The sequence below is a fragment of the Salvelinus fontinalis genome, unplaced genomic scaffold (genome assembly GCF_029448725.1).
Source record: "Salvelinus fontinalis isolate EN_2023a unplaced genomic scaffold, ASM2944872v1 scaffold_0980, whole genome shotgun sequence".
Lineage (NCBI taxonomy): Eukaryota > Metazoa > Chordata > Actinopteri > Salmoniformes > Salmonidae > Salvelinus > Salvelinus fontinalis.
Window position 1 is genome coordinate 1 of NW_026601189.1, and position 69,926 is coordinate 69,926.

The window sequence follows — 69,926 nt, forward strand, 5'->3', positions numbered from 1 at the left end:
CGTCACAAAAACACACACAGCCATTTTCCAGCCAAAGAAAGGAGTCACAAAAAGCAGAATATAGATTAAATTAAATTTATCACTAACCTTTGATGATCTTCATAAAATGGCACTTATAGGACTTCATGTTACACAATACATGTATGTTTTGTTCGATAAAGTTCATATTTATATCCAAAAATCTCAGTTTACATTGGCGCTTTATGGTCAGTAATGTTGTGCATCGAAAACATCCGGCAAATTTTCAGAGGCACATCAATTTACAGAAATACTCATAATAAACATGTAAAAGTTGATAAAAGATACAAGTATTATGCACAGAATTATAGATATACTTCTCCTTAATGCAACCGCTGTGTCAGATTTCAAAAAAGCTTTACGGAAAAAGCGAACCATGCAATAATCCAATTACGGCGCTCAGGCACAAGCCATGCAGATACCCGCCATGTTGAGTCAGAGATAGCGTTTTAAATATTGACTTACCTTTGATGATCTTCATCAGAATGCACTCCCAGGAATCCCAGTTCAACAATAAATGTTTTTTCTGTTCGATAAAGTCCAACATTTATGTCCAAATACCGCATTTTGTTAGCGCGTTTGGTAAACAAATCCAAACTCACGAGGCGCGGGCAAGTCCAGGCGAAAGTTCCGATGAAAAGTTCAAAAATGTATGTTACAGTTCATAGAAACATGTCAAACGATGTATAGAATCAATCTTTAGGATGTTTTTAACATAAATCTTCAATAATGTTCCAACCAGCGAATTCCTTTGTCTTTAGAATTGCAATGGAACGCAGGTCGCTCTCACGTGTAGACGCATGACCAGCTCATGCCAATCTGGCAGACCTCTGGTTGAAACAGCTCTCATTCCCCCCTCCTTCACAGTAGAAGCCTCAAACAATGTTCTAAGACTGTTGACATCTCGTGGAAGCCTTAGGAAGTGCAATATGACCCCATAGACGCTGTACATTCGATAGGCAATGAGTTAAACTACAAACCTCAGATTTCCCACTTCCTGGTTGGATTTTTCTCAGGTTTGCGCTAGCCATATGAGTTGTGTTATACTCACAGACATCATTCAAACAGTATTAGAAACTTCAGAGTGTTTTCTATCCAATACTACTATTAATATGCATATCTTATCTTCTGGGGATGAGTAGCTGGCATTTTAATTTGGATATGCTTTTCATCCAAACGTGAAAATGCTGCCCCCTATCCTAGAGAAGTTTTTAACGAATGCACTGTGTGTGTGTATACTGAACCAAAATATAAACAACGATTTACAGTTTATATGAGTCAGTGATTGTAAATAAATAAACGAGGCCCTTATCTATGGACTTTACATAACTGGGCAGGGGCACAGCCATTGGTGGGCCCTGGAGGGCATACGCCCACCCATTGCGGAGCCAGGCCCAGCCAATCAGAATTAGTTTTTCCTCACAAAGGGCTTCATTACAAAGAGAAATACAACTCGGGTGGCTGGTCTCAGACGATGTGGAGGTCCTGGGCTGGCGTCGTTATATGTGGACTGTGGTTGTGAGGCCAGTTGGATGTACTGCCAAATTCTCTAAAATTACGTTGGAGGCGGCTTCTGGTAGAGAATTTAACATTCAATTATCTGGTAACAGCTCCAGTGGATATTCCTGCAGTCAGCATGCCAATTGCACGCTCCCTCAAAACGTGAGACATCTGTGGCATTGTGTTGTGTGACAGAACTGCACATTTTATTTTTATTTTTATTTCACCTTTATTTAACCAGGTAGGCTAGTTGAGAACAAGTTCTCATTTGCAACTGCGACCTGGCCAAGATAAAGCATAGCAGTGTGAACAGACAACAACACAGAGTTACACATGGAGTAAACAATAGACGAGTCAATAACATGGTAGAAAAAAGAGAATCTATATACAATGTGTGCAAAGGCCTTTTATTTTAGAGGCCTTAGAGGCCTTTTAGAGGCCTTTTATTCTCCCCAGCACAAGGTGCACCTGTGTAATGATCATACTGTTTAATCAGCTTGATATGCCAAACCTGTCAGGTGGATGGATTATCTTGGCAAAGAATAAATGTTAACTAACAGGGATGTAAAAAATTCTGCAATCTTTTTTTTCAGCTCATGAAACATCCAACACTTTACATGTTGCGTTTAAATTTTTGTTTATTGTAGTTTCTCTCAGTTTTAGGAACATCTTGCCAAATATTTCACTTTATTTTTTTCTTTACCCAAAATATCACATCAGCGATAGTCAAAATGTTAAATCTGTGAACGTCTAAATAATAAATTGGGCCATTTAAACAGCATGTGTCGAACCCTTTCGACAACGGGGAGATTTTACTGATGTGCTTTGTGTCTTCGATGTAAAAATAAGTTTTGGACTTCCACTTAAAATTACTTATTTACTTATTTTATGTTTAAGGAAGTGTGTACAGTTGTGGCCAAACGTTTTGAGAATGACACAAATATGAATTTTCACAGTCTGCTGCCTCAGTTTGTATCATGGCAATTTGCATATACTCCAGAATGTTATGAATAGTGATCAGATGAGTTGTAATTAATTGCAAAGTCCCTCTTTGCCATGCAAATGAACTGAATCCCCCCCAAAACTGGAAGCTTCAAAAGGAGGGTGGTGCTTGGAATCATTGTTCTTCCTCTGTCACCCATGGTTACCTGCAAGGGAACACGTGCCGTCATCATTGCTTTGCACAAAAAAGGCTTCACAGGAAATGATATTGCTGCCAGTAAGATTGCACCTAAATCAACCATTTATCAGATCATCAAGAACTTCAAGGAGAGCGGTTCAATTGTTGTGAACAAGGCTTCAGAGCGGTTTAATTGTTGTGAAGAAGGCTTCAGGGAACCCAAGAAAGTCCAGCAAGCGCCAGGACCGTCTTCTAAAGTTGATTCAGCAGCGGGATCAGGGCACCACCAGTACAGAGCTTGCTCAGGAATGGCAGCAGGCAGGTGTGAGTGCATCTGCACACAGACTGATATTCTGCAAAGGGTACAGGGATTGGACTGCTGAGGACTGGGGTAAAGTCATTTTCTCTGATGAATCCCCTTTTAGATTGCTTGGGGCATCTGGAAACAAGCTTGTCCGGAGAAGACAAGGTGAGCGCTTCCATCAGTCCTGTGTCATGCCAACGGTAAAGAATTCTGAGACCATTTATGTGTGGGGTTGCTTTCAGCCAAGGGTGTGGGCTCACTCACAATGTTGCCTAAGAACACAGCCATGAATAAGGAATGCCACCAACAAATCCTCCGAGAGCAACTTCTCCCAACCATCCAGTAACAGTTCGGTGACGAGCAATGTCTTTTCCAGCATGATGGAACACCTTGCCATAAGGCAAACGTGATAAGTGGCTCGGGGGAACAAAACATCAATATTTTGGGTACATGGCCAGGAATCTCCCCAGACCTTAATCCCGTTGAGAACTTGTGGTCAATCCTCAAGAGGCGGGTGGACAAACAAAAACCCACAAATTCTGACAAACTCCAAGCATTGATTATGCAAGAATGGGCTGCCATCAGTCAGGATGTTTTAGCCCACAAGTTAATTGACACCAGGGTGGATTGCAGAGGTATTGAAAAAGGTCAACACTGCAAATATTGACTCTTCAATCAATCAATCAAGTTTATTTTATATAGCCCTTCGTACATCAGCTTATATCTCGAAGTGCTGTACAGAACCCCAGCCTAAAACCCCAAACAGCAAGCAATGCAGGTGTAGAAGCACGGTGGCTAGAAAAAACTCCCTAGAAAGGCCAAAACCTAGGAAGAAACCTAGAGAGGAACCAGGCTATGATGGGTGGCCAGTCCTCTTCTGGCTGTGCCGGGTGGAGATTATAACAGAACATGGCCAAGATGTTCAAAATGTTCATAAGTGACAAGCATGGTCAAATAATAATCAGGAATAAATGTCAGTTGGCTTTTCATAGCCGATAATTAAGAGTTGAAAACAGCAGGTCTGGGACAGGTAGGGGTTCCATAACCGCAGGCAGAACAGTTGAAACTGGGATAGCAGCAAGGCCAGGTGAACTGGGGACAGCAAGGAGTCATCATGCCCGGTAGTCCTGACGTATGGTCCTAGGGCTCAGTTCCTCCGAGAGAGAGAGAGAGAGAGGAAAGAATTAGAGAGAGCCAAGATGTTCAAAATGTTCATAAATGACAAGCATGGTCAAATAATAATCAGGAATAAATGTCAGTTGGCTTTTCATAGCCGATCATTAAGAGTTGAAAACAGCAGGTCTGGGACAGGTAGGGGTTCCATAACCGCAGGCAGAACAGTTGAAACTGGGACAGCAGCAAGGCCAGGTGAACTGGGGACAGCAAGGAGTCATCATGCCCGGTAGTCCTGACGTATGGTCCTAGGGCTCAGGTCCTCCGAGAGAGAGAAAGAAAGAGAGAAGGAGAGAATTAGAGAGAGCATAGTTAAATTCACACAGGACACTGGATAAGACAGGAGAAGTACTCCAGATATAACCAACTGGCCCTAGCCCCCCGACACAAACTACTGCAGCATAAATACTGGAGGCTGAGACAGGAGGGGTCAGGAGACACTGTGGCCCCATCCGATGATACCCCCGGACAGGGCCAAACAGGAAGGATATAACCCCACCCACTTTGCCAAAGCACAGCCCCCGCACCACTAGAGGGATATCTTCAGCCACCAACTTACAATCCTGAGACAAGGCCGAGTATAGCCCACAAAGATCTCCACCACAGCACAAACCAAGGGGGGGCGCCAACCCAGACAGGAAGATCACGTCGGTAACTCAACCCACTCAAGTGACGCACCCCTCCTAGGGACGGCATGAAAGAGCACCAGTAAGCCAGTGACTTAGCCCCTGTAATAGGGTTAGAGGTAGAGAATCCCAGTGGAGGGGAACCGGCCAGGCAGAGACAGCAAGGGCGGTTCGTTGCTCCAGAGCCTTTCCGTTCACCTTCACACTCCTGGGCCAGACTACACTCAATCATATGACCTACTGAAGAGAAAAGTCTTCAGTAAAGACTTAAAGGTTGAGACCGAGTCTGCGTCTCTCACATGGGTAGGCAGACCATTCCATAAAAATGGAGATCTATAGGAGAAAGCCCTGCCTCCAGCTGTTTGCTTAGGAATTCTTGGGACAATTAGGAGGCCTGCGTCTTGTGACCGTAGCGTACGTGTAGGTATGTACGGCAGGACCAACTCGGAAATATAGGTAGGAGCAAGCCCATGTAATGCTTTATAGGTTAACAGTAAAACCTTGAAATCAGCCCTTGCCTTAACAGGAAGCCAGTGTAGGGAAGCTAGCACTGGAGTAATATGATCAAATTTCTTGGTTCTAGTCAGGATTCTAGCAGCCGTATTTAGCACTAATTGAAGTTTATTTCGTGCTTTATCCGGGTAGCCGGAAAGTAAAGCATTGCAGTAGTCTAGCCTAGAAGTAACAAATGCATGGATTAATTTTTCTGCATCATTTTTGGACAGAAAATTTCTGATTTTTGCAATGTTACGTAGATGGAAAAAAGCTGTCCTTGAAACAGTCTTGATATGTTCGTCAAAAGAGAGATCAGGGTCAAGAGTAATGCCGAGGTCCTTCACAGTTTTATTTGAGACGACTTTACAACCATCAAGATTAATTGTCAGATTTAACAGAAGATCTCTTTGTTTCTTGGGACCTAGAACAAGCATCTCTGTTTTGTCCGAGTTTAAAAGTAGAATGTTTTCAGCCATCCACTTCCTTATGTCTGAAACACAGGCTTCTAGTGAGGGCAATTTTGGGGCTTCACCATGTTTCATTGAAATGTACAGCTGTGTGTCATCTGCAAAGCTTATGTTTACGAATAACATCCCCAAGAGGTAAAATATATAGTGAAAACAATAGTGGTCCTAAAACGGAACCTTGAGGAACACCGAAATGTACAGTTGATTTGTCAGAGGACAAACCATTCACAGAGACAAACTGATATCTTTCCGACAGATAAGATCTAAACCAGGCCAGAACTTGTCCATGTAGACCAATTTGGGTTTCCAGTCTCTCCAAAAGAATGTGGTGATCGATGGTGTCAAAGGCAGCACTAAGGTCTAGTAGCACGAGGACAGATGCAGGGCCTCGGTCTGACGCCATTAAAAGGTCATTTACCACCTTCACAAGTGCAGTCTCAGTGCTATGATGGGGTCTAAAACCAGACTGAAGCATTTCGTATACATTGTTTTTCTTCAGGAAGGCAGTGAGTTGCTGCGCAACAGCTTTTTCTAAAATTTTTGAGAGGAATGGAAGATTCGATACAGGCCGATAGTTTTTTATATTTTCCGGGTCAAGGTTTGGCTTTTTCAAGAGAGGCTTTATTACTGCCACTTTTAGTGAGTTTGGTACACATCCGGTGGATAGAGAGCCGTTTATTATGTTCAACATAGGAGGGCCAAGCACAGGAAGCAGCTCTTTCAGTAGTTTAGTAGGAATAGGATCCAGTATGCAGCTTGAAGGTTTAGAGGCCATGATTATTTTCATCATTGTGTCAAGAGATATAGTACTAAAACACTTAAGTGTCTCTCCCGATCCCAGGGCCTGGCAGAGCTGTGCAGATCCAGGACAGCTAAGCCCTGGAGGAATACGCAGATTTAAAGAGGAGTCCGTAATTTGCTTTCTAATGATCATGATCTTTTCCTCAAAGAAGTTCATGAATTTATTACTGCTGAAGTGAAAGCCATCCTCTCTTGGGGAATGCTGCTTTTTAGTTAGCTTTGCAACAGTATCAAAAAGAAATTTTGGATTGTTCTTATTTTCCTCAATTAAGTTGGAAAAGTAAGATGATCGAGCAGCAGTGAGGGCTCTTCGATACTGCACGGTACTGTCTTTCCATGCTAGTCGGAAGACTTCCAGTTTGGTGTGGCGCCATTTGCGTTCCAATTTTCTGGAAGCTTGCTTCAGAGCTCGGGTATTTTCTGTATACCAGGGAGCTAGTTTCTTGTGACAAATGTTTTTCGTTTTTAGGGGTGCAACTGCATCTAGGGTATTGCGCAAGGTTAAATTGAGTTCCTCGGTTAGGTGGTTAACTTCTACTGCCTCAGAAACCCGGATCCGGGAGCACCCCCCACCCCCCACACACTGTTTAGCATAGCTAGCATAGCTTCACAAGTAGATAGTAGCATCTAAATATCATTAAATCACAAGTCCAAGACACCAGATGAAAGATACAGATCTTGTGAATAAAGCCACCATTTCCGATTTTTAAAATGTTTTACAGGGAAGACACAATATGTAAAGATGTACATCTATTACCTAAAAACACATTAGCATAATCCACCATCTTTTATTTGTCCACCAACACCAGTAGCCATCACCAATTCGGCTAAACTAAGATATTTATAGCCCCTAACCAACAAAAAAACTCATTAGATGACAGTCTGATAACATATTTATGGTATGGGATAGGTTTTGTTAGAAAAATGTGCATATTTCAGGTAGCTGCCATAGGTTACAATTGCACCCACCGTCACAAATGGACTAGAATAATTACAATGAGCAACGTGTTTACCTAACTACTAATCATCAAACATTTCGTAAAAATACACAGCATACACTAATCGAAAGACACAGATCCTGTGAATACAGACAATATTTCAGATTTTCTAAGTGTCTTACAGCGAAAACACAATAAATCGTTATATTAGCATAGCACATAGCACATAGCAGCCCAGCATTGATTCTAGCCAAAGTGAGCGATAAAAGTCAACATCGCCAAAAGATATTAATTTTTTCACTAACCTTCTCAGAATTCTTCCGATGACACTCCTGTAACATCATTTTACAATATACATATACAGTTTGTTCGAAAAGGTGCATATTTAGCCATACAAAACCGTGGTTACACAATGAAAATAGTAGCAAAACAAGCCTGAAAATGTCGGTCGCCATCTTTCAGAGTGATCTAGTTTAATTAATAGCTAATCATATACTTGACTAAAAAATACAGGGTTTACAGGAATCGAAAGACAAATTAGTTCTTAATGCAACCGCTGATTTACATTTTTAAAATTATCCTTACTTTTCAATACAGGGTTCGCCAAGTGAAGCTATACCAAACAAAATGGCGAAATATGCGTTTAAAATATTTCGACAGAAACACGATTTATCATATTAAATATTGCTTACTTTGAGGTGTTCTTCCATCAGATTCTTGGGCAATGTATCCTTTCTATGTTATAAACGTCTTTTGGTCGATAGATGTCCTCTGTCCTTCGAAATGTCCACCACCAACGACCGACACCCCAAAACGTGTCCAAAGTTTCAGAGTGCACAACAAATAAATTCCTCTAAAATCGCACTAAACGGATATAAATTGCTATAAAACGGTTCAAATTAACTACATTATGATGTTTTTAACACCTAAAACGAGTAAAAACATGACCGGAGAAATATTGCTGGTTAGAAAACGATTTGGAACGAGGCAGGTCCGATGCCCTTCACGCTTCAGGCGCACGACGAGAAAGGGCGGTCTCTATACATTTTGGTCTTTTATACTGGCTGTGAATATCCCATCGATTCCATTGAAAGCGTGATGACGTACAGACACCCAGAGGAAGACGTAGGCAGTGTCGGTTTCTTCATAGCATTCACTGTCGCCTTAAAAACAGACCCCAGATCAGAGGTAAAAAAAATTGAAATCTGAACCCTGTCATGAAAAGTGCTGTAGAAATTGTTCTGTACAACTCAGAGACAAAATTTCAACTTCTATAGAAACTAGAAGGTGTTTTCTATCCAATAATAACAATAATATGCATATTGTACGATCAAGAATTTAGCACGAGGCAGTTTAATTTGGAGACACAAATATGCTAATGCGGAACAGCACCCCCTATAGTTCCAAGAGGTTAACTGATTTTTGTCCTCTGACGTCCTTGGGTAGGCAGCAGGAGTCTGGAAGGGCATCAAGGAATTTTTGTGTTGTCTGAGAATTTATAGCACGACTTTTGATGCTCCTTGGTTGGAGTCTGAGCAGATTATTTGTTGTGATTTCAAACGTAATAAAATGGTGGTCCGATAGTCCAGGATTATGAGGAAAAACATTAAGATCTACAACATTTATTCCATGGGACAAAACTAGGTCCAGAGACATGTTGGACAAAACCCACTGAGTCGATGATGGCTCCGAAAGCCTTTTGGAGTGGGTCTGTGGACTTTTCCATATGAATATTAAAATCACCAAAAATTAGAATATTATCTGCTATGACTACAAGGTCCGATAGGAATTCAGGGAACTCAGAGAGGAACGCTGTATATGGCCCAGGAGGCCTGTAAACAGTAGCTATAAAAAGTGATTGAGTAGGCTGCATTGATTTCATGACTAGAAGCTCAAAAGACGAAAATGTAATTTTATTTTTTGTAAATTGAAATTTGCTATCGTAAATGTTAGCAACACCTCCGCCTTTGCGGGATGCACAGGGGATATGGTCACTAGTGTAACCAGGAGGTAAGGCCTCATTTAACACAGTAAATTCATCAGGCTTAAGCCATGTTTCAGTCAGGCCAATCACATCAAGATTGTGATCAGTGATTAGTTAATTGACTATAACTGCCTTTGAAGTGAGGGATCTAACATTAATTAACCCTATTTTGTGATGTGAGGTATCACGATCTCTTTCAATAATGGCAGGAATGGAGGAGGTCTTTATCCTAATGAGATTGCTAAGGCGAACACCGCCATGTTTAGTTTTGCCCAACCTAGTTCGAGGCACAGACTCAATGGGGATGGCTGAGCTGACTACACTGACTATGCTAGTGGCAGACTCCACTAAGCTGGCAGGTTGGCTAACAGCCTGCCTCCTGGCCTGCACCCTATTTCATTGTGGAGTTAAAGCCCTGTCTATGTTGGTAGATAAGATGAGAGCACCCCTCCAGCTAGGATGGAGTCCGTTACTCCTCAGCAGGTCAGGCTTGGTCCTGTTTGTGGGTGAGTCCCAGAAAGAGGGCCAATTATCTACAAATTCTATCTTTTGGGAGGGGCAGAAAACAGTTTTCAACCAGCGATTGCGTTGTGAGACTCTGCTGTAGAGCTCGTCACTCCCCCTAACTGGGAGGGGGCCAGAGACAATTACTTGATGCCGACACATCTTTCTAGCTGATTTACACGCTGAAGCTATGTTGCGCTTGGTGACCTCTGACTGTTTCATCCTAACATCGTTGGTGCCAACGTGGATAACAATATCTCTATACTCTCTACGCTCGCCAGTTTTAGCTTTAGCCAGCACCATCTTCAGATTAGCCTTAACGTCGTTAGCCCTGCCCCCTGGTAAACAGTTTATGATCGCTGGGTGATTCGTTTTAAGTCTAATACTGCGGGTAATGGAGTCGCCAATGACTAGGGTTTTCAATTTGTCAGAGCTAATGGTGGGGGCCTTCGGCGTCTCAGACCCCGTAACGGGAGGAGTAGAGACAAGAGAAAACTCGGCCTCAGACTCCGACTCGCTACTTAATGGGGAAAACCGGTTGAAAGTTTCTGTCGGCTGAATGAGCGACACCAGTTGAGCATTCCTACAGCATTTCCCTCCAGAAGCCATGAGAAAGTTGTCCGGCTGCGGGGGACTGTGCGGGGGGATTTATACTAACGTTAGTATCTGTACTTACTGGTGGCACAGACGCTGTTTCTTCCTTTCCTACACTGAAATTACCCTTGCCTAACGATTGCGTCTGAAGCTGGGCTTGCAGCACAGCTATCCTCGCCGTAAGGCGATCGTTCTCCTGTATATTATGAGTACAGCGACTGCAATTAAAAGACATGATAATGTTACTACTTAGCTTCGGCTGTTGAAAGTACTGACGAACCATGTCCAGATAAAGCGTCCGGAGTGAAAAAGTTGAATGAGGGAAAAAACTCTTTGCATCAACTTCATGTCATTACCAATAAAAGCCTTTGACACTTATGAAATGTTTGTAATTATACTTCAGTATTTCATAGTAACATCTGACAAAAATATCTGAAGACACTGAAGCAGCAAACTTTGTGGAAATTAATATTTGTGTCATTCTCAAAACTTTTGGCCACGACTGTAGGTCGCATTCTGTATCATACAGCTATGAAAGTTATATATTTACAACCACCTGCTCGATTGGAATTAAGCGACATCTGTGTCTTGAGTGTCCAAGAACGGTTTAGTTTTTTTGTGTTCTGACTTGTAAAACAGAATGAATAAATAAGTAATGTAAACATTATCAGTAATTACCAGGAAACTCTACAACATTTGTTTTAAAATCACACCAAGATTGTTAAAACTGGCCTTAGCTTATTGAGCGATCTGATTAGGATTTACCCTCGTAGCAAGGCCTATTTATCATGTGGAGGTTTCATTCAGATCTCTTTTTTTAAAAACACACTGTCTTTGGCAGGAGAAAGACCAGACTCAGAGGAACCAGAGCCAGGGACGTCCAAACCAACAAGAAGACACCAGTGTTCCCGCTGTGGAAAGTGTTTTAACCAGTTAAGGGACCTGTACCGACATGAGAGAATACACACAGGGGAGAAATCTTACCACTGCTTGCAGTGTGGAAAGAGTTTTAACCAGTTAGGGCATCTGAAAGAACATGAGATAATACACACAGGGGAGAAGCGTTACCACTGCTCCCAGTGTGGCAAGTGTTTTAACCGGTCGGGAACCTGAAATCACACGAGAGAATACACACAGGGGAGAAGCCTTACCACTGCTCCCAGTGTGGAAAGAGTTTTAACCGTTTAAGGACCCTGAAAGTTCACGAGAGGACACACAGGGGAGAAGCCTTACCACTGCTCCCAGTGTGGCAAGTGTTTTAACCAGTTAGGGAACCTGAAACAACACAAGAGAATACACACAGGTGAGAAGCCTTACCAATGCTCCCAGTGTGGAAAGTTTTTCAGCCAGTCAGGGGATCTGAAAAAACATGAGATAATACACACAGTGGAGAAGCCTTACCACTGCTCCCAGTGTGGAAAGTGTTTCAACCGGTCAGGGCATCTGAAAGAACATGAGATAATACACACAGGGGAGAAGCCTTACCACTGCTCCCAGTGTGGAAAGTGTTTCAACCGGTCAGGGCATCTGAAAGAACATGAGATAATACACACAGGGGAGAAGCCTTACCACTGCTCCCAGTGTGGCAAGTGTTTTAAACGGACAGGGAACCTGAAAAAACACGAGAGAATACACACAGGGGAGAAGCCTTACTACTGCTCCCAGTCTGGCAAGAGTTTTAACCAATTAAGCAGCCTGAAAAAACATGAGAGAATACATACAGTTGAAAAGCCTAACCACTGCTCAGAGTGTGGAAAGTGTTTCAACCGGTCAGGGGATCTGAAAAAACACGAGAGAATACACACAGGGGAGACGCCTTACCACTGCTCCCAGTCTGGAAAGGGTTTTAACCAATTAAGCAACCTGAAAGAACACATGAGACTGCACATAGAGGAGAAGGCTTACAAAAGCTCAGACTGTGGGAAAACCATATGAAATTGCTTCTTCCAATTATTGATAAACATGTACCTGTTAAGAAACTGACTGTTAGAACTGTTAAGGCTCCATGGATTGATGAGGAATTTAAAAACTGTATGTTTGAAAGAGTTTGGGCAAAAGGAGTGGCTAACAAGTCTGGCTGCACATCTGGCTGGCTTACGTACTGCAAATGGAGAAATGATGTGACCAAACTCAACAAAATAATACACTTTATTAGGAAGCCAAGATCAATGATATAAAGAATGATGGAAAAAAACTTGTAAAAAATCATAATGAAAGAAAAGCAGTGCAAGTATTGAATGTTGTAAAGTTAGTGTGAGAGAGGTGGAAAAATTGTTATCGATCAATAATGACATTGACAACTTAGATGGGAAGCTACTGAGGACAGTAGCTGACTCTATAGCCACTCCTATCTGTCATATGTTTAATCTGAGCCTAGAGGAAAGTCTTTGTCCTCAGGCCTGGAGGGAAGCCAAAGTAGTTCCACTACCCAAGAGTGGTAAAGCGGCCTTTACTGTTTCTAACAGCAGACCTATAAGCTTGCTGCCAGCTCTTAGCAAACTGTTGGGAAAAATTGTGTTTGACCAAATACAATGATATTTCTCTGTAAACAAATTAACAACAGACTTTCAGCATGCTTATAGAGAAGGGCACTCAACATGTGCTGCACTGACACAAATGACTGATGATTGGTTGAGAGAAATTGATAAGAAGATTGTGGGAGCTCTATTGTTAGATTTCAATGTATCCTTTGATATTATTGACCATAACCTCTTGTTGAAAAAACGTATGTGCTATGGCTTTTCAACCTCTGCCATAATGTGGATTCAGAGCTATCTATCTACTAGAACTCAGAGGGTTTTTAATGGAAGCTTCTCTAATGTCAAACATATAAAGTGTAATGTACCTCAGGGCAGCTCTCTAGGCCCTCTACTCTTTTCTATTCTTACCAATGACCTGCCACTGGCATTAAACAAAGCATGTGTGTCCATGTGTGCTGATGATTCAACCATATACGCATCAGCAACCACAGCTAATGATGTCACTGAAACACTTAACAAAGAGTTGCAGTCTGTTTTGGAATGGGTGGCCAGTAATAAACTGGTACTGAACATCTCTAAAACTAAGAGCATTGTATTTGGTACAAATCATTCCTTAAGTTCTAGACCTCAGCTGAATCTGGTAATGAATTGTGTTGCTGTTGAACAAGTTGAGACTAAATTACTTGGCATTACCTTAGATTGTAAACTGTCATGGTCAAAACATATAGATTCAGTGGTTGTAAAGATGGGGAGAGGTCTAGCCTCAAAGAGATGGTCTGCTTTTTTGACACCACACTCCAAAAAGCAAGTTCTGCAGGCTCTAGTTTTGTCTAATCTTGATTATTGTCCAGTCGTGTGGTCCAGTGCTGCAAAGAAAGACCTATTAAAGGTGCAGCTGGCCCAGAACAGAGCGGCACATTTTGCTCTTAATTGTAATCAGAAGACTGATATTAATACTATGCATGCCAGTCTCTCTTGGCTAAGAGTTGAGGAGAGATTGACTGCATCACTTCTTCTTTTTATAAGAAACATGAATATGTTGAAAATCCCAAATTGTTTGCATAGTCTGTAAGGGAATTCTGCCCTATGTGCACAGAAGAGACCACAGGAAATCCGTATTTGATCAGAGCTTAGTTTGTTTAATAAGGATTGCAACCCGGAGTTTACACTTACAGCAATTTGCAAGCAAGACACTCAGTTCAAAATATGGTGTTTTCCCTTTTTATCCCCTACTGAGGATCACCCCGCCCCGGGTGATGTCCCTTATTAACACCATATAAGCTCATAATTTATAGTTGCTAATACAAAGATGTCTCTGCTAGGCGGAGTTCAGCTTATTGCGTTATTGGCAGTTAGTTTCCCTATCACTCTTCCCCTTATTGCTATCATGTCAGACTGAAAGTAAGACTGGAACATAGTATCAACAGGAACTCTTAGTTCCCTTTATCCATCTGTTACCTAAAATATAGTTTCAACACATAGACATCTGACTTTGTACAGTTGACCTTTTCATGCACTTGCAAGGTGTCAACCACTGATTCTTCATCTCAAGCTAAAGCAACACAAGAATCATTGTACTTTTGTCATCACAGGTGTTCCTATAATGTACAGATATCATCAAAGTTCTTACAAGTCAACTTACACACAGCTCTGACACACACACTTATCCCACCAGACATGCCACCGGGGGTCTTTTCACAGTCCCCAAGTTTCCAGAACAAATTCAAGAAAGCGTACAGTATTATATAGGGCCCTTATTGCATGGAACTTCCTTCCATCTCATATTGCTCAAATAAACAGCAAACCTGGTTTCAAAAAACAGATTAAGCAACACCTCACGGCACAACCCCTCTCCCCTATTTGACCTAGATAGTTTGTGTGTATGCATTGATATGTAGGCTACGTGTGCCTTTTACAAAATGTATGTAGTTCTGTCCTTGAGCTGTTCTTGTCTATTGATGTGCTGTATTATGTGTCATGTTTTGTGTGGACCCCAGGAAGAGTAGCTGCTGATTTTGCAACAGCTAATGGGGATCCTAATAAAATACCAAACTCTGTTATTCTTTCTGAGCTCAGAAATAAAGATTCTTGGTTTGACTTGGACTCCAACAGATCCTTATTTTATAATATCCACCACAACTCTCCCACGGATTGCTGTTTATCATTGTCTCAATGAAGAGTTCTTTGTTTTACTTTCCAATAAACATTGTTTCCACGTCAAAATAAAAAACATCTTTAACATAATGAACCTTCACTATCTTCATCCCTAAACTAGCAACATTAACTATTGTCTATTGTTATTCTCAATGACCTTCCTGGCCATATGAAATCCTAGCTAAATACAATGTTCCCTACCAGTTTTCATTTTATTTATTTATTTTTTATTTAACCTTTATTTAACCAGGTAGGCAAATTGAGAACACGTTCTCATTTACAATTGCGACCTGGCCAAGATAAAGCAAAGCAGTTCGACACATACAACAACACATAGTTACACATGGAGTAAAACAAACATACAGTCAATAATACAGTGAAAATAAGTCTATATACAATATGAGCAAGTGAGGTGAGATAAGGGAGGTGAAGGCAAACAAAATATATATATAAATAAATAAAAAAATATATAAAGGCCATGGTGGCGAAGTAAATACAATATAGCAAGTAAAAAAAATAACACTGGAATGGTTGGTTTGCAGTGGAAGAAGGTGCAAAGTAGAGATAGAAATAATGGGGTGCAAAGGAGCAAAATAAATAAATACAGTAGGTAAAGAGGTAGTTGTTTGGGCTAAATTATAGATGGGCTATGTACAGGTGCAGTAATCTATGAGCTGCTCTGACAGCTGGTGCTTAAAGCTAGTGAGGGAGATAAGTGTTTCCAGTTTCAGAGATTTTTGTAGTTCGTTCCAGTCATTGGCAGCAGAGAACTGGAAGGAGAGGCGGCCAAAGGAAGAATTGGTTTTGGGGGTGACCAGAGAGATATACCTGCTGGAGCGCGTGCTACGGGTGGGCGTTGCTATGGTGACCAGCGAGCTGAGATAAGGGGGGACTTTACCTAGCAGGGTCTTGTAGATGACCTGGAGCCAGTGGGTTTGGCGACGAGTGTGAAGCGAGGGCCAGCCAACGAGAGCGTACAGGTCGCAGTGGTGGGTAGTATATGGGGCTTTGGTGACAAAACGGATGGCACTGTGATAGACTGCATCCAATTTATTGAGTAGGGTTTTGGAGGCTATTTTGTAAATGACATCACCGAAGTCGAGGATTGGTAGGATGGTCAGTTTTACAAGGGTATGTTTGGCAGCATGAGTGAAGGATGCTTTGTTGCGGAATAGGAAGCTGATTCTAGATTTAACTTTGGATTGGAGATGCTTGATGTGAGTCTGGAAGGAGAGTTTACAGTCTAACCAGACACCTAGGTATTTGTAGTTGTCCACATATTCTAAGTCAGAGCCGTCCAGAGTAGTGATGCTGGACAGGCGGGCAGGTGCAGGCAGCGATCGGTTGAAGAGCATGCATTTAGTTTTACTTGTATTTAAGAGCAATTGGAGGCCACGGAAGGAGAGTTGTATGGCATTGAAGCTCGCCTGGAGGGTTGTTAACACAGTGTCAAGAGAAGGGCCAGAAGTATACAGAATAGTGTCGTCTGCATAGAGGTGGATCAGAGACTCACCAGCAGCAAGAGCGACATCATTGATGTATACAGAGAAGAGAGTCGGTCCAAGAATTGAACCCTGTGGCACCCCCATAGAGACTGCCAGAGGTCCGGACAACAGACCCTCCGATTTGACACACTGAACTCGATCAGAGAAGTAGTTGGTGAACCAGGCGAGGCAATCATTAGAGAAACCAAGGCTGTCGAGTCTGCCGATGAGGATGTGGTGATTGACAGAGTCAAAAGCCTTGGCCAGGTCAATGAATATGGCTGCACAGTACTGTTTCCTATCGATAGCGGTTAAGATATCGTTTATGACCTTGAGCGTGGCTGAGGTGCACCCATGACCAGCTCTGAAACCAGATTGCATAGCGGAGAAGGTATGGTGGGATTCGAGATGGTCGGTAATCTGTTTGTTGACTTGGCTTTCGAAGACCTTAGAAAGGCAGGGTAGGATAGATATAGGTCTGTAGCAGTTTGGGTCTAGAGTGTCTCCCCCTTTGAAGAGGGGGATAACCGCAGCTGCTTTCCAATCTTTGGGAATCTCAGACGACACGAAAGAGAGGTTGAAAAGGCTGGTAATAGGGGTGGCAACAATTTCAGCAGATAGTTTTAGAAAGAAAGGGTCCAGATTATCTAGCCCGGCTGATTTGTAAGGGTCCAGATTTTGCAGCTCTTTCAGAACATCAGCTGACTGTATTTGGGAGAAAGAGAAATGGGGAAGGCTTGGGCGAGTAGCAGAGGGGAGGGCAGTGCTGTTGACCGGGGTAGGGGTAGCCAGGTGGAAAGCATGGCCAGCCGTAGAAAAATGCTTATTGAAATTCTCAATTATAATGGATTTGTCGGTGGTGACAGTATTTCCTATCTTCAGTGCAGTTGGAAGCTGGGAGGAGGTGTTCTTATTCTCCATGGACTTTACAGTGTCCCAGAACTTTTTTGAGTTTGTGTTGCAGGAAGCAAATTTCTGCTTGAAAAAGCTAGCCTTGGCTTTTCTAACTGCCTGTGTATACTGGTTTCTAGCTTCCCTGAAAAGTTGCATATCACGGGGGCTGTTCGATGCTAATGCAGAACGCCATAGGATGTTTTTCTGTTGGTTAAGGGCAGTCAGGTCAGGAGAGAACCAAGGGCTATATCTGTTCCTGGTTCTAAATTTCTTAAATGGGGCATGCTTATTCAAGATGGTGAGGAAGGCATTTTAAAAAAATATCTAGGCATCCTCTACTGACGGGATGAGATCAATATCCTTCCAGGATACCTCGGCCAGGTCGATTAGAAAGGCCTGCTCGCTGAAGTGTTTCAGGGAGCGTTTGACAGTGATGAGTGGAGGTCGTTTGATCGCTGACCCATTACGGATACAGGCAATGAGGCAGTGATCGCTGAGATCTTGGTTGAAAACAGCAGAGGTGTATTTGGAGGGCAAGTTGGTTAGGATGATGTCTATGAGGGTACCCGTGTTTACGGAATTGGGGTGATACCTGGTAGGTTCATTGATAATTTGTGTGAGATTGAGGGCATCAAGCTTAGATTGTAGGATGGCTGGGGTGTTAAACATGTTCCAATTTAGGTCGCCTAGCAGCACAAGCTCTGAAGATAGATGGGGGGGAATCAGTTCACATATGGTGTCCAGAGCACAGCTGGGGGCAGAGGGTGGTCTATAGCAGGCGGCAACAGTGAGAGACTTGTTTTTAGAGAGGTGGATTTTTAAAAGTAGGAGTTCAAATTGTTTCGGAACAGACCTGGATAGTAAAACAGAACTCTGCAGGCAATCCTTGCAGTAGATTGCAACACCGCCCCCTTTGGCCGTTCTATCTTGTCTGAAAATCTTGTAGTTAGGGATGAAAATGTCAGAATTTTTGGTGGTCTTCCTAAGCCAGGATTCAGACACGGCTAAAACATCTGGGTTGGCAGAGCTAAAGTGCTAAAGCAGTGAACAAAACAAACTTAGGGAGGAGGCTTCTAACGTTAACATGCATGTCTTTGGTTATGCAAACGTTTGTTTATTAAATTATATTTCTCATTGAGATTAATATATTTTTTATTCTGTATGGGTCACGCATTGCTTTGCTCATATGTTCCCTTATGGGTCAATTATTTTAATTAGAATATAGCAATGATGCTCTCTCCTCAATCACTTACAGTTTCTTTGGAAAGTATTCAGACCCCTTGACTTTTTCCCATTTTGTTATGTTACAGCCTTATTAAAAAATGTATTAAATGAAACAATTTCCTCAGCAATCTACACACAATACCCCATATGACAAAGCGGAAACAAGTTTTTTATACATTTTTGCAAATGTTTTAAACACAAAAATTATTTACATAAGTATTCAGACCCTTTGCTATATGAGACTCATAATTGAGCTCAGGTGCATCCTGTTTCCATTGATCATCCTTGAGATGTTTCTGCAACTAGAATGGAGTCCACCTGTGGTAAATTCAATTGATTGGACATGATTTGGAAAGGCACACACCTGTCTATATAAGGTCCCACAGTTGACAGTGCAGATCAGAGCAAAAACCTAGCCATGAGGTTGAAGGAATTGTCCGTAGAGCTCCGAGACAGGATTGTGTCGAGGCACAGATCTGGGGAAGGGTACCAAAACTTTTCTGCAGCATTGAAGGCCCCTGATTTAGCCCCCTGCAGTAAAAGGTTATTCATGGAGTTAAATGATCTGTTTAAGTCATTTGTAAAGGGCACATCGTTAAGAATACAATTATCTTTTTTTTTGTGGTCTATATCCTCTCAATCATGTATTCCTTCATAAACAGAAAACGTTAACCTAAACACAACATGTGTGCAAGGGCCCCTCGGTTCACAATCTCTTGACCATTAAATCTGGATAGCTGACAACTATTATTTAAAGGGTAAAAGTGATCTGTTTAGGTCGTCATTAAAGGAAGTATAGTTAAAGAGTACAATGACCCTTCCATAGAGGATGGTGTGAGAACTTTGGGGCTTATTTTGGGGGGGGTTGACTGAGACATCCCTCGGACAGTCTTTTATGGGGGGTAAAATGTATCTGTTTAGGTCATCAGTAAAGGGGACATCTTAAAGATTACAATGACCCTTTCAAAGACAGACATCCCCCGGACCTCCCCCCATAACTATTTTTAAAAGGGTAAAAATTATCTGTTTAGGTCGTTAGTAAAACATATGTTTTGAAAGACACCTGGGGGTCCAGGTTGTTAGTTATTTTGTGTACATGTAACCGATTTGAAATGGCTAGCTAGTTAGCGGTGGTGCGCGCTAGCAGCCTTTCAGTCGTTGGCGTCACTTGCTCTAAGACATTGAAGTAGTGGTTCCCTTTACTCTGCAAGGGCCGCGGCTTTTGTGGAGCGATGGGTAACGATGGGTGACTGTTGTTGATGTGTGCAGAGGGTCCCTGGTTCACGCCCGGGTTTGGGCAAGGGGACGGACGTAAAGTTATACTGTTACATACATATAGTTCCCCTGTGTGCAAGGGCCCCCCTAGACTCACAACTTCTTGACCCTTAACATTCCCAGACAAGGGGAGAGATAGAGGGAGAGAAAGAGAGAGAGATATATTTCATTGAAGGTAAATTACATTTTCTTTCAAACCTTTTATTTTATTCAAAAACTTTAGTAGTCATTTAAACTTACATATTACAATTATTAAAGTTTACTATGTAATATTAAATACTAAATTATGTCACTAATGTTTTTTTACTAAAGAACTTATAAATATAAATCATACATGTTATTATTACATGTAGAAACACCACATGACAACAACATGGTTGCAACCCCACATAACAACAACATGGTAGCAGCACCACATGACAACAACATGGCAGCAACACAACATAACAACAACATGGTAGAAACACCACATGACAACAACATGGTTGCAACCCCACATAACAACAACATGGTAGAAACACCACATGACAACAACATGGCAGCAACACAACATGACAAAAACATGGTAGCAGCACCACATAACAACAACATGGTAGCAACACAACATAACAACAACATGGTAGCAGCACAACATGACAAAAACATGGTAGCAGCACCACATAACAACAACATGGTAGCAACACCACATGGTAGCAACACCACATGACAACAACATGGTAGCAGCACCACATAACAACAACATGGTAGCAACACCACATAACAACAACATGGTAGCAGCACAACATGACAACAACATGGTAGCAGCACCACATAACAACAACATGGTGGCAACATGACATGGCAGCACAACATGGTAGCAACACAACATGGTAGCAACACAACATGGTAGCAACACAACATGGTAGCAACACAACATGGTAGCAACACAACATGGTAGCAGAACCACATAACAACAACATGGTAGCAACACAACATAACAACATGGTAGCAACACAACATGACAAAAACATGGTAGCAACACCACATGACAACAACATGGTAGCAACACTACATGACAACAATATGGTAGCAACACCACATAACAACAACATGTTAGCAACACCACATAACAACAACATGATAGCAACACCACATGACAACAACATGGTAGCAACACCACATGACAACATGGTAGCAACACAACATGGTAGCAACACAACATGGTAGCAACACAACATAACAACAACATGTTAGCAACACCACATAACAACAACATGGTAGCAACACAACATAACAACAACATGGTTGCAACACCACATGACAACAACATGGTAGTAACACGACATGACAACAACATGGTAGCAACACCACATGACAACAACATGTTAGCAACACAACATAACAACAACATGGTAGCAACACCACATGACAACAACATGTTAGCAACACAACATGGTAGCAGCACCACATGACAACAACATGGTAGCAACACAACATGACAACAACATGGTAGCAACACAACATGGTACAAACATTATTGGGCACAGACAAGAGCACAAAGGCAAGAAGGTAGAGACAACAATACACCACGCGAAGCAGCCACAACTGTCAGTAAGAGTGTCCATGATTGAGTCTTTGAATGAAGAGATGGAGATAAAACTGTCGAGTTTAAGTGTTTTTTGCAGCTTGTTCCCGTCGCTAGCTGCAGCAAACTGAAAAGAGGAGCGACCCAGGGATGTGTGTGCTTTGGGGACCTTTAACAGAATGTGACTGGCAGAACGGGTGTTGTATGTGGAGGATGAGGGCTGCAGTAGATATCTTAGATAGGGGTGAGTGAGGCCTAAGAGGGTTTTATATATAAGCATTAAACCAGTGGGTCTTGCGACTGTTATACAGTCTTGCGACTGTTAAACTGAGATAACCAGTTTACAGAGGAGTATGGAGTGCAGTGAGGTGTCCTATAAGGAGCATTGGTGGCAAATCTGATGGCCGAATGGTAAAGAACATCTTGCCGCCCAATGTATCCTACCATGACTATATCCAACCCAGCTCCATGTGTTGCCACTATCATGTATCCTACCATGACAATATCCAACCCAGCTCCATGTGTTGCCACTATCATGTATCCTACCATGACAATATCCAACCCAACTCCATGTGTTGACACTATCATGTATCCTACCATGACAATATCCAACCCAGCTCCATGTGTTGCCACTATCATGTATCCTACCATGACTATATCCAACCCAACTCCATGTGTTGAATCTATCATGTATCCTACTTGGCTGAAGCTTTGATCCAGTGGGAGACGTATTGAGGAGCAGGGAGGTTAAAGGTCACTTCGGGATACAGCTGTTACTCTACACTATCCCTAGATAATCCAGTAATGAGAGAAACTGAATAGAATATTTAGGGCCCTATTCTTTTCTTTTTTTAACCTAATTCCATTTTCTCAATTTTTCCAGGTTTCACATTTGTCCCTGTTTTTCTGTTTTTCTCTCTAAATCACACTGTTAATAGAAAAACAACAACATTGGATGTTCTAAGTCCACAACAATACTTAAATCACATCAGGAGACCACTTTTGAAGTCTGAGACAAATCTAAGAAATTTTCATTTTTGTGTGTAGATACCCTTTAATTCAAGTGGCACCAGCAAGAGCCTTGCTTGGTTGGTGGTGTCTCTGTAGCACACATGTGATTGCAGAGTCTGCTGAACAAATCACAACTGGATTGATGCAAATAATCATGATATCATTCTGCCAGGTAGGCATAGACTACTTTGTAGTGAACATTTACTTGACAAGGTTTGTGGGAAAGCTTTGTCGTGTCTTTGCTATCGTTAAATTGAAGACTTATAGTTTTTATCATATATTCCTGTAATTAGGGCTTACGCTATCACTTGAGTAATAACGTAACTAATTAACTATGAATTCGAGGGCACCAGGGAAAGTTATTAGATTACAAAGTTATAATTTCCCAATATAACCTTTCAAATATTTTCATATCTGATCAATAGTCTTCTAATTAATGATTTATTTACTCTACCTCGTCAGTCTCATTCCAAACGTCGTAAATCGTTGATCTGCACGAACCCAGTCTTCACTATGAGTCATCCATACATCAATTGTCTTAAATCATTTATTTATTACTAACTAATTAATTCACAGAAATGCATAAACAAACAAACAAACTTAAAATAGTTACATGAAATGATGGGAGCAATATACCCTAGTGGGCTGAACCGGCATGGCGGCTGTTAGACAAAAGGGAAAGTTGCATTCGACTAATAATTCACTACAGAGTCCATAACTATAACAATTGACATGCTAATCCTTACACATGAACGCTCACTCATTCGGGAACAATTGCAATCAATATATATATAGTTACGTTCAGTGTGTGTGTCGTCTTGATCGTTGGAGAGAAGTTCGTTTTTGTTGGAGTTATTGTGGAGAGTTCAGTGACATTCGTTATAGAATGGATGTTTCGGCGGTTGTCTTTCTTCGCGTTCAATGATACCGAATTCCTAGCTGCAGACTAGAAGTCAATATCAAAGAATTGTTATGATTCGTATAAGAGTTTTAACCACGTGGGATGGTTAAAAGATTCAGCAGTCTGGTCTCAAACCTTGGCCCTCTCGTTATCGAGGTAAGCTGGTCTGCAACCTTTGTCCTCTCGTGATTGAGAGAAACATGGTCATAATGGTAATTTCTTAGGAGTTGGGTTTTATTCAGATAGCAGAGAGGGGTGGTCCCATGGTCTCTGACCCATACTGGGCTCAGGGCGGTCCTTGGATTTAGTTCAAATCAAAAAGGTATTTGTATTTTTCTTAATTAAACAGTCCAAAATCATATTACACAATTATACAAACAGTATCATACTCACTCATTCATTTTATACAACAAACAGATGTAAACCTCATATCTGAGGTTATTATATAAACAGTGGTATGGTAATGTGGTCCCACAGTCTCTCCTGAGTTTCCCACATGGGGACAAATGGACATGTTAATAGCTAGGATCTTCACCAATCTTTCCTACTTTGGCAGGAACATGAAATATGTTCGTACCTCAAGTTCTGTGAGGTGGAAGAGAATTCCTTTGTCCTGAAAGTTTACCCTCTGTCTTAATACTGTTTGTGGTGGGGAGATTCTCAGGAATTTACGACATCTCTCTGTGATCACCGCATGGGTTGTGGTGGAAAGGGAGAGGCAGGGAGAGGGGGATGGGGTTTGCTATACCCACGCAGGCAACGTCATGACAGCTTTTTAATCAACCAGAAGATGGTTGTCATTAGCATAATCGCCCAACAGCTAAACATAATGGTAGACAATTGCACTCAGACAGTGGCATTTCCGGGCTTTTTCCTCTTCAGAAAGTTGAAGGAAAATACAAATCACTTAGGATAATTTAGACGACTTGCAGGCAGTGGGTTCAGAATAACTATGACATAAAAATGAAAACTCTTTAATCTGTCACCTAATCCTACCTAATGGGCAGGTCAGCCCTGGAGTAAAGTATTGGCTGTAAGAAGTAAGAGAAAACATAACATCTGTTTATTTTATTTTATTACCTCTCATGACATTGCTTGCAAGAATAAACATTGTAATTAATATTTTTCCAATCTGCGTTACCCACTCCAGTCAGCAGGTGGCGATTTGAGCCTTTCAGGTGATGCTGCTTGCGTGACGTATATTCTAGTGGACGGAACTGGAGGCTTCAACAGCGACAAAAGGCTTCTGATTCAACCAACGTGGTGATTTGCTAGCGAACTTAAAACCGAAACATTGAAGCGCTTTAGACCAATCTTGTGTATTTTACTCTTAGTGTTTTGAATATAATTCTGTTTACTTATCTACTCTTTCATTTACACGTAATTTGCTTGTTAAATTAGCAAATGTGTTAAATTGATAATGCACTAGGCTAATCGACCGGAGCATGAGCTCACTAAGCTCGACGGAGAAAGAAGCTCTGATGAAAGGAGAGGAAGAAGCTTTCAGGATGAAAAAGGAGGAAGAGGAAGCTATCACATTGAAAGAAGAAGAGGATGATATTACAGTGAAAGAGGAAGATGGGAAAGAGGTTGTCAAAGTGGAAGAGGAGGAGGTAGAAGCTTTCAGAATCAAAAAGGAGGAAGATGCCATAACATTGAAAGAAGATAATGTAGTGAAAGAAGAGGAAGAACCTTTTAGAGTAAAAGAGGATGAGGAGGCTATCTCAATAAAAGAGGAGGAAGACGTTTTGGGAGTGAAAAGGGAGGCTGAAGAGTCGATTAAGACCAGTGAGTACTGACTTAAAAACGGGCACAAAATATGCATTTCTTGAACTAATGTGGGGTTTGAAAGGGGCATTCTACTGAAGTTCTACACTTTAATATGTTGTTCAGTACTCAATAAATTGTTAAAGGTGCTATCTGTCATTGGTACATATATTTTTGTGACTTTTATATTAGATGTATTGAAATATCCATGTAGTCCACATTAAAGTGCACTTCATAAATCAGGCTTTTCAGAATTCAACGTCTGGGAGCATAATTTCTAATACATTTTCAAAGGGCCGCAAAAGGACCCCTTTTCTTGGAACGACCCTTTTACATTTGCAACACAAACAACATTTTAGGAAATCACGATGAAAGTGGCCATTATAGGCACTTTTTTAGACATATTAATGCCTCTTGTAAGACTCTGTGATTGCAATCGATGGTCATAAGTTCACCATCTGTTTGATGTTCTCGTTCACACAGGAGATAGACATGACTTTCGTGGATCCTCTGGGGAGCCTCAACAACATCCTGATGCTGACGAGGCAGAGAAGAGTCTCTCCAGATCAGACCACCAGATGGTACAGCTTGGTCTCGTCTAGCATACAGCTTGCTCTATCGGGATCTGGGTTTCTGTAAGGCACTTTATGACAACAGTGACATCAGCATCCATAATGATATGTGTCTGTGTCCCCTCTTTATGGTTACTAGGACAACGCTAGCCCTTCCTCCCTCCCGGAGTCCCCGTGTCATGCCTCTCCCGGTAGCACCTTACTGCTGGGTATGAAGAGGTTGTCTGTGCTGCTGGTGGACTGCAGGAAAACAACGGGGCTGAGTGGAACTGTGAGAGGAGGAGAAGAGAAGAAAGGATCAGATTTGACTCATCAAAGTAAGTGCTGTAGTTTAGTTTGAACAAATGCAATAGATCTGCCCACTGGTATCTGTTACCAGGACAACCAGCAGAGTTCTGTTAGTTGACAGGAAGATAGACTGGTGGATATGGATGTTATGAATATCATAACACTGAAAAAGGATTCTGCCAATGAAAAGAGAGAAACCAATAGACCATATAAGACCTTGATGAAAGTTAGCTTTAGAGAGAAAGTTAAAAGATGATCCAATGTAAGGTGCTTGTTTTACAAAAGCTTTTCATTAAAACATGGATGTTACATTGCCTGTCCCAGTCAACCCCCCTATCTTTACAAGACTGTAGAACAGGAAAACTAAACTCCAGACACTGTTAATTAATGAACTAATACTGGAGGAAAGCTGTGATCAGGCTGCCCACACAAGAGAAAGCTTCAAACTGTAACCAGTGCCGTCAACCTTGTTCAGGTTATCAGTCAACCTACCAGGGTAGTTACAAACAGTAGAGGAATGAAATCATCAAGTTTTGGTCATATCTTTACTAATGCTGCAGAAATGTGTTTTAAAGCAGTATCCAGATCCATCAGATGTAGGGATCACAATATAGTAGCCATGTCTAGGAAAACCACAGTTCCAAAGGCTGGGCCTAATATTGTGTAAAAGAGGTCATACAATACGTTTTGTAGTGATTCCTATGTTGTTGATGTAAATAATATACTTTTTTTTAAACAAAGATAAATGACATAAAGAATGATTGTAAAAATCTTTGGAGCATCTTCAATTAAATTTTGGTTTAAAAAAATCAGCAATGACACGTCACCGGTGTTTAATTTCTATTTTACCTTTATTTAACTAGGCAAGTCAGTTAAGAGCCTGGGTACAGTGGGTTAACCGCCTTGTTCAGGGGCAGAACAACAGAGTTTTACCTTTTCAGCTCGGGGATTCGATCCAGCAACCTTTTGGTTACTGGCCTAACGCTCTAACCACTAGGCTACCTGCCGCCCCAGAGCTACCTGTCTACCAGAACACAGAGAGTGTTCTTTAATGGAAGCCTGTACAACAAAATCAAGGTAGAATCAGGAATTCCCCAGGGCAGCTGTTTGGCACCTACTTGTTTCAATCTTTACCAACGACATGCCAACGACATTTGAGTAAAGCCAGTGTGTCTATGTATGCGGATGACTCAACACTGTACACGTCAGCTATCACGGCAACTGAAATGACAGCAACACTTAACAAAGAGCTGCAGTGAGTTTCAGAATGGGTGGCAAGGAATAGTTAGTTAGTCCTAAATATTTCAGATGACCTTAAGTTACATGGCCTACTATGCTAATTCTGTAGCGGTATTGTTAGAGGGCGGTAAAGATAAAATTTTTGTTGGGAGCCAGGCAGGTATTAACCCTAGTTATTAAAGTTAGTTATTACCTATTATAACATTATTAATATTATTAAATATTATAAAAACCGAAAGGATAAGAGTAGAATAGATAGAGTAGCACTTCCAGACATGAAACATTATGGACATGAAACATGATGGAGTCTTAAAGGAGGACTGTAGCATCTAATGATGAAACATTATGGAGTCTTAAAGGAGGACTGTAGCATCTAATGATGAAACATTATGGAGTCTTAAAGGAGGACTGTAGCAGCTAATGATGAAACATTATGGAGTCTTGAAGGAGGACTGTAGCATCTGATGATGAAACATTATGGAGTCTTAGAGGAGGACTGTAGCATCATGAGGTAGCCACCTGGAATGCATTTCAATTAACATGTGTGCCTTTTTAGAAGTTAAGGTGTGGCATTTCTTTCCTTAAAACCTGTTTGGGATAGGGGGCAGTATTTTCACATCCAGGTTGAAAGCGTGCCCAAAAGTAAACTGCCTGCTACTCAGGCCCAGAAGCTAGGATATGCATATAATTGGTAGATTTGGATAGAAAACACTATAACATTTCTAAAACTGTTAAAATAATGTCTGTTAGTATAGCATAACTTATTTGGCAGGCAAAACCCAGAGGACAAACCATCCAGGAGGATTATTTTGTTGTTGAGGTGACTCTGTTTTCAATTGTTTTTCTATGGGAACATAGATTTCTGTGGCACTTGGTTGCAGTTCCTATTGCTTCCACTAGATGTCAACAGTCTTTAGAAATTGGTTCATGTTTTTCTTTATAGAAATGAAGAGGTACGGCTATTCAGAACGAGGGTCCAGCCTTGTGCTCTCTAATGTTTTGATGCGCGCTCTAGGTCACGCGCTTCACGTTGTTTTACGTATTTACGTATTAATATACCTAAAGTTGGATTAGGAAAGTTGTTTGAAATGTTTGGACAGAGTTTACAGGTAGCTTATTAGATATTTTGTAGTTATGTTGGGCGAGTTGAAACCGGTGCTCCAAATAAATGGACATTTTGGAGATATAACGACGGAATTAATCGAACCAAAGGACCATTTGTGATGTTTATGGGACATATTGGAGTGCCAACAGAAGAAGTTCTTCAAAAGTAAGGCACAAATTATATCGTTATTTCTGAGTTTTGTGTCGCGCCTGGCTGGTTGAAATATGATTGTCATGTGTTTGTTTGATGGGGTGCTGTCCTCAGATAATCGTATGGTTTGCTTTTGCCGTAAAGCCTTTTTGAAATCTGACACGGTGGCTAGATTAACCTGTTGAGGATGGGGGCGCTGTTGTCACTATTTATGCTAATCGTGTAATTTTTGAAACGGCTTCCCACAAAATTCTTGATCGTACAATATGCATATTATTATTATTATTGGATAGAAAACAGTCTATAGTTTCTATAGGAGTTGAAATTTCGTCTCTAAGTGGAACAGAGCCCATTCTACAGCAATTTCCCTGACATGGAGTCAGATTTCAGAAATTTTGGCCCCTGATCTGGAGTCAGTTAAAAGGTCACAGTTATTGCTATGAGTATACGGACACTGCTTACGTCTCCCCCTGGATGCCTTTACGTGATGACGATTTGAATGGGGTCGATTGCGCGTTCACAGGCACTACAAATTAAAAAAACCTGTAGCTAGGAACTCTTTTCTTGCTGCGTAATGCGCCTGGGGGACATCGACCCGCACTTGTTCCAAGCATTAGTGGAGGGAGTAATATTACTCTGGTCATGTTTCTACTCGTTATGGGAGTTAAAAACATCATACGGTAGTTAATTTAAAGCGTTTTATAGCAATTTATATCCGTTTAGTGCGATTTTGGGACATTTATTTCTGAAACGCTGTGAATTGCTGGGCACGCTTCCAGTTCATCCCGAACGCAGTTGGCATTTCCACATGGCAAGAGGACAGCTTTCCACCAAAAGACGATTACTCCCAAGAAAGGATCCTTTGCCCAAGATACTGATGGAAGAACAGCTCAAAGTAGGACATTTTTATTATGATAAATCGTGTTTCTGTCGAAAAATGTTAGTGGCTTAGGACGCCATGTTTTTTGACGTAGCTTCGCTTGGCGCAAACTGCATTGAAAAGTAAGGATAATTTAAAAAATGTAATTCCGCGATTGTATTAAGAATTAAATTGTCTATCAATCCCTGTCCACCCTATATTTTTTAGTCACGTTTATGAGTATTTATGTATAAGAATAGATCACTGTCTTATATGGCGCACGGACATTTTCTCACCAGCTGGGCTACATTTCACATTGTCTAACCATGATTTTGGTGGCTAAATATAAACATTTTCGATCAAACTCTATATGGATTGTGTAATATGATGTTACAGGAGTGTCATCTGAAGAATTCTGAGAAGGTTAGTGAAAAAATTAATTTATTTTGGCGATGTTGACGTTATAGCTCACTTTGGCTAGAATCAATGCTGGGCTGCTATGTGCTATGTGCTATGCTAATATAACGATTTATTGTGTTTTCGCTGTAAGACACTTAGAAAATCTGAAATATTGTCTGTATTCACAGGATCTGTGTCTTTCGATTAGTGTATGCTGTGTATTTTTACGAAATGTTTGATGATTAGTAAGTAGGTAAACACGTTGCTCTATGTAGTTTTGCTAGTCCATTTGTGACGGTGGGTGCAATTGTAACCTATGCCATCTACCTGAAATATGCACTTTTTTCTAACAAAAGTGATAGCTACTGGTGTTGGTGGACAAATAAAAGATGGTGGATTATGCCAATGTGTTTTTAGGTAATAGATGTACATCTTTACATATTGTGTCTTCCCTGTAAAACATTTTAAAAATCGGACATGTTGGCTGGATTCACAAGATCTGTGTCTTTCATTAGCTGTATTGGACTTTAATGTGTGAAAGTTAAATATTTAAAAAAAATATTTTTTTTGAATTTCGCGGCACTGGTTTTTCAGTGGGGGTGGGGGGGAGTGCCGCTAGCGGCACCCTCATCCTAGACAGGTTAACAAGAAGTTAAAATTGAATTTGGTGTATTGCACTTGTGAATGCATGAAAGTTAAATATTTCTAATAAAAAATATATATATTTCGCGCTCTGCACTTTCACCGGATGTTGTCGAAACGTTCCGCTAGCGGAAACCCTAGCCATAACAGGTTTTAATGTGTTTGAGCCAATCAGTTGTGTTGTGACAAGGTAGGGGTGGTATACAGAAGATAGCCCTATTGGGTAAAAGACGAAGTCCATATTATGTCAAGAACAGCTCAAATAAGCAAAGAGAAACAACAGTCCATCATTACTTTAAGGACCATCACAGGAATGGAAAGCCCAGAGTTACTTCGGATGCATAAGTTCATTAGAGTTACCAGCCTTAGAAATAACAGCCCAAATAAACGCTTCACAAAGTTCAAGCAACAGACATCTCAACATCATCGGTTCAGAGGAGACTGCGTGAATCAGGCCTTCATGGTCGAATTGCTGCAAAGAAACCACTACTAAAGGACACCAATAAGAAGAAGAGACTTGCTTGGGCCAAGAAACACGAGCCATGGACATTAGACCGGTGGATATCTGTCCTTGGGTCTGATGAGTCCAAATTTGACATTTTTGGTTCCGAGCGTCATGTCGTTGTGAGATGTGAGGGAGGTGAACGGATGATCTCCGCATGTGTGGTTCCCACTGTGAAGCATGGAGGAGGAGATGTGATGGTGTGCGGGTGCTTTGCTGTTGACAATGTCAGTGATTTATTTAGAATTCAAGTCACACTTAACCAGCATGACTACCACAGCATTCTGCAGCGATATGCCATCCCATCTGGTTTGGGCTTAGTCCCACTATCATTAGTTTTTCAACAGGACAATGACCAACACACCTCCAGGCTGTGTAAGAGCTATTTGACCAAGAAGGAGAGTGATGGAGTGCTGCATCAGATGACCTGGCCTACTCAATCCCCCGACCTCAACCAAATTGAGATGGTTTAGGATGAGTTGGATCGCAGAGTGAAGGGAAAGCAGCCAACAAGTTCTCAGCATATTTGGGAACTCCTACAAGTCTGTTGTTGGAAAAGCATTCCAGGTGAAGCTGGTTGAGAGAATGCCAAGAGTGTGCAAAGCTGTCATCAATGCAAAGTGTGGCTGCTTTGAAGAATCTAATATATATTTTGATTTGTTTAACACTTGTGGTTACTACATGTTTCCGTTTTGTGTTTTTTAATAGTTTTGATGTCTTCACTATTATTCTACAATGTAGAAAATAGTAAAAAATTAAGAAAAACACTTGAATGAGTAGGTGAGTTCAAACTTTTGACTGGTACTGTACGTTGAATTCCCTGGCAACAGCTCCAGTGGACATTCCTGCAGTCAGCATGCCAATTGCACGCTCCCTCTGAGACATCTGTGGCATTGTTGTGTGACAAAACTGCACATTTTAGAGTGGCCTTTTATTTATTAACAAGGTGCACCTGTGTTTAATAATCAAGCTGTTCAATCAGCTTCTTGATATGCCACACCTGTCAGGTGGATTGATTATCTTGGCAAAGAATAAATGTTCACTAACTGGGATGTTAAAAATTCTCCAATCTTTTTTTTTTCAGCTCATGAAACATCCAACACTTGTGTTTATATTTTTGTTCATTGTCGTAACTATCAGTTTTAGGCACATTTACCCAAATATTTCACCTTATTTTTTTACTTTACCCAAAATTTGACATGTTTCAAAATGTTGAAAATCTGTGAACGTCTAAATAAGAAATTGGTCCATTTAAACAGCATGTGTCGAACCCTTTCAACAACGGGGAGATGTTACTGATGTGCTTTGTGTCTTCGACGTAAAAACTAGTTTTTGACTTCCACTTAAAATTACTTATTTACTTATTTTATGTTTAAGGAAGTGTGTAGTTCACATTCTGTATCATACAGCTATGGAAGTTATATATTTAGAACCACCTGCTCAATTGGAATCTAGCGACGCCTGTGTCTTCAGTGTCCTAGAACTTTTTAGTTTTTTGTGTTCTGACTTGTAAAACAGAATGAATAAAATAAGTAATGTAAACATATTATCAGTAATTACCAGGAAGCTCTACAACATTTGTTTTAAAATCACACCAAGATTGTTAAAACTGGCCTCAGGTTGAGGGATCTGATTAGGATTTACCCTCGAAGCAAGGCCGTTTTATCATGTGGAGGTTTCATTCAGGTCTCTATTTTTTTTAAACACTGTCTTTGGCAGGAGAAAGACCAGACTCAGAGGAACCAGAGCCAGGGAGGTCCAAACCAGCAAGACAGTGTTCCCACTGTGGAAAGTGTTTTAACCAGTTTGGGGACCTGAAACGACATGAGAGAAGACACACAGGGGAGAAGCCGTACCACTGCTCCCAGTGTGGAAAGGGTTGTTACTTCTTATGGGAGCTTAAACAACATGAGAGAATACACACTGAGGAGAAGCCTTACCATTGCTCCCAGTGTGGAAAGAGTTTCAAAATGAAAGGACACCTGAACCAACACGAGAAAATACACACAAGGGAGAAGCCTTTTCACTGCTCCCGGTGTGGAAATTGCTTTTGCCAGTTAGGGAACCTAAAACGACATGAGAGAATACACACAGGGGAGAAGCCGTATCACTGCTCCCAGTGTGGAAAGTGTTTTAACCAGTTATGGGAGCTTAAACAACATGAGAGAATACACACTGGGGAGAAGCCTTACCATTGCTCCCAGTGTGGAAAGAGTTTCAAAAGGAAAGGACACCTGAACCAACACGAGAAAATACACTCAAGGGAGAAGCCTTTTCACTGCTTCCAGTGTGGAAAGTGTTTTTGCCAGTTAGGGGACCTAAAACGACATGAGAGAATACACACAGGGGAGAAGCCGTATCACTGCTCCCAGTGTGGAAAGTGTTTTAACCAGGTAGGGGAACTAAAACGACATGAGAGAATACACACAGGGGAGAAACCTTACCAATGCTCACAGTGTGGAAAGAGTTTTAACCAGAAAAGCTACCTGAAAATACATGAGAGAATACACATTGGGGAGAAGCCTTATCACTGCTCCCAGTGTGGCAAGTGTTTTAACCAGTTAGGGGACCTAAAACGACATGAGAGAATACACACAGGGGAGAAACCTTACCAATGCTCACAGTGTGGAAAGCGTTTTAACCAGAAAGCCTACCTGAAAAAACATGAGAGAATACACATTGGGTAGAAGCCTTAGCACTGCTCCCAGTGTGGAAAGGTTTTGCATGACTGAAAGAACAAATGAGACCGTACACAGAGGAGAAGGCTTATAAAAGCTCAGACTGCGGGAAAACATATTACTCATCACAGTCACTTAAAGGTCATTAGAGAATACACACAGGAGAGAGAAATTATTTCTCTTAGCGTGTATATTGATATTTCACGTCACATTGACTTAAAATTCATCAGAGAACATACACAGTGCTCCCATTGTCTTATATTGTTGACTGATAATGATTACCTGTTTTTACCACATGAAATTGAATTGTACAAAGTATACTAAAACATATATTTGTATGTTTTATTAGAAAACACGAATTGAATATGGAGTTTGTCGGTTTGAATATAGAGTAGGTCAGATTCCTTCTGTTTTAAATGGTCAATTTTTATGCGATTATTAGAAAACATGAATTGAATATTGAGTAGATCCGATTCCATGTGTTTAAATTGTCCTTTTTTAAACTCTGTGTGTGTTTATCTGGGTGTCTTCATCCAGCACTACAGATAATCAAGTGATATTTGGATGTGATGCATTTGTTCCGTTGTTTACATTTACAATGTTGGCCCACTGATGATTTAATGAAATGAAAATGTTCACAGACTGTAATGCAAAATGTTAATTGTATGTGTCCACATATCTGAGTATGTGACTTGTGGTGGATGAATCAGAATTAGTTGGGTAACATAGATAATTAAGATGTCTTATCTGCATAATATGCTCATGTGATATACTTGTTATTAAAATGTATCCATTCGGACTCTGGTGTTGGCAGTTGCACTTCTTCCCTCAGCTGGGGCTCAGTCACCTGGGTCCCAGAGAGGGGAGAGGTCAGGCTTGTCTTTCACATGTCCCTGGTGCTATGCAGAATATCAGGAAGGGAAGAGGACAGGAGGGAACATTGTCTTCATATGTGAATGTATCTGTTAAACTATGCGAAGGGATGGTGTGATTAATGGGGAACCAAGTGAGCTTGTCCAGGAGTGGGGTCAAGAAGGGGTTTTACTTGAGATGGGAGTATCTAGAGTTGACAATTGATAGAGTTGACAATTGAGTTATGCCATTGGATGAGTTGGTGTTTTGTGCTATGAAGTACCAGGAACGAGATTAGAACCTCGTCTTAGGGACCAAACTGAATGATAAATTATAGCGAATGCTATCTGGCTACGGGATACTCCTTTCTCATTATAAAGTCTCACTTTGTAAACTGTTCCTAATATCTGTGGTTTATGTCGACTAGGGGGTGGATCTTTGCTATAAAAGATCTCAGTAGCCATTGTGTTGCCACTCTCCACGGTTCATTAGAAATAGTGAATTGTTGAAAGTCATTGCAAAGATCTTATTATTAAATATGTAGTTTAAGTATAACTCTGATTGGTGTGTGAAGTTTGTCTCTCCTCATTTGGTAACACAGACATTAACCACCACAGACTAACCTTGTGAAACTGTCCTATTATAATCTCCTGTTCCTGGGAGTATCATCCTGTGTTGCAAACCAGCTGCACCTGCATCCTTGTATGAATAAAGTCCCTCCCAGGAACAGGAAACTATAAAGATATGTGCTCATCACCCAATGCTTCAGCAATTCAGACTGTCTACACTGCGCTGTGTAACTGTTATTCTCTCTGAGCTCAGAAATAAAGAATCTTGGTTTGACTTGGACTCCAGCAGATCCTTATTTTATAATATCCACCACAACTCTCCCACAGATTGCTGTTTATCATTGTCTCAGTAAAGAGTTCTTTGTTCCACTTTCCTGGGGTCATTTACAAGCCTCCCACTGGTTGAATAAACTTTTGTTTCCACGTCATTTCAACAAAACAAATCCATGTGATGTTAGATCAATGTGAAAAACGGATTGGATTAGTGAAAATCCATCAACATAAGGTATTTTCATGTTGAATTAACTTTAGTTGACGACTGAAAGACATGTAAATAGAAACTAGATGCTGAACTGACCAGTGGGCTGGCTTCCGGGATTAGCGTGCATTGTGTCAAGAAGCAGTGCGGCTTGGCTGGGTCGTGTTTCGGGCTCTCGACCTTCGCCTCTACCGAGTCTGTTTTTTTTTATTTAACCTTTATTTAACCAGGTAGGCAAATTGAGAACACGTTCTCATTTACAATTGCGACCTGGCCAAGATAAAGCAAAGCAGTTCGACACATACAACAACACATAGTTACACATGGAGTAAAACAAACATATAGTCAAAAATACAGTGAAAAAAAAAATAAGTCTATATACAATGTGAGCAAGTGAGGTGAGATAAGGGAGGTGAAGGCAAACAAATATATGTATAAATAAATAAAAATATAAAAGGCCATGGAGGCGAAGTGAGTACAACACAGCAAGTCAAATAAAAACTAAAAATACACTGGAATGGTTGGTTTGCAGTGGAAGAAAGTGCAAAGTAGAGACAGAAATAATGGGGTGCAAAGGAGCAAAATAAATTAATAAATAAATACAGTAGGTAAAGAGGTAGTTGTTTGGGCTAAATTGTAGATGGGTTATGTACAGGTGCAGTAATCTATGAGCTGCTCTGACAGCTACCGAGTCTGTACGTGAGATGAAGCCATGGGACAAGACTGTAACTGCCAAAATAAACTTTTGCTGTTAAATTCCCATGTACCGAATGAAAAATAGAAGTTAAATGGATTTCCATTACATGTTCAAATCTACTATGGTTTATTTTTTTAACATTATATAGAAAACTGCACTGTAGCCAACAGCTCACAGATACAGTGGGGTAGGCTACCTACGTGATAAGATTATTGTGGATAAGAGCACATATTACTTTATTTTATCAAATGGCAACCAAGCATCAATCATCATGTCACCAGAATAAGACCATCCAAATGTATTGGAAAGGAGCATCAAGCTCGTCACATGCAGTTTCACCACCCTGTGAAGTTCATAACTTATTTCATCTGTAGCCTAATAAACTGCATGGGTTCCCAAGTCGTAGAGGGAGGACCACACAACATATCATTACGTGACTCCAAGTTAACTAAGATGTGATGGTTATTATATAAATATTTGCGCATAAAGGAGTTTCCAACTCCATTTCTCGTTTATACATTTTTACTGACACAAAAAGACCCCACCATGTCGAATGAACTAACAAATCGTCTGTCTGCATTAATACAATTGTAAAGGCATATCCTGTTTCCGTCAGCCTGGTCATTACTCTTGAAATGGTTGGATCAATATCCACCTTCATGATATGGATGAAGCCTGATTTGGAATGTCTGAGTAGTTCTATATGATGTCATAATACCCCTCTGATAATCAAGTGATATTTGGAATGTCTGAGTAGTGATACATTTGCTCCATTGTTTCCATGTCAGTTGGTTTCCCACTCTGAAGATTTATATCTAACAGAGGGGCTTTAAAGAAATACTATGGTGACATCTTAGGGTGGCTTTAAATAAATAGGATTATTAATCATAAACACCTACAGATACAATACCCTGCAGCTTTGACGTCAAGAAGAGAATGGTCTGATGGGTGGTGGTGCTACTCTATAGGTAAGGCTGTCCAATATGAATGTTCAATACACACAATAGGTTGATCAGTAGCCAGTTAGCTAGCTGCTCCATCTTAACACAGCTAGTGAGTCTGTACAGTCCAATGAATGTTCAATTCTCACAATAGGTTGACTATGGAGGTGATGTACCACAGTCAAAGTCCTGCAATAAAAGCTAAGACGCTAATATTTGTGTAAACGATACATAGTTGTGTTCTGTGGTTGTCACTGAGTTGGCTGATGTCCCATTTCATGGGGTCACTCCATAGTTAAAGCTGAACAGTGACTATAGAACATCTACACACCTTTTAACTTTTTGACACGTTTTGCTCCTTAAAATTAAATCTATAAAGGGATTGAATTAGATTTAATAGAAAATGTTGAATTTTTGTTTTGTTTACATCATAATTGGATAAGTCCGTCCCCCGTCCAAGTTAATACTTGGTGGAAGCCATTACAGTTTCATTAAGATTCCACCAACTTTGTGCAAAATACATCCATAGTTTTTGTTAAAACTGCTCATTGGTGGACAGCGATATTTAAACCAGATGGGTTTTTTCAGTACATTTAAGTCAGGACTGAGATCAGACCACTTAGGAACACTCAACAAGTCTTGCCATTCTGGTGTGTTTTTTGCATAAAAAATTGTGTAATTGCAGAAACATAAAACCCTATCCCAGCCCTCCAGGCCTGGTGGTGGCAGCAGTGTAAACATCTGTGTAATTGTCCTTCAGAAAAATAAACAATGTGGCAGGGTTTCAGAAGACTGAGGTGGGTTTTAACTTTTTACCTGGGCTTTGCTCCTTTCATATTTATTTTGATCCTGACAAACTCCCCAGTCCCTGCCGATGACAAGCATACCCATAACATGATGCTGCCACCACAATACTTATTGTGTGGTCTATCTCCAGATCATCAGACTGTTAAATAGTCACCTCTAGCCGGCCTCCGCCCAGTACCCTGCCCTGCACTTTAGTAACTGTTACACTGCCGTCTACCACCCAGTACTCCACCCTGTATTCTAGTCCAGGCTCATCCTGTATAATTACTGCTGTACACACCTTTTCTATTCATATACAGTCCATAATGTCTATACACACCATCATATACATTGCAAACTAACTGTATATATATTTATATTCCGGACTCTGACATTGCTCGTTCTACTATTTCTATATTTCTTCTTCCTGTAAATAAATTGTGGGGATTTGCATGTATTGTTTTGTATTGTTAGATATTACAGCACTGTTTCGATACAACAGGGATGACATCAGAGAAATATGTGCATGAGACCAATAACATTTAATTTGATCTGGTCAGAGGTGTGCAGACAACAGATGGTGTTTATGGTGGAGAGGACTGTGGACTCAGTGGAGGACATCCCAGCCACTTGGCAGTGTTGACACTCCTACTTCCTATCTGACTGGTAGTAGGACTTCACTGCTACTTCCTATCTGATTGGTACTAGGACTTCACTGCTACTTCCTATCTAAAAGGTAGTAGGACTTCACTGCTACTTTCTATCTGACTGGTAATATGACTTCACTGCTACTTCCTATCTGACAGGTAGTAGGACTTCACTGCTACTTCCTATCTGACAGGTAATAGGACTTCACTGCTACTTCCTATCTGACAGGTAGTGGGACTTCACTGCTACTTCCTATCTGACAGGTAATAGGACTTCACTGCTACTTCCTATCTGACAGGTAATAGGACTTCACTGCTACTTCCTATCTGACTGGTAATAGGACTTCACTGCTACTTCCTATCTGACTGGTAATAGGACTTCACTGCTACTTCCTATCTGACTGGTAATAGGACTTCACTGCTACTTCCTATCTGACTGGTAATAGGACTTCACTGCTATTTCATAGTTTTGATGTCTTCATCTATTACTTGGATTATAAACATGTAAATAAAATACAAATTACTAAAAAGTATCTTGTCATGTCATATACATCGTAACCCAAGGGTGGTCAAATTGTTGTTCAAATGTTGCATATAACATCTTTAGTTCCTAGGCATTGTTTTATATGTGATAATGTCTAATAAACAACTATATTGTATACATTAACAATATTGTTTTGTCAAAATGAACTGCTTCCTGCATCTGTATGCAGACGATACAGTTGTGTACTATATTGCCCACCCTGCTGATCAATCTCTCTGTAACGGTTGCTCTCCTCCTTTTCGTCTGAAGAGGAGAAGCAGGGATCGGACCAATAGGCATCGAGGTATGCAGTCATAATGAATTTATTTAAAGTAAAAGACGAACACGAAAAACACTTGAGAATATACAAAACAACAAAACGACGTAGACAGACCTGTACTGGAAAACATACATAAACACGCAGAACAGGAATAGACTACACAAACCGAAACAGTCCCGTGTGGCGCGACAAACACAGACACGGAAGACAATCACCCACAAACAAACAGTGAGAACATCCTACCTTAATATGGTTCTCAATCAGAGGAGGCGTAAAACACCTGCTTCTAATTGAGAACCATATCAGGCAACCCATTAACCAACATAGAAACACATAACATAGAATGCCCATCCCAACTCACGCCCTGACCAACTAAATACATACAAAAATAAGAGAAAACAGGTCAGGAACGTGACACTCTATCTGAACTACAGTATGCTGTCATTATTTTACAGAAAACCTTTGTTGACTTTACATTGTTATTGAATCCGTGTAAAACTAAGTATATTTTCTAGAGTGAACAAAAATTATTCTAATGATTAAAGTATATAGTATGTACCTTGTATGGTGTATCTGACGTTAAGCTGTCTTTTAAAAACCATATTGATGAGTTAATTAGGATGCTGAGTTGGTGTTTAAGGCTGGGTTTCTGTCTAGACGTTAAGCTGTCTTTTAAAAAACATATTGATGAGTTAGTTCATTAAGATGCTGAGTTGGTGTTTTAGGCTGGGTTTCTGTATAGACATTAAGCTGTCTTTTAAAAACATATTGATGGGTTAGTTCATTAAGATGCTGAGTTGGTGTTTTAGGCTGGGTTTCTGTATAGACATTAAGCTGTCTTTTAAAAACATATTGATCAGTTAGTTAATTAAGATGCTGAGTATGAAAAGGGTCTTCTTCTATAGAAATAGGTCAGGCCTCTTGCTTAATAGTACAAAGTACATAGTACTATGACAGACAAAATGAGAAAAGAAAATCCAGAAAATCACATTGTAGGATTTTTAATGAATTTATTTGCAAATTATGGTGGAAAATAAGTATTTGGTCACCTACAAACAAGCAAGATTTCTGGATCTCACAGACCTGTAACTTCTTCTTTAAGAGGCTCCTCTGTCCTCCACTTACCTGTATTAATGGCACCTGTTTGAACTTGTTATCAGTATAAAAGACACCTGTCCACAACCTCAAACAGTCACACTCCAAACTCCACTAGGGCCAAGACCAAAGAGCTGTCAAAGGACACCAGAAACAAAATTGTAGACCTGCACCAGGCTGGGAAGACTGAATCTGCAATAGGTAAGCAGCTTGGTTTGAAGAAATCAACTGTGGGAGCAATTATTAGGAAATGGAAGACATACAAGACCACTGATAATCTCCCTCGATCTGGAGCTCCACGCAAGATCTCACCTCGTGGGGTCAAAATGATCACAAGAACGGTGAGCAAAAATCCCAGAATCACACGGGGGGACCGAGTGAATGACCTGCAGAGAGCTGGGACCAAAGTAACAAAGCCTACCATCAGTAACACACTACGCCGCCAGGGACTCAAATCCTGCAGTGCTGGACGTGTCCCCCTGCTTAAGCCAGTACATGTCCAGGCCCGTCTGAAGTTTGCTAGAGAGCATTTGGATGATCCAGAAGAAGATTGGGAGAATGTCATATGGTCAGATGAAACCAAAATATAACTTTTTGGTAAAAACTCAACTCGTCGTGTTTGAAGGACAAAGAATGCCGAGTTGCATCCAAAGAACACCATACCTACTGTGAAGCATGGGGGTGGAAACATCATGCTTTGGGGCTGTTTTTCTGCAAAGGGACCAGGACAACTGATCCGTGTAAAGGAAAGAATGAATGGGGCCATGTATCGTGAGATATTGAGTGAAAACCTCCTTCCATCAGCAAGGGCATTGAAGATGAAACGTGGCTGGGTCTTTCAGCATGACAATGATCCCAAACACACCCCCCGGGCAACGAAGGAGTGGCTTCGTAAGAACTATTTCAAGGTCCTGGAGAGGCCTAGCCAGTCTCCAGATCTCAACCCCATAGAAAATCTTTGGAGGGAGTTGAAAGTCTGTGTTGCCCAGCAACAGCCCCAAAACATCACTGCTCTAGAGGAGATATGCATGGAGGAATGGGCCAAAATACCAGCAACAGTGTGTGAAAACCTTGTGAAGACTTACAGAAAACGTTTGACCTCTGTCATTGCCAACAAAAGGTATATAACAAAGTATTGAGATACACTTTTGTTATTGACCAAATACTTATTTTCCACCATAATTTGCAAATAAATTCATTAAAAATCCTACAATGTGATTTTCTGGATTTTCTTTTCTCATTTTGTCTGTCATAGTTGAAGTGTACCTATGATGAAACTTACAGGCCTCTCTCATCTTTTTAAGTGGGAGAACTTGCACAATTGGTGGCTGACTAAATACTTTTTTGCCCCACTGTATATGAATGCAGCTGCCACTTCATTAAAGCCATTAGATGCATTTGACCACAGTGCACTTTGTTTTATTATGGGTACAGGTTCAGTACACATCCCTGTATTCTCCATCAGGAAGTAGGCTTGACTCTCTTTGTGGTCACGTAGGTCCATTCATTGCTCTCTTTGCATTTATAAAGCTCTTTGACAGTAACTCCCTCTGTAGCTAACATCTACAATAACCATTAGAGGTAAGAGTTGGTGTTATCAGACACAGTCTCAGGGATGGCTAGCTCTGGGAATTCCTTTGGTCTGTACAGAGTTAGGTAAATCAGCTCTTTGCACCTTACTTGTGGAATAATCTCTAAACGTTTGTTTTGGTGACTCTAGGTTAATTCAGACTTCTGAATGAGGACCTGTTACAATTTACTTACAAAACCTTTAAAGAAGTTCATGAAACTATTCAGTCATGTATGTACAGTGGGGAGAACAAGTATTTGATACACTGCCGATTTTGCAGGTTTTCCTACTTACAAAGCATGTAGAGGTCTGTAATTGTTATCATAGGTACACTTCAACTGTGAGAGACGGAATGTAAAACAAAAATCCAGAAAATCACATTGTATGATTTTTAAGTAATTAATTTGCATTTTATTGCATGACATAAGTATTTGATCACCTACCAACCAATAACACAAAGGGCACCCCCCATAAAAAGATCCTGCAACAGAAAGCTGCACAATATGTTGAGTAAAGTATTTTGCTTACCATTACTATATCAAACCCTACTTCATGTGTTTCCACTATCATGTATCCTACCATGACTATATCAAACCCTACTCCATGTGTTATCACTATCATGTATCCTACCATGACTATATCCAACCCTACTCCATGTGTTGCCACTATCATGTATCCTACCATTACTATATCCAACCCTACTCCATGTGTTGCCACTATCATGTATCCTACCATTACTATATCCAACCCTACTCCATGTGTTGCCACTATCATGTATCCTACCATGACTATATCAAACCCAGCTCCATGTGTTGCCACTATCATGTATCCTACCATGACTATATCAAACCCTACTCCATGTGTTGCCACTATCATGTATCCTACCATGACTATATCAAACCCAGCTCCATGTGTTTCCTCTATCATGTATCCTACCATGACTATATCCAACCCAACTCCATGTGTTGCCACTATCATGTATTCTACTTGGCTAAAGCTTTGATCCAGTGGAAGAAGTATTGAGGAGCAGGGAGGTTAAAGGTCACTTCAGGATACAGCTGTTACTCTACACTATCCCTAGTAAATCCAGTAATAAGAGAACATTTCTACATGATTTAGGGCTCTATAACATCTCTATCTATATATAACATCTCTATCAATTATTATTTTATTTTTTTACCCAATTCCATCAAATCCTTTTTTTTGTTTTTTTTAACCTAATTCCATTTTCTCAGTTTTTCCAGGTTTCTGACTTGTCCCTGTTTTTCTGTTTTTCTCTCTAAATCACACTGTTAATAGAAAAACAACAACATTGGATGTTCTAAGTCCTCAACAATACTTAAACCACATTAGGAGACCACTTTTGAAATAAAATTCAATTTTGTTTGTAGATACCCTTTAATGTAAGTGGCACCAGCAAGAGCCTTGCTTGGTTAGTGGTGTCTTTGTAGCGCACATGTGATTGCAGAGTCTGCTGAACAAATCACAACTGGATTGATGCAAATAATCATGATATCATTCTGCCAGGTAGGCATAGACTACTTTGTAGTTAACATCTAATTGACAAGGTTTGTGGGAAAACTTTTCTATCAACCAGAAGATGGTTGTCATTAGCATCATCGCTAACAGCTACACATAGTGGTAGACAAATGCAGTCAGACAGGGGGATTTCCGGGCTGTTTCCTCTTCAGAAAGTTTAAGGAAAATACAAATCACTGAGGCTAATTTAATGACGACTAGCAGGCAGTGGGTTCAGAATAACTATGACAAAAAATGAATACTCATCAATCTGTCACCTAATCCTACCTAAAGGTCAGCCCTGGAGGAAAGTATTGGCTGTAAGAAGTAAGAGAAAACATCAAATCCGGTTGTTTTTAAATTACTTCTCATGACATTGCTTGCCAGAATAAACATTGTAAATAATACTTTTCCAATCTGCATTACCCACTCCAGTCAGTAGATGGCGATATGAGTATTTCAGTTGATGCTTCTTGCGTGACGTGTAATCTAGTGGACGGGACAGGAGGCTTCTTCAACAGCGACAAAAGGCTTCTGATTCAACCAACGTGGTGGTTTGCTAGCGAACATAAAACTGAAACATTGGAGCTCTTTAGACCAATCTTGTGTATATTACTCTTAGTGTTTTGAAGATAATTCTGTTTACCTTTCTACTAGTTCATTTAAACGTAATTTGCTTGTTAAATTAGCAAATGTGGTAAATTGATAATGTACTAGGCTAATCGACCGGAGCATGAGCTCACAAAGCTCGACGGAGAAAGAAACTCTGGTGAAAGGAGTGGAAGAAGCTTTCAGCATGAATAGGGAGGAAAGGGAGGCTATCACATTGAAAGAAGAAGAGGATGATATTACAGTGAAAGAGGAAGATGGGAAAGAGGTTGTCAAAGTGGAAGAGAAGGTAGAAGCTTTCAGAATCAAAAAGGAGGAAGATGCCATAACATTGAAAGAAGAGAATGTAGTGAAAGAAGAGGAAGAACCTTTTAGAGTAAAAGAGGAAGAGGAGGCTATCTCAATAAAAGAGGAGGAAGACGTTTTGGGAGTGAAAAAGGAGGAGGCTGGAGATCAGATTACCACCAGTGAGTACTGTCTTAAAAACGGGGGCACTATGCAGTTTTTGAAATAATGTGTTGTTTTAACGGGGCATTCTACTTCAGTTCTACACTTGAATATGTTGTTCAGTACTGTAGGAATTGTTTAAGGGGCAATCTGTCATTGGTACATATGTTTTTGGGACTTTGATTATTGAATTCTCATTCTCCATGTGGTGTACATTAAAGTTCACCTCATCTAATATAACAGGCTTTTAAAATTTACTAAAAATATCAAAGGGATGTTAAAGGCACCCATTTTGTGGAATTGACCCTATGCATTTGCAACAAACAATATTTGACAAAATCATGATGAAAAAGGCCATTTTAGACATATTCATGCCTCTTGATTGCAATAGATGGTCATAAGTTTACGTCTGTTGGCTGTTCTAGTTCACACAGGAGAGAGACGTGACTATCGTGGATACTTTGGGGAGCCTCAACAACATCCTGATGCTGACGAGTCAGAGAAGAGTCTCTCCAGATCAGAACACCAGATGGTACAGCTTGGTTTGTTCTAGCATACAGCTTGCTCTATCTGGGTCTGGGCTGGGTTTCTGTAAAGCACTTTATGACAACAGTGACATCAGCATCCATAATGATATGTGTCTGTGTCCCCTCTTTATGGTTACCAGGACAACGCTAGCCCTCCCTCCCGGAGTCCGTGTGTAGTGCCTCTCCCGGTAGCGCCTTACTGCTGGGTATGAAGAGGTTGTCTGTGCTGCTGGTGGACTGCAGGAAAACAACGGGGCTGAGTGGAACTGTGAGAGGAAGAGAAGAGAAGAAAGGATCAGATTTGACACATCAAAGTAAGTGCTGTAGTTTAGTTTGAACAAATACAATAAGTCTACCCACTGGTATCGGTTACCAGGACAACCAGCAGAGTTCTGTTAGTTGACAGGAAGATAGACTGGTATCTGTTACCAGGACAACCAGCAGAGTTCTGTTAGTTGACAGGAAGATAGACTGGTATCTGTTACCAGGACAACCAGCAGAGTTCTGTTAGTTGACATGAAGATAGACTGGTATCTGTTACCAGGACAACCAGCAGAGTTCTGTTAGTTGACATGAAGATAGACTGGTATCTGTTACCAGGACAACCAGCAGAGTTCTGTTAGTTGACAGGAAGATAGACTGGTATCTGTTACCAGCACAACCAGCAGAGTTCTGTTAGTTGACAGGAAGATGGACTGGTATCTGTTACCAGGACAACCAACAGAGTTCTGTTAGTTGACAGGAAGATAGACTGGTATCTGTTACCAGGACAACCAGCAGAGTTCTGTTAGTTGACAGGAAGATGGACTGGTGGATATGGATGTTATGAATATCATAACACTGGAAAAGGATTCTGCCAATGAAAAGAGAGAAACCAATAGACCATATAAAACCTTGATGAAAGGTAGCTTTAGAGAGACAGTTATAAGATGATCCTATGTAAGGTGCTCGTTTTTCAAAAACATTTTCTCAAAATATTATGGATGTTACATTGTCTGTCCCAGTCAAACCCCCTATCTTTATAAGACTGTAGAACAGGAAAACTAAACTCCAGACACTGGTAATTAATGAACTAATACTGGAGGAAAGCTGTGATCAGGCTGCCCACTCAAGAGAAAGCTTCAAACTGTAACCAGTGCCGTCAACCTTGTTCAGGTTATCAGTCAACCTACCAGGGTAGTTACAAACCGTAGAGGAATTAAATCATCCACATGTTTTGGTCGATATTTACTAATGCTGCAGAAATGTGTTTTAAAGCAGTATCCAGATCCATCAGATGTAGTGATGACAATATAGTAGCCATGTCTAGGAAAACCACAGTTCCAAAGGCTGGGCCTAATATTGTGTAAAAGATGTCATACAATCTTTTGTAGTGATTCCTATGTTGTTGATGTAAATAATATATTTTTTTAAAACAAAGATAAATGACAAAGAATGATTGTAAAAATCTTTGGAGCATCTTCAATGAAATTTTGGTTCAAAAAAATCAACAATGACATGTCACCGGTGTTTGATTTCTATTTTACCTTTATTTAACTAGGCAAGTCAGAGCCTAGGTACAGTGGATTAACTGCCTTGTTCAGGGGCAAAACAACAGAGTTTTACCTTGTCAGCTCGGGGATTCGATCCCGCAACCTTTTGGTTACTGGCCTAACGCTCTAACCACTAGGCTACCTGCCGCCCCAGAGCTACCTGTCTAACAGAACACAGAGAGTGTTCTTTAATGGAAGCCTGTACAACAAAATCAAGGTAGAATCAGGAATTCCCCAGGGCAGCTGTTTGGCACCTACTTTTTTCAATCTTTACCAACAACATGCCAATGACATTTGAGTAAAGCCAGTGTGTCTATGTATGCGGATGACTCAACACTGTACACGTCAGCTACCATGGCAACTGAAATGACAGCAACACTTAACAAAGAGCTGCAGTTAGTTTCAGAATGGGTGTCAAGGAATAAATTAGTCCTAAATATTTCAGATTACCTTAAATTACATGGCCTACTATGCTAATTCTGTAGCGGTATTGTTAGAGGGGGTAAAGATAAAGATTTTGCTGGTGCGCCAGGCAGGTATTAACCCTAGTTATTAAAGTTAGTTATTACCTAGTATAACATTATTATTATTATTAAATATTATTAAAACCGAAAGGATGAGAGTAGAATAGATAGAGTAGCGCTTCCAGACACATTCTAAACATGATGGTGTCTTAAAGGAGGACTGTAGCATCTAATGATGAAACATTATGGAGTCTTGAAGGAGGACTGTAGCATCTAATGATGAATTACTATGGAGTCTGATGCTTTAACGGAGAAGTTTACCCAAAATCCAGAAACTCCTAAGTGATTCCATACATTGAAACTAGCCCAGTGGATTTTTTCTCTCTCCCTGTAGTGCTGTACTGAAACAGCTGCAAAACGTGACTCGTGACGTTGCTGGATGCGGGCCTTGCTCTGCTGCTTTGCCAGTTAATTTGTTATTTTATTACAGCTAAGGCCTTTGTCTTTCACCTGGAGTTGTTTATTTATGTCTGAGAAAAAAAAAACTTTTCAACCCATAAAACATATACCAAATAAACTAAGCAAAAAAATGTACCTATCTTTTTCAGGACCCTGTCTTTCAAAGATTATTTTTAAAAATCAAAATAGCGTCAAGGATCTTTATTGTAAAGGGTTTAAACACGGTTTCCGATGCTTGTTCAATGAACCATAAACAATTCATGAACATGCACCTGTGGAACGGTCATTAAGACACAAACAGCTTACAGACGGTAGGCAATTAAGGTCACAGTTATGATATCTTAGGACTCTAAAGAGGCCTTTCTACTGGCTCTGAAAAACACCAAAAGAAAGATGCCCAGGGTCCCTGCTCATCTCCGTGAACGTGCCTTAGGCATGCTGCAAGGAGGCATGAGGACTGCAGATGTGGCCAGGGCAATAAGTTGCAATGTCCGTACTGTGAGACGCCTAAGACCGCGCTACAGGGAGACAGGATGGACAGATTATCGTCCTCGTAGTGGCAGACCACGTGTAACAACACCTGCATGGGATTGGTACATCCAAACATCACACCTACAGGATGGTACAGGATGGCAACAACAACTGCCCAAGTTACACCAGGAACACACCAATCCCTCCATCAGTGCTCAGACTGTCCGCAATAGGCTGAGAGAGGCTGGACTGAGGGCTTGTAGGCCTGTTGAAAGGCAGGTCCTCACCAGACATCACTGGCAACAACGTCGCCTCTGGGCACAAACCCACCGTCACTGGACCAGACAGGACTGGCAAAAAGTGGTCTTCACTGACAAGTCGCGGTTGTCAGTGGTGATGGTCGGATTTGCGTTTATTGTCGAAGGAATGCGCATTACACCGAAGCCTGTCTGGATAGGGATCGATTTGGAGGTGGAGAGGCCCTCGTGGTCTGGGGCGGTGTGTCACAGCATCATCAGACTGAGCTTGTTGTCATTGCAGGCAATCTCAAAGCTGTGTGTTACAGGGAAGACATCCTCCTCCCTCATGTGGTACCCTTCCTGCAGGCTCATCCTGACATGACCCTCCAGCATGACAATGCCACCAGCCATACTGCTCGTTCTGTGCGTGATTTCCTGCAAGACCGGAATGTCAGTGTTCTGCCATGGCCAGCGAAGAGCCCGGATCTCAATCCCATTGAGCACGTCTGGGACCTGTTGGATCGGAGGGTGAGGGCTAGGGCCATTCCCCCCAGAAATGTCTGGGAACTTGCAGGTGCCTTGGTGGAAGAGTGGGGTAACATCTCACAGCAAGTGCTGTCAAATCTGGTGCAGTCCATGAGGAAGAGATGCACTGCAGTACTTAATGCAACAGGTGGCCACACCAGATACTGACTGTTACTTTTGATTTTGACCCCCCCTTTGTTCAGGGACAAATTATTCAATTTCAGTTAGTCGCATGTCTGTGGAACTTGTTCAGTTTGTCTCAGTTGTTGAATCTTGTTATGTTCCAACAAATATTTACACATGTTAGGTTTGCTGAAAATAACACAGTTGACAGTGAGAGGACGTTTCTTTTTTTTGCTGAGTTTAGATTGACAAGGGAAAAAACAATTTAATCAATTTTAGAATAATGCTGAAATGCAACAAAATTTGGAAAAGGTGAAGGGGTCTGAATACTTACCGAATGCACTGTGTGTGTATACTGAACCAAAATATAAACAACAATTTCAACGATTTACAGTTCATATAAGTCAGTCATGGACTTTACATGACTGGGCAGGGGCACAGCCATTGGTGGGCCCTGGAGGGCATTGGCCCAGCCAATCAGAATTCGTTTTTCCCCACAAAGGGCTTCATTACAAAGATAAATACAACTCGGGTGGCTGGTCTCAGACGATGTGGAGGTCCTGGGCTGGCGTCGTTACATGTGTTCTGTGGTTGTGAGGCCAGTTGGATGTACTGCCAAATTCTCTAAAATGACATTGGAGGCGGCTTCTGGTAGAGAATTTAACATTCAATTATCTGGTAACAGCTCCAGTGGATATTCCTGCAGTCTGCATGCCAATTGCTCGCTCCCTCAAAACCTGAGACATCTGTGGCATTGTGTTGTGTGACAGAACTGCACATTTTAGTGGCCTTTTATTCTCCCCAGCACAAGGTGCACCTGTGTAATGATCATGCTGTTTAATCAGCTTGATATGCCACACCTGTCAGGTGGATGAATTATGTTGGCAAATGATAAATGTTCACTAACAGGATGTAAACACATTTGTGCACAACATTAATGAGAAATAATCTTTCATGCTTATGGAAAAATTCTGGTGTCTTTTATTTCAGCTCATGAAACATGGGACCAACACTTTACATGTTGTGATTTATATTTTTTAGCAACATCTACCCCCAAATTGTTTTTACTTTACACAAACTATCATGACATTTGTGATAGTCAAAATGTACAAAATTTGTGAACGTCTAAATAAAAGAAATTGTCACAGTGGGCGTTGTCGTGGAAATTCATGTATACTGAGAGAGACTTTGTCATTTCTTCAAACAATCATCTTGATTTAATATTGATTAATTATTGCAATAATGAAGCTGTTGACCCCACACTCTTGAGGGATGTAAAAAATTCTGCAATCTTTTTTTTCAGCTCATGAAACATCCAACACTTTACATGTTGCGTTAATATTTTTGTTTATTGTAGTTACTCTCAGTTTTAGGAACATCTTCCCAAATATTTCACTTTATTTTTTACTTTACCCAAAATATGACATCAGCGATAGTCAAAATGTTGAAAATCTGTGAACGTCTAAATAAGAAATTGGGCCATTTAAACAGCAGGTGTCGAACCCTTTCGACAGTGGGGAGAAGTTACTGATGTGCTTTGTGTCTTCGACGTAAAACAAGTTTTGGACTTCCACTTAAAATGACTTATTTACTTATTTTATGTTTAAGGAAGTGTGCACAATTGTGGCCAAAAGTTTTGAGAATGACACAAATATGAATTTTCACAAAGTCTGCTGCCTCAGTTTGTATGATGGCAATTTGCATATACTCCAGAATGTTATGAAGAGTGATCAGATGAATTGCAATGAATTGCCAAGTCCCTGTTTGCCATGCAAATTAACTGAATCCCCCCCAAAAACTGTAAGCTTCAAAAGGAGGGTGGTGCTTGGAATCATTGTTTTTCCTCTGTCACCCATGGTTACCTGCAAGGAAACACGAGCCGTCATCATTGCTTTGCACAAAAAGGGCTTCACAGGCAAGGATATTGCTGCCAGTAAGATTGCACCTAAATCGACCATTTATCGGATCATCAAGAACTTCAAGGAGAGCGGTGCAATTGTTGTGAAGAAGGCTTCAGGGCACCCAAGAAAGTCCAGCAAGCGCCAGGACTGTCTCCTAAAGTTGATTCAGCTGCGGGATTGGGGCACCACCAGTACAGAGCTTGCTCAGGAATGGCAGCAGGCAGGTGTGAGTGCATCTGCATGCACAGTGAGGCAAAGACTTTTGGAGGATGGCCTGGTGTCAGGAAGGGCAGCAAAGAAGCCTTTTCACTCCAGGAAAAACATCAGGGACAGACTGATATTCTTCAAAAGGTACAGGGATTGGACTGCTGAGGACTGGGGTAAAGTCATTTTCTCTGATGAATCCCCTTTCCGATTGTTTGGGGCATCCGTAAAAAAGCTTGTCCGGAGAAGACAAGGTGAGCGCTACCATCAGTCCTGTGTCATGCCAACAGTAAAGCATCCTGAGACCATTCATGTGTGGGGTCGCTTCTCAGCCAAGGGTGTGGGCTCACTCACAATGTTGCCTAAGAACACAGCCATGAATAAAGAATGGTACCAACACATCCTCCGAGAGCAACTTCTCCCAACCATCCAGGAACAGTTTGGTGACGAATAATGCATTTTCCAGCATGATGAAGCACCTTGCCATAAGGAAAAAGTGATAACTAAGTGGCTCGGGGAACAAAACATCAATATTTTGGGTCCATGGCCAGGAATCTCCCCAGACCTTAATCTCATTGAGAACTTGTGGTCAATCCTCAAGAGGCGGGTGGACAAACAAAACCCCACAAATTCTGACAAACTCCAAGCATTGATTACGCAAGAATGGGCTGCCATCAGTCAGGATGTGGCCCAGAAGTTAATTGACAGCGTGCCAGGGTGGATTGCAGAGGTCTTGAAAAAGAAGGGTCATCACTGCAAATATTGACTCTTTGCATCAACTTCATGTCATTGCCAACAAAAGCCTTTGACACTTATGAAATGCTTGTAATTATACTTCAGCATTCCATAGTAACATCTGACAAAAATATCTAAAGACACTGAAGCAGCAAACGTTATGGAAATTAATATTTGAGTCATTCTCAAAACATTTGGCCACGACTGTAGGTCGCATTCTGTATCATACAGCTATGAAAGTTATATATTTAGAACCACCTGCTCTATTGGAATCCAGTGACGCCTGTGTCTTAAGTGTCCGAGAACTGTTTAGTTTTTTGTGTTCTAATTTGTAAAACAGAATGAATAAGTAATGTAAACATTATCAGTAATTACCAGGATACTCTACAACATTTGTTTTAAAATCACACCAAGGTTGTTAAAACTAGCCTTAGGTTATTGAGGGATCTTATTAGGATTTACCCTCGTAGCAAGGCCGTTTTATCATGTGGAGGTTTCATTCAGGTCTCTATTTTAAAAAACACACTCTCTTTGGCAGGAGAAAGACCAGACTCAGAGGAACCAGAGCCAGGGACGTCCAAACCAGCAAGACGACACCAGTGCTCCCACTGTGGAAAGGCTTGTAACCACTTATGGGAGCTGAAACAACATGAGAGAATACACACAGGGGAGAAGCCCTACCACTGTTCCGAGTGTGGAAAGAATTTTAGCCATAAAGGAAACCTGAACCAACATGAGAGAATACACACAGGGGAGAAGCCTTACCACTGCTTCCAGTGTGGAAAGAGTTTTAACCTGTTAGGGTCCCTGAAACGACATGAGCGATTACACACAGGGCAGAAGCCATACCACTGTTCCCAGTGTGGAAAGGGTTGTAACCTCTTATGGGAGCTTAAACAACATGAGAGAATACACACAGGGGAGAAGCCTTACCACTGCTCGCAGTGTGGAAAGAGTTTTAACAAGTTAAGGAACCTGAACGTTCATGAGATAATACACACAGGGGAGAAGACTTACCAGTGCTCCCATTGTGGCAAGTGTTTTAACCAGTTAGGGGCCGTGAAACAACACGAGAGAATACACACAGGGGAGAAGCCTTACCACTGCTCCCAGTGTGGAAAGTGTTTCAACTGGTCAGGTGATCTGAGAAAACATGAGAGATTACACACGGGGAGAATCTTTACCACTGTTACCAGTGTGGAAAGGGTTGTAACCTCTTATGGGAGCTGAAACAACATGAGAGAATACATACAGGGGAGAAGCCTTACCACTGCTTGCAGTGTGGAAAGAGTTTTAACCAGAAAGGACACCCGAAAGCGCATGAGAAAATGCACACAGGGGAGAAGCCTTACCACTGCTCCCAGTGTGGAAAGTTTTGCAACCGGTCAGGTGATCTGAAGAAACATGAGAGAATACACACAGGGGAGAAGCCTAACACTGCTCCCATTGTGGAAGGATTTTTTACCAGGAAAGCAACCTGAACCAACATGAGATAATACACAAAGGGGAGAAGCCTTACCACTCCTCCCAGGGTGCAAAGCTTTTGCCCATTTAGGAAGCCTGAAAGAACACATGAGACTGCACACAGAGGAGAAGGCTTACAAAAGCTCATACTGTGAGAAAACATATTACTCATAACAGTCACTAAAACGTCATAAGAGAATCCACACAGGAGAGATCAATTATTTCTCTTAGCGTGTATATTGATATTTTACATCTCATTGACTTAAAATTCATCAGAGAACATACACAGTGCTCCCGTTAACTGATTTTGTTGACTGATAATGTGTTTACCTGTTTTTACCATATGAATTTGCTTCTTCCAATTATTGATAAACATGTACCTGTTAAGAAACTGACTGTTAGGTATGTTAGGGCTCCATGGATTGATGAGGAGTTTAAAAACTGTATGTTTGAAAGAGATGGGGCAAAAGGAGTGGCTAATAAGTCTGGATGCACATCTGTATTGCAAATTGAGAAATTATGTGACCAAACTCAACAAAAAGAATAAACTTTATTATGAAGCCAAGATAAATGATATAAAGAATGATAGAAAAAGAACTTGGGGGGGAAAAATTGAAAGAAAAGCACTGCAAGTATTGAATTTTGTCAAGTTAGTGTGGGAGAGGTGGATAAATTGTTAGCGATCAATAATGACAAACCTCCTGGCATTGACAACAGATGGAAAGCTACTGAGGACAGTAGCTGACTCTATAGCCTCTCCTATCTGTCATATTTTTAATCTGAGCCTGAAGGAAAGTCTTTGTCCTCGGGCCTGGAGGGAAGCCAAAGTAATTCCACTACCCAAGAGTGGTAAAGCGGCCTTTACTGGTTCTAACAGGTCTTAGCAAACTGTTGGAAAAAAATGTGTTTCACCAAATAAAATGCTATTTCTCTGTAAACAAATTAACAAACTTTCAGCATGCTTATAGAGAAGGACACTCAACATGTGCTGCACTGACACAAATGACTGATGATTGGTTGAGAGAAATTGATAACAAGAAGATTTTGGGAGCTGTACTGTTAGATTTCAGTGCAACCAAAACCTGTTGTTGAAAAAACGTATATGCTATGGCTTTTCAACCTATCTAACATAACTCAAAGGGTTTTTAATGGAAGCTTCTTTAATGTCAAACATGCAAAGTACCGCAGGGCAGCTCTCTAGGCCCTCTACTCTTTTCTATTTTTACCAATGACTTTCCACTGGCATTAAACAAAGCATGTGTGTCCATGTATGCTGATGATTCAACCATATACACATCAGCAACAACAGCTAATGAAGTCACTGAAACCCTTAACAAAGAGTTGCAGTCTGTTTTGGAATGGGTGGCCAGTAATAAACTGGTCCTGAACATCTCTAAAACTAAGAGCATTGTATTTGGTACAAATCATTCCTTAAGTTATAGACCTCAGCTGAATCTGGTAATGAATTGTGTGACTGTTGAACAAGTTGAGGAGACTAAATTATTTGGCATTACCTTAGATTGTAAACTGTCATGGTCAAAACATATAGATTCAATGGTTGTAAAGATTGGGAGAGGTCTAGCCGCAATAAAGAGATGCTCTGATTTTTTGTCACCACACTCCAAAAAGCAAGTTCTGCAGGCTCTAGTTTTGTCTCATCTTGATTATTGTCCAGTCATGTGGTCCAGTGCTGCAAGGAAAGACCTAGTAAAGCTGCAGCTGGCCCAGAATAGAGCGGTACGTTTTGCTCTTAATTGTAATCAGAAGACTGATATAAATACTATGCATGCCAGTCTCTCTTGGCTAAGAGTTGAGGAGAGACTGAGTGCATCACTTCTTTTTATAAGAAACATGAATGTGTTGAAAATCCCAAATTGTTTGCATAGTCTGTAAGGGAATTCTGCCCTATGTGCACAGAAGAGACCACAGGAAATCCGTATTTGATCAGAGCTTAGTTTGTTTAATAAGGATTGCAACCCAGAGTTTACACTTACAGCAATTTGCAAGCAACACTCAGTTCAAAATATGGTGTTTTCCCTTTTTATCCCCTACTGAGGATCACCCCGCCCCGGGTGATGTCCCTTATTAACACCATATAAGCTCATAATTAATAGTTGCTAATACAAAGATGTCTCTGCTAGGCGGAGTTCAGCTTATTGCGTTATTGGCTGTTAGTTTCCCAATCACTCTTCCCCTTATGTCTATCATGTCAGACTGGAAGTAAGACTGGAACATAGTATCAACAGGAACTCTTAGTTCCCTTTATCCATCTGTTACCTAAAATATAGTTTCAACACGCAGACATCTGACTTTGTACAGTTGACCTTTTCATGCACTTGCAAGGTGTCAACCACTGATTCTTAATCTCAAGTTAAAGCAACACATGAATCATTGTACTTTTGTCATCACAGGTGTTCCTATAATGTACAGATATCATCCAAGTTCTTACAAGTCAACTTACACACAGCTCTGACACACACACTTATCCCACCAGACATGCCACCGGGGGTCTTTTCACAGTCCCCAAGTTTCCAGAACAAATTCAAGAAAGCGTACATTATTATATAGGGCCCTTATTGCATGGAACTTCCTTCCATCTCATATTGCTCAAATAAACAGCAAACCTGGTTTCAAAAAACAGATTAAGCAACACCTCACGGCACAACCCCTCTCCCCTATTTGACCGAGGTAGTTTGTCTGTATGCATTGATATGTAGGCTACGTGTGCCTTTTACAAAATGTATGTCGTTCTGTCCTTGAGCTGTTCTTGTCTATTGATGTGCTGTATTATGTGTCATGTTTTGTGTGGATCCCAGGAAGAGTAGCTGCTGCTTTTGCAACAGCTAATGGGGATCCTAATAAAATACCAAACTCTGTTATTCTCTCTGAGCTCAGAAATAAAGAATCTTGGTTTGACTTGGACTCCAACAGATCCTTATTTTATAATATCCACCACAACTCTCCCACGGATTGCTGTTTATCATTGTCTCAATGAAGACTTCCTCATTCCACTTTCCTGGGGGCATTTACAAGCCTCTCACTGGTTGAATAAACGTTGTTTCCACGTCAAATTAAAAACATCTTTACATAGTGAAGGTTCATCAATCTTCATCCCTAAACTAGTAACATTAACTATTGTCTATTGTTATTCTCAATAACTTCCTGGCCATATGAAATCCGAGCTAAATACAATGTTAGCGCCAGTTTTCATGTCTTTGATTATGCAAACATTTGTTTATTCGATTATATTTCTCATTAAGATGAATGCTGTTTTAATTCTATATGGGTCACGACTTGCTTTGGTTATGTGTTCTCTTATGGGTCAATAATTTTAATTAGAATATAGCAATTATGCTCTCTCCTCAATCATTTATAGTTTCTTTGGAAAGTATTCAGACCCCTTAACTTTTTTCACATTTTGTTACGTTACAGCCTTATTCTTAAATGGATTAAATCAAACAATTTCCTCAGTAATCTACACACAGTACCCCATAATGACAAAGCGGAAACAGGCTTTTTGTACATTTCTGCAAATGTATTAATCACAAAAAAATGATTTACATAAGTATTCAGACCCTTTGCTATGAGACTCGTAATTGAGCTCTGTTGCATCCTGTTTCCATTGATCATCCTTGAGATGTTTCTACAACTAGATTGGAGTCCACCTGTGGTAAATTCAATTGATTGGACATGATTTGGAAAGGCACACACCTGACTATATAAGGTCCCACAGTTGACAGTGCATCTCAGAGCAAAAACCTAGCCATGAGGTTGAAGGAATTGTCCGTAGAGCTCCGAGACAGGATTGTGTTGAGGCACAGATCTGGGGAAGGGTACCATAACATTTCTGCAGCATTGAAGGCCCCTGATTTAGCCCCCTGCAGTAAAATGTTATTCATGGAGTAAAATGATCTGTTTAAGCCATTAGTAAAGGGCACATCGTTAAGAATACAGTTATCTTTTTTTGTGGTCTATATCCTGCCAATAATTTATTCCTTCATAAACAGAAAACATATGTGTACCTCAACACAACATGTGTTCAAGGGCCCCTCTAGGTTCACAATCTCTTGACCATTAAATCTGGATAACTGACAAATATTTTTTAACGGGTAAAAGTGATCTTTTTAGGTCGTCAGTAAAGGAAGCATAGTTAAAGAGTACAATGAACCTTTCGAAGAGGATGGTGTGAGGCCTCTGGGGCATTTTTGGTGGGGTTGACTGAGACATCCCTCGGACACTCTTTTATGGGAGGTAAGATGTATCTGTTTAGGTCATCAGTAAAGGGGACATCTTAATATTACAATGACCCTTTCAAAGACAGAGACATCCCCTGGACATCTCCCCTATAACTATTTTTGAAAGGGTAAAAGTGATCTGTTTAGGTCGTTAGTAAAACATATGTTTTAAAGACACCTGGGGGTCCAGGTTGTTAGTTATTTTGTGTACATTTAGTTCCCCTGTGTGTAAGAGCCCCCCTAGATTCACAACTTCTTGACCCTTAACATTCCCAGCCAAGGAGAGACAGAGGGAGAGAAAGAGAGAGAGATTTAAATTCTTTGAAGGTAAATTACATTTTATTTCAAACCTTTTATTTTATTCAAAAACTTTAGTACAGTCATTTAAACATACATATTACAATTATTGAACTAAATTATGTCACTAATGTTTTATTACTAAAGAACTTTATATAAATCACACATGTTGTTATTATTACATGTAGAAACACCACGTGACAACAACATGGTAGAAACCCCACATAACAACAACATGGTAGCAACACAACATGGCAGCAGCACAACATGGTAGCAACACCACATGACAACAACATGGTAGCAACACAACATAACAACAACATGGTAGCAACACAACATGGCAGCAACACAACATGGTTGCAACACCACATGACACCAACATGGTAGCAACACAACATGGCAGCAACACCACATAACAACAACATGGTAGCAACACAACATTGTAGCAACACAACATGGTACAAACATTATTGGGCACAGACAAGAGCACAAAGGCAAGAAGGTAGAGAAAACAATGCATCACGCGGAGCAGCCACAACTGTCAGTAAAAGTGTCCATGATTGAGTCTTTGAATGAAGAGATGGAGATAAAACTGTCCAGTTTGAGTGTTTTTTTGCAACTTGTTCCCGTCGCTAGCTGCAGCGAACTGAAAAGAGGAGTGACCCAGGGATGTGTGTGCTTTGGGGACCTTTAACAGAATGTGACTGGCAGAACGAGTGTTGTATGTGGAGGATGAGGGCTGCAGTAGATATCTTAGATAGGGGTGAGTGAGGCCTAAGAGGGTTTTATAAATAAGCATTAAACCAGTGGGTCTTGCGACTGGTATACAGAGATAACCAGTTTACAGAGGAGTATAGAGTGCAGTGAGGTGTCCTATAAGGAGCATTGGTGGCAAATCTGATGGCCGAATGGTAAAGAACATCTAGCCGCTCAATGTATCCTACCATTACTATATCCCACCCTACTCCATGTGTTGCCACTATCATATATCCTACCATTACTATATCCAACCCTACTCCATGTGTTTCCACTATCATGTATCCTACCATTACTATATCCAACCCAGCTCCATGTGTTGCCACTATCATGTATCCTACTTGGCTGAAGCTGTAATCCAGTGGAAGAAGTATTGAGGAGCAGGTAGGTTAAAGGTCACGTCAGGATACAGCTGTTACTCTACACTTTCCCTAGATAATCCAGTAATGAGAGAAAATGTCTAGAATATTTAAGGCCCTATCAAATCCGTTGTCTTTTCTTTTTTTAACCTAATTCCATTTTCTCCGTCTGGTTTTTCCAGGTTTCTGATTTGTCCCTGTTTTTCTGTTTTTCTCTCTAAATCACACTGTTAATAGAAAAACAACAACATTGGATGTTCTAAGTACTCAACAATACTTAAACCACATCAGGAGACCACTTTTGAAGTCTGAGAAAAATATAAGAAATGTTAATTTTTCTTTAATTCAAGTGGCACCAGCTTGGATAGTTGTGTCTCTGTAGCACACGTGATTGCAGAGTCTGCTGAACAAATCACAACTGGATTGATGCAAATAATCATCATATCATTCTGCCAGGTAGGCATAGACTACTTTGTAGTGAACATTTAAATGACAAGGTTTTTGGGAAAGCTTTTCCATCAACCAGAAAATGGTTGTCATTAGCATAATCGCCCAACAGCTAAACATAGTGGTAGACAAATGCACTCAGACAGGGGCATTTCAGGGCTTTTTCCTCTTCAGAAAGTTGAAGGAAAATACAAATCACTTAGGCTAATTTAGACGACTTGCAGGCAGTGGGTTAAAAATAACTATGACAAAAAATGAAAACTCTTTCATCTGTCACCTAATCCTACCTAATGGGCAGGTCAGCCCTGGAGTAAAGTATTGGTTGTAAGAAGTAAGAGAAAACATAACATCTGTTTATTTTTATTTTTTATTACCTCTCATGACATTGCTTGCAAGAATAAACATTGTAATTAATATTTTTCCAATCTGCGTTACCCACTCCAGTCAGCAGATGGCGATTTGAGTCTTTCAGGTGATGCTGCTTGCGTGACGTGTGATCTAGTGGACGGAACTGGAGGCTTCTTCAACAGCGACAAAAGGCTTCTGATTCAACCAACGTGGTGATTTGCTAGCGAACCTAAAACCGAAACATTGAAGCGCTTTAGACCAATCTTGTGTATTGTACTCTTAGTGTTTTGAATATAATTCTGTTTACTTATCTACTAGTTCATTTAAACTTAATTTGCGTGTTAAATTTGCAAATGTGGTAAACTGATAATGCACTAGGCTAATCGACCGGAACATGAGCTCACTAATCTCGACGGAGAAAGAAGCTCTGATGAAAGGAGAGGAAGAAGCTTTCGGGATGAAAAAGGAGGAAGAGGAGGCAATCACATTGAAAGAAGAAGTGTATGATATTACAGTGAAAGAGGAATATGGGAAAGAGGTTGTCAGAGTGGAAGAGGAGGAGGTAGAAGCTTTCAGAATCAAAAAGGAGGAAGATGCCATAATATTGAAAGAAGAGAATGTAGTGAAAGAAGAGGAAGACGTTTTGGGAGTGAAAAAGGAGGAGGCTGAAGATCGGATTACAAACAGTGAGTACTGTCTTAAAAACAGGGGCACTGAAGTTCTTGATTTAATGTATTGTTTTAACGGGGCATTCAAATCAAATGTATTTAAATAGCCCTTTGTACATCAGCTGATATCTCAAAGTGCTGTACAGAAACCCAGCCTATAACCCCAAACAGCAAGCAATGCAGGTGTAGAAGCACAGTGGCTAGGAAAAACTCCCTAGAAAGGCCAAAACCTAGGAAGAAACCTAGAGAGGAACCAGGCTATGAGGAGGGGCCAGTCCTCTTCTGGCTGTGCCGGGTGGAGATTATAACAGAACATGGCCAAGATGTTCAAATGTTCATAAATGACCAGCATGGTCAAATAATAATCACAGTAGTTGTCGAGGGTGCAGCACCTCAGGAGTAAATGTCAGTTGGCTTTTCATAGCCGATCATTAAGAGTATCTCTACCGCTCCTGCTATCTCTAGAGAGTTGAAAACAGCAGGTCTGGGACAGGTAGCACGTCCGGTGAACAGGTCAGGGTTCCATAGCCGCAGGCAGAACAGTTGAAACTGGAGCAGCAGCACGGCCAGGTGGACTGGGGACAGCAAGGAGTCATCATGTCAGGTCGTCCTGAGGCATGGTCCTAGGGCTCAGGTCCTCCGAGAGAGAGAAAGAAAGAGATAATTAGAGAGCAGCATAAATACTGGAGGCTGAGAATGGAGGGGTTAGGAGACACTGTGGCCCCATCCGATGATACCCCCGGACAGGGCCAAACAGGAAGGATATAACCCCACCCACTTTGCCAAGGCACAGCCCCCACACCACTAGAGGGATATCTTCAACCACCAACTTACCATCCTGAGACAAGGCCGAGTATAGCCCACACAGATCTCCGCTACGGCACAACCCAAGGGGGGGCGCCAACCCAGACAGGAAGATCACGTCAGTGACTCAACCCACTCAAGTGACGCACCCCTCCTAGGGACGGCATGAAAGAGCACCAGTAAGCCAGTGACTTAGCCCCTGTATTAGGCTTAGAGGCAGAGAATCCCAGTGGAGAGAATTGGAATTGACCCTATACATTTGCAACACAAACAATATTTGACAAAATCATGATGAAAAAGGCCATTTTAGACATATTCATGCCTCTTGATTGTAATAGATGGTCATAAGTTTACGTCTGTTTGCTGTTCTCGTTCACACAGGAGAGAGACGTGACTATCGTGGATCCTTTGGGGAGCCTCATCAACATCCTGATGCTGACGAGTCAGAGAAGAATCTCTCCAGATCAGAACACCAGATGGTACAGCTTGGTCTGGTCTAGCATACAGTTTGCTCTATCGGGGTCTGGGCTGGGTTTCTGTAAAGCACTTCATGACAACAATGACATCAGCATCCATAATGATATGTGTCTGTGTCCCCTCTTTATGGTTACCAGGACAACGCTAGCCCTTCCTCCCTCCCGGAGTCCCCGTGTCATGCCTCTCCCGGTAGCACCGTACTGCTGGGTATGAAGAGGTTGTCTGTGCAGCTTGTGGACTGCAGGAAAACAACAGGGCTGAGTGGAACTGTGAGAGGAGGAGAAGAGAAGAAAGGATCAGATTTGACACATCAAAGTAAGTGCTGTAGTTTAGTTTGAACAAATACAATAGATCTGGTATCTGTTACCAGGACAACCAGCAGAGTTGTGTTAGTTGACATGAAGATAGACTGGTGGATATGGATGTTATGAATATCATAACACTGAAAAAGGATTCTGCCAATGAAAAGAGAGAAACCAATAGAACATATTAAACCTTGATGAAAGTTAGCTTTAGAGAGAAAGTTAAAAGATGATCCAATGTAAGATGCTTGTTTTACAAAAACTTTTCCTTAAAATATGGATGTTACATTGCCTGTCCCAGTCAACCCCCCTATCTTTACAAGACTAGAACAGGCAAACTAAACTCCAGACACTGGTAATTAATTAACTAATACTGGAGGAAAGCTGTGATCAGGCTGCCCACTCAAGAGAAAGCTTCAAACTGTAACCAGTGCCGTCAACCTTGTTCAGGTTATCAGTCAACCTACCAGGGTAGTTACAAACAGTAGAGGAATGAAATCATCATGTTTTGATCATATCTTTACTAATGCTGCAGAAATGTGTTTGAAAGCAGTATCCAGATCCATCAGATGTAGTGATCACAATATAGTAGCCATGTCTAGGAAAACCACAGTTCCAAAGGCTGGGCCTAATATTGTGTAAAAGAGGTCATACAATACGTTTTGTAGTGATTCCTATGTTGTTGATGTAAATAATATTTTTTGGTCCATGGTGTGTAATGATGAGCAACCAGATGCTGCCCTTGACACATTTGTAATTGCTTATCCCAGTTACTAATAAGCATGCACCCGATAAGAATATTACTGTAAACACTGTTAAATCCACGTGGATTGATGGGGAATTTAAAAATGGTATAATGAAGAGGGAGGCAAAAGAGATGGCATATAGGTCTGACTGTATAACTGATTGGCAAACGTATTGCAAATTGAGAAATCGTGTGACTAAATAAAAAGAAGAAGAAACTACACTATGAAACAGATAAATGACATGAAGAATGATAGTAAAATTCTTTGGAGCATCTTCAATGAAATTTTGGGCAAAAAAATCAACAATGACATGTCACCGGTGTCTGACAACGTGGATGGAAAATTGAGGATAATAGCGGCCGATATTGCCACTCCTATTTGCCTTGTCTTTAATTTAAGCCTATTAGAAAGTGTGTGCCCTCAGGCCTGGAGGGAAGCTAAAGTCATTCCACTAACCAAGAATAGTAAAGCTCCCTTTACTGGCTTAAATAGCCGACCAATCAACCTGTTACCAACCCTTAAATTTTTTTGAAAAAATAGTTTGGCCAGATACAATGCTATTTTACAGTTAACAAATTGAGACTTTCAGCTTATAGGGAAGGACATTCAACAAGCATAGCACTTACAAATTACTGATTGGCTTCGAGAAGTTGATGACGATAGAAATATTGTTGGGGCTGTTTTGTTAGACTTCATTGCGACTTTTGACAGTATCGATCATAGTCTGCTGCTGAAAAAAAGTATGACTTTACACCCCCTGCTATATTGTGGATAAAGAGCTTCAAATTTTTTTATTTTATTTAACTAGGCAAGTTGGTTAAGAACAAATTCTTATTTTCAATGACGGCCTAGGAACAGTGGGTTAACTGTCTTGTTCAGGGGCAGAATGACGGATTTTCACCTTGTCAGCCCGGGGTTTCCAATCTTGTAATCAGAAGCTAATTACAGTTAACTAGTCCAACGCAATAACGACCTGCCTCTCTCTCGTTCCACTCCACAAGGAGACTGCCTGTTACGCAAATGCAGTAAGCCAAGGTAAGTTGCTAGCTAGCATTAAACTTATCTTATAAAAAACAATCAATCATAACCACTAGTTAACTACACATGGTTGATGATATTACTAGGTATTATCAAGCGTGTCCTGCGTTGCATATAATCTGACTGAGTATACAAGTATCTACGTTTCTGACTGAACGGTGGTAGGCAGAAGCAGGCGCGTAAACATTCATTCAAAAAGCACTTTTGTGCGTTTTGCCAGCTGCTCTTTGTTGTGCGTCAAGCATTGCGCTGTTTATGACTTCAAGCCTACCAACTCCCGAGATGAGGCTGGTGTAACCGAAGAGAAATGGCTAGCTAGTTAGTGCGCGCTAATAGCGTTTTAAACGTCACTCGCTCTGAGCCTTCTAGTAGTTGTTCCCCTTGCTCTGCATGGGTAGCGCTGCTTCGATGGTGGCTGTTGTCGTTGTGTTGCTGGTTCGAGCCCAGGGAGGAGCGAGGAGAGGGACGGAAGCTATACTGTTACACTTGCAATACTAAAGTGCCTATAAGAACATCCAATAGTCAAAGGTTAATGAAATACAAATGGTATAGAGGGAAATAGTCCTATAATTCCTATAATAACTACAACCTAAAACTTCTTACCTGGGAATATTGAAGACTCTTGTTGAAAGGAACCACCAGCTTTCATATGTTCTCATGTTCTGAGCAAGGAACTGAAACGTTAGCTTTCTTACATAGCACATATTGCACTTTTACTTTCTTCTCCAACACTTTGTTTTTGCATTATTTAAACCAAATTTAACATGTTTCATTATTTACTTGAGGCTAAATTGATTGTATTGATGTATTATATTAAGTTAAAATAAGTGTTCCTTCAGTATTGTTGTAATTTTCAGTATTACAAATAAATAAATAAAAATCGGCCGATTAATCGGTATTGGCTTTTTTGGTCCTCCAATAATCGGTATCGGCGTTGAAAAATCATAATCGGTCGACCTCTAGTCTGAGCACCGATGGAGGGATTGTGCGTTCCTGGTGTAACTTGGGCAGTTGTTGTTGCCATCCTGTACCTGTAAGTGTGATGTTCGGATGTACCGATCCCGTAGGTGTTGTTACACGTGGTCTGCCACTGCGAGGACGATAAGCTGTTCGTCCTGTCTCCCTGTAGCGCTGTCTTAGGCGTCTCACAGTACGGACATTGTAATTTATTGCCCTGGCCACATCTGCAGTCCTCATGCCTCCTTGCAGAATGCCTAAGGCACGTTCACGCAGATGAGCAGGGACCCTGGGCATCTTTTTTCTGTGTTTTTCAGAGTCAGTAAAAAGGCCTCTTTAGAGTCCTAAGTTTTCATAACTGTGACCTTAATTGCCTACCGTCTGTAAGCTGTTTGTGTCTTTACGACCGTTCCACAGGTGCATGTTCATTAATCGTTTATGGTTCATTGAACAAGCATGGGAAACAGTGTTTCAACTCTTTACAATGAAGATCTGTGACGTTATTTGGATTTTTACGAATATTCTTTGAAAGACAGGGTCCTGAAAAAGACCCGTAATTTTTTTTGCTGAGTTTATTTTGTATATGTTTTATGTTGAAAAGTGTTTTTTTTCTCAGACATAAATGAACAACTCCAGGTGAAAGACAAAGGCCAAAGCTGTAATAAAATAACAAATTAACTGGCAAAGCAGCAGAGCAAGGCCCGCATCCAGCAACGTCACGAGTCACGTTTTGCAGCTGTTTCAGTACAGCACTACAGGGAGAGGGAAATAATCCACTGGACTAGTTTCAATGTATGGAATCACTTCAGAGTTTCTGGATTTTGGTTAAACTTCTCCTTTAAAGCATCAGACTCCATAGTAATTCATCATTAGAAGCTACAGTCCTCCTCTAATGCAGCCGGATGGCCACACCAGATACTGACTGACTTTTTTTTTTGAGCCCCCCCCCACTTTGGTCAGGGACACATTATTCAATTTCAGTTAGTCACATGTCTGTGGAACCTTTTCAGTTTATGTCTGTTATTGAATCCTGTTATGTTCCAACAAATATTTACACATGTTAAGTTTGCTGAAAATAAAAGCAGTTGACAGTGAGAGGACGTTTCTTTTTTTGCTGAGTTTAGATTGACGAGGGGGGGAAAACAATTGAATCAATTTTAGAATAATGCTGAAATGTAACAAAATTTGGAAAGGGTGATGGGGTCTGAAAACTTAAAACCTCTCTGGGATATGTGGGACGCTAGCCTCCCACCTGGCCAAAAGCCAGTAAAAATGCAGTGTGCCAAATTCAACTAAAATACTATAAATATCAAACTTTCATTAAATCACACATGCAATATACCAAATTAAAGCTACACTTGTTGTGAATCCAGCCAACATGTCAGATTTCAAATGGGCTTTTCGGCGAAAGCAAACGATGCTATTATCTGAAGATAGCACCATAGTAAACAAAGAGAGAGAAGCATATTTCAACCCTGCAGGCGCGACACAAAACGCAGAAATAAAAATATAATTCATGCCTTACCTTTGACGAGCTTCTTTTGTTGGCACTCCAATATGTCCCATAAACATCACAAATGGTCCTTTTGTACGATTTAATTCCGTCGATATATATCCAAAATGTCCATTTATTTGGCACGTTTGATCCAGAAAAACACCGGTTCCAACTTGCGCAACGTGACTACAAAGTATCTCAAAAGTTACCTGTAAACTTTGCCAAAACATTTCAAACTACTTTTGTAATACAACTTTTGGTATTTTTTTACGTAAATAATCGATAAAATTGAAGACGGGATGATCTGTGTTCAATACGGGAGGTAAACAAACTGTAGCTAGCTTTCTGGTCACGCGCCTCTATCTAACAGTACACTTCAAGTTACCCTCGTTCTGGATGGCCGTACTTCTTCATTACACAAAGGAAAAACCTCAACCAATTTCTAAAGACTGTTGACATCCATTGGAAGCGGTAGGAACTGTCCCTTAGAAATCTGGATTCAATGAAAAAAAAATTGAAATGAGAGTGACCTCAAAAAAAACAAAATCTGAATGGTTTGTCCTCTGGGTTTCGCCTGCTAAATAAGTTCTGTTATACTCACAGACATGATTCAAACAGTTTTAGAAACTTCAGAGTTTGTTCTATCCAAATCTACTAATAATATGCACATCTTATCTTCTGGGGATGAGTAGCTGGCAGTTGAATTTGGATATGCTTTTCATCCAAACGTGAAAATGCTTACCCCTATCCTAGAGAAGTTTTTAACGAATGCACTGTGTGTGTGTGTATACTGAACCAAAATATAAACAAAGATTTACAGTTTATATGAGTCAGTGATTTTAAATAAATTAGGCCCTAATCTTTGGACTTTACATAACTGGGCAGGGGCGCAGCCATTGGTGGGCCCTGGAGGACATACGCCCACCCATTGCGGAGCGAGGCCCAGCCAATCAGAATTCGTTTTTCCCCACAAAAGGGCTTCATTACAAAGAGAAATAAACTCGGGTGGCTGGTCTCAGACGATGTGGAGGTCCTGGGCTGGCGTCGTTACATGTGTTCTGTGGTTGTGAGGCCAGTTGGATGTACTGCCAAATTCTCTAAAATGACATTGGAGGTGGCTTCTGGTAGAGAATTTAACATTCTATTATCTGGTAACAGCTCCAGTGGATATTCCTGCAGTCAGCATGCCAATTGCACGCTCCCTTAAAACTTGAGACATCTGTGGCATTGTGTTGTGTGACCGAACTGCACATTTTAGAGGCCTTTTATTCTCCCCAGCACAAGGTGCACCTGTGTAATGATCATGCTGTTTAATCAGCTTGATATGCCACACCTGTCAGGTGGATGGATTATTTTGGCAAAGAATAGATGTTAACTAACAGGGATGTAAACAATTCTGCAATCTTTTTTCAGCTCATGAAACATCCAACACTTTACATGTTGCGTTAAGTAATTTTGTTTATTGTAGTTACTCTCAGTTTTAGGAACATCTTCCCAAATATTTCACTTTATTTTTTACTTTACCCAAAATATGACATCAGCGATAGTCAAAATGTTGAAAATCTGTGAACGTCTAAATAAGAAATTGGGCCATTTAAACAGCAGGCGTCGAACCCTTTCGACAACGGGGAGATTTTACTGATGTGCTTTGTGTCTTCGACGTAAAAACAAGTTTTGGACTTCCACTTAAAATTACTTATTTACTTATTTTATGTTTAAGGAAGTGTGTACAGTTGTGGCCAAATATTTTGAGAATGACACAAATATGAATTTTCAGTTTGCTGCCTCAGTTTGTATGATGGCAATTTGCATATACTCCAGAATGTTATGAAGAGTGATCAGATGAATTGTAATTAATTGCAAAGTCCCTCTTTGCCATGCAAATGAACTGAATCCCCCCCCAAAACTGGAAGCTTCAAAAGGAGGGTGGTGCTTGGAATCATTGTTCTTCCTCTGTCACTCATGGTTACCTGCAAGGAAACACGTGCCGTCATCATTGCTTTGCACAAAAAAGGCTTCACATGCAAGGATATTGCTGCCAGTAAGATTGCACCTAAATCAACCCTTTATCGGATCATCGATAACTTCAAGGAGAGCGGTTCAATTGTTGTGAAGAAGGCTTCAGAGCGGTTTAATTGTTGTGAAGAAGGCTTCAGGGCACCCAAGAAAGTCCAGCAAGCGCCAGGACCGTCTCCTAAAGTTGATTCAGCTGCGGGATCGGTGCACCACCAGTACAGAGCTTGCTCAGGAATAGCAGCAGGCAGGTGTGAGTGCATCTGCACGCAGACTGATATTCTGCAAAAGGTACAGGGATTGGACTGCTGAGGACTGGGGTAAAGTCATTTTCTCTGATAAATCCCCTTTTCGATTGTTTGGGGCATCTGGAAAAAAGCTTGTCCGGAGAAGACAAGGTGAGCGCTTCCATCAGTCCTGTGTCATTGCCAATGGTATAGCATCCTGAGACCATTCATGTGTGGGGTTGCTTTTCAGCCAAGGGTGTGGGCTCACTCACAATGTTGCCTAAGAACACAGCCATGAATAAGGAATGCTACCAACACATCCTCCGAGAGCAACTTCTCCCAACCATCCAGGAACAGTTCGGTGACGAACAATTACTTTTCCAGCATGAAGGAGCACCTTGCCGTAAGGCAAACGTGATAAGTGGCTCGGGGAACAAAACATCAATATTTTGGGTCCAGGGCCAGGAATCTCCCCAGACCTTAATCCCATTGAGAACTTGTGGTCAATCCTCAAGAGGCGGGTGGACAAACAAAAACCCACAAATTCTGACAAACTCCAAGCATTGATTATGCAAGAATAGGCTGTCATCTAGGGTTGTGGCCCAGAAGTTAATTGACACCAGGGTGGATTGCAGAGGTCTTGAAAAAGAAGGGTCAACACTGCAAATATTGACTCTTTGCATCAACTTCATGTCATTGCCAATAAAAGCCTTTGACACTTATGAAATGCTTGTAATTATACTTCAGTACATAGTAACATCTGACAAAAATATCTGAAGACACTGAAGCAGCAAACTTTGTGGAAATTAATATTTGTGTCATTCTCAAAACCTTTGGCCACAACTGTAGCTCGCATTCTGTATCATACAGCTATGAAAGTTATATATTTAGAACCACCTACTCGATTGTAATTAAGCGACGTCTGTGTCTTGAGTGTCCAAGAACGGTTTAGTTTTTTGTGTTCTGACTTGTAAAGCAGAATGAATAAAAAAGTAATGTTAACATTATCAGTAATTACCAGGAAACTCTACAACATTTGTTTTAACATCACACCAAGATTGTTAAAACTGGCCTTAGGTTATTGAGCCATCTGATTAGGATTTACCCTCGTAGCAAGGCCTATTTATCATGTGGAGGTTTCATCCAGGTCTCTTTTTTTAAAAACACACTGTCTTTGGCAGGAGAAAGACCAGACTCAGAGGAACCAGAGCCAGGGACGTCCAAACCAACAAGAAGACACCAGTGTTCCCACTGTGGAAAGTGTTTTAACCAGTTAAGGGACCTGAAAGTTCATGAGATAATACACACAGGGGAGAAGCCTTATCACTGCTCCCAGTGTGGCAAGTGTTTTAACCAGTTAGGGAACCTGAAACAACATGAGAGAATACA

The 69,926-nt window shown here is 40.8% G+C and overlaps 1 protein-coding gene and 1 pseudogene across 1 annotated transcript; both read left to right on the forward strand.

The window, feature by feature from the left end:
- Positions 1-11,229: 11,229 nt before the first annotated feature.
- LOC129847968 (zinc finger protein 729-like) lies at positions 11,230-33,766 on the forward strand (annotated as a pseudogene).
- An 11,651-nt stretch (positions 33,767-45,417) lies between these two features.
- Positions 45,418-54,046, forward strand: LOC129847969 (zinc finger protein 239-like). Its single transcript, XM_055915550.1, has 2 exons — positions 45,418-45,565; positions 52,443-54,046. The coding sequence occupies exons 1-2, from the start codon at positions 45,460-45,462 to the stop codon at positions 53,132-53,134; spliced, it is 798 nt and encodes a 265-aa protein (XP_055771525.1). The 5' UTR covers positions 45,418-45,459; the 3' UTR covers positions 53,135-54,046.
- Positions 54,047-69,926: the final 15,880 nt, after the last annotated feature.

Bases quoted from the DNA above. Each gene is read 5' to 3' on its own strand.
- LOC129847969 (XM_055915550.1), top strand. From the start codon at position 45,460: ATGAAGAGGTTGTCTGTGCTGCTGGTGGACTGCAGGAAAACAACGGGG. The intron at 45,566-52,442 runs GTAAGTGCTGTA...TCTCTTTGGCAG, and splicing joins ATCAGATTTGACACATCAAA to GAGAAAGACCAGACTCAGAG.